The sequence below is a fragment of the Thalassophryne amazonica genome, chromosome 12, assembly GCF_902500255.1.
Source record: "Thalassophryne amazonica chromosome 12, fThaAma1.1, whole genome shotgun sequence".
NCBI lineage: Eukaryota > Metazoa > Chordata > Actinopteri > Batrachoidiformes > Batrachoididae > Thalassophryne > Thalassophryne amazonica.
The window spans coordinates 39143409-39215497 of NC_047114.1; the positions used below are offsets into that span (position 1 = coordinate 39143409).

Sequence of the window (72089 nt, forward strand, 5' to 3'; positions counted from 1 at the left end):
TGTTTTTCTTCATGTTGCAGGTGTGAGTTAAATGTCAGTATTTGCCATTAATAGAAACAAACATATAAGACGTCACATACCATATTTGAGATGTTTTAGAGTTTTCTTCTCAGCCTAAAAGTTGTGTCTCTGTTTTATCGGGCTTCTGGCTCAGGGTATAACAGATCCGCAGTGACACTGGATCTCAAAACACTGCACCAGTCTAATTTTATCGACAACAGATGACTCACTGCGTGTAAGTAAAGCTCATATCAACAAACCCAACACACAGCAAAGTGCACATAAGCAATGCTCTTCAGTGTGGTATATGGTTTGTCAGGCACAAAGAGCACAAAATCTAAACACTGGCTATTTTACAAAAGAAGATGAGGCAAACTCACCATGTTTGGAAAGCAAAAAAAAAAGAAAAAAAAAAGAATGAAGTGGTTGGGCAGAAGTTTCAAACACTTTGGAACCTCAGCATGTGTCCATATGAAGTCTGGGGCAATTAAAGGATTCTGTCTTTACAGTCACTACAGTTTATCATCAAATGAGAAATGTCACAGCCAGCCTGCCTACTATTGCTCAGTCTGTTTGATGTCACCAACTGGGAATTGACAAATGAGCAAACAGTCTGTGTCGGATAATTTTGGAAAGATGATGTTTGTGTTTGGCTCAGCTATCTGCTTTTTTTTTTAGCATATGTTTGGATATCCCTGGATAAATTCTAGATTTTATTTATGACATCAAATCAAAGTTAAAAAATGGATTCAAATTTCTTTGGAGAAACATTTTTTTAAAATATGGTCTTCAGATGTGGTAGGGTTTTATGATTTATATATATATGTTATGTGCAGACGCAGGTTGAGGAGCGGACCAACGTCTGACCGAACCCAGCGCTAAATAACCAGAAAGCGGTTCCACAAACAAAACGATTTTATTTCCCCTCCAGTGCAATAATTAGTGTACAACATAAATATGTGGTTTGTCTGGCGGAGTGAAGGACGGCGCTCTCTCCAGCGCCCAAAAGGATCGAAGCCTCGGCGTTTCTGGACTCAGATTCACCGCCAAACACCCCCCCAGGTGGACACGACAAACTGACTCTGTGAAGGATGGAAAAGGTGAGGTAAGTCAACAGAGCTACAGCAAATATCTTTCAGAGGCACACACTATCAGCAACACATTCAGGTCTGAATTTAAGCTTTATGTAAATGAGTAGCTTCTCACAACAGGTGGAGGATCATCAGTCCGTACGCCACGGCAGTGAGAAGAAAACTGCACAATTCTCATCAATGTTCAAATATACTAACGATATATTAACGATCATTCAAACAATAATCACCTCTGATGTGTGCTGACAGCATGTGTCCCTCACCCGTCCTCCTTCACAGGCACGATGTGTCAAACCCTGGCGCGGTCCTCAGCGTCTCACAAACAAACGTCACAAGGTCAAGTTCCCGGCAATTCTGCTTGAACCACTCATGGCTTAAAATGCAGAACGCCATCTCATTATCTGCTTCAGCTGAAAGTCTTTAAGTTTACACGTGAGCATCATCCACAGGTGCTGTGAGTCAGTAGGCCTGCACGTGAACATCCTCCACAGGTGCAGCTAATAATGCTGATGAGGGTGAAGGACTCTTCTGCCAGCACCGTCTCCACAGACAAAACCAGTTTGCATACCACCTGGAGAGCAAAGAAAAGAAACACAAAAACATCCAGCCAAACCCCCCAACACACAACAGTACCCCCCCATCAACGGGAAGCCTCCCGGCGACCGAACAGACCAGGCCCAAGAACAACACCTCCCTCCGGGGTCCATGACAGAAAGCAGATGGCAGGACAGGGCACCGCGGCTGGAAGGCCGGCTGGCATCAACAAAAACCCCAAACAAGTCCCATATACAACCCAACATAGAAGAAAAACACAAAACCCACCCAAACCCTCCCCAGGGGACTGTCCCACCCAACCCCGGGAAGAAAAGAAAAACACCCAAATGCAATAACCCAACACAGCCCCAACAACACAATACAAACATAAATTCACAAAGAAAAATAACAAACAACCCCCCCCCAGAACGATATGCAGAGCCCCCCCCCCCCAGAAGACCTTTACCGCCAGTTCCAGGAGAGAACAACCAAAACCGGAATCTTACAGAGGTCCCCAGGTTTACACGGAGGAACAGCGCCCCCCAGAGGACCATACCATCAACTCCAGGAGGTACCCTCCCCACAACCCAGGAACCCCAGACCCGGCCACACTTGGTTAATCGGCCCCACAATCAATTCCCCCCCCAGAGAACCGTCCCATCGACCCTGGAGGTGGAACCTGGAAGGAAACATAACAACACAAAAATCTAACCCCCGGCGGACTTCATTAAAACACCCAGGGGGCAAAATAAAACAACTGTCAACCCTGTTACCCCCCCCAGCACCCCGAAAGACCCAGATCACCTCCAGAGCCTATCGTTAGCCCAATTTGGCAAACGGCACAAAACTACTAAGCTGGGGAAGGAAACAGGAAAAACTAACCCGGTCCCATCCCCGAAGCGCAGCGGAAAACCGGAAAGATGTCCGGTGCCTCAACCCGACCATACCACCAGCCTATCGGGAGGGGTGGAACTACCGAAATGGCGAACGGCAACAGATCGGCCCACCACTCCGACTGAGGTATGTTCCCGCTGCACCACACCCCGGTAACACCAATGACGAACGGTCAAAGGCCCACCGGGGCTGAAGAGGAACTGGGCCCTAACCAAACCCAAAAAAAACGCCCCTGACAACCCCCCCCCCTAGGTGCAGAGGTCTTCTGAGAAACGCTCAGCGTGACCAACCTGCACCACCCCACAACCCAAAAGACAAAACGGTCTCAGAGCAATGTAAGGTTGGGGTTAGGGAAGCAGGGAAATAAAAAACAACAAAACAAAACGACCCAATCCTCAAACAGAAAATACCTAAGTCCAAATAATGAAAACAAACGATTACCTGAGTCCAGCCGAGCTCTGAACTGCCAGTCGTTCACTCCTCCGGAACCGCCTCTAAATCCCCAAACAATTTATAACCCCTTACAAAAAAACAAAAATAGCCCAAATAACTAAACAACCAAAGGGTTTTTTTTTTGTGTGTGTGTGTGTCCATTTGTATGCCTGTCCCAGAACACCTGGAGATACGTCATCACTATCTTTCTTGACGCTTATGTGATTGGGGCAATATTGCGGCTTCAGCTCGTCCGAGCTGCATGGGCTCATCCGCAAGAGGAGCCAGAGGTCCCGTCGGAGGAGTCTCAGTGGGGCGAAGAAGAGGCAGCCCAGATCTGTGTCGGGGAAAGCCCCGAGACGAAAAAACCCACTCTGATGTCCGTCCTCTCTCGTGTCCACGCTCCTTTATCCGATCATCTAGACAAATAACCAAAGATATTAGTTCATCTAAATCTTTTGGTTTGTCACGGACTGCTAGCTCGTCTTTTAATGGATCGTTCAAACCATCTACAAACACTCCTCTTAAAGCTGCGGCATTCCAACCGGACTGAGCAGAAAAAATTTGGAAATCCACGGAATAATCCCCCGCACTCCGCCTCCCCTGCCTGAGATTCAGCAACCGTTGGGCAATGGTATTTGTTTTCACCGGATGGTCAAAAACCAAGCGGAACTCCCGGGAGAAATCCTTAAAGGATCCTAACAATGGAGAGTTATTACTCCACAACGCAGTGACCCAAGCTAAAGCGTCACCTCAGAGCAAATTTGTCACATATGAGACACGACTACCATCAGAAGAGAAGGAAGCCGGTCGCTGAGCAAAACCAAGAGAACATTGCATCAAAAACGGAGCACAGGCTTCAACGTTTCCCGCATAAGGCTCTGGATGACAAATGATTGGTTCGGAAGCCGAATCTCTGGGTGACGGAGTTATCTGCACCGGTATCGATGGTGCCGCAGCTGGAGCAGCAGGAAGTGGAACGGCTTGCGCTGCAAGCTCCGTAACGCGGGCATCTGTTTGTTTAATTTGGTTTGCGAGATGCTGTAATTGCTCCCATATTTTCTCCAAGTGTTCTTGAACTCTTTCGGCAAACGGAACCGCTTCTGCCGCTGGGTCTATTTTGGAATGGCCGGGAACTACTGTTATGTGCAGACGCAGGTTGAGGAGTGGACCAACGTCTGACCGAACCCAGCGCTAAATAACCAGAAAGCGGTTCCACAAACAAAACTATTTTATTTCCCCTCCAGTGCAATAATTAGTGTACAACATAAATATGTGGTTTGTCTGGCGGAGTGAAGGACGGCGCGCTCTCCAGCGCCCAAAAGGATCGAAGCCTCGGCACTTCTGGACCCAGACTCACCGCCAAACACCCCCCAGGTGGACACGACAAACTGACTCTGTGAAGGATGGAAAAGGTGAGGTAAGTCAACAGAGCTACAGCAAATATCTTTCAGAGGCACACACTATCAGCAACACATTCAGGTCTAAATTTAAGCTTTATGTAAATGAGTAGCTTCTCACAACAGGTGGAGGATCATCAGTCCGTACGCCACGGCAGTGAGAAGCAAACTGCACAATTCTCATCAATGTTCAAATATACTGCGTAACAAAATGCCAAATTACTATTAACGCTCATTCAGACAATAATCACCTCTGATGTGTGCTGACAGCATGTGTCCCTCACCCGTCCTCCTTCACAGGCACGATGTGTCAAACCCTGGCGCGGTCCTCAGCGTCTCACAAACGAACGTCACAAGGTCGAGTTCCCGGCAATTCTGCTTGAACCACTCATGGCTTAAATGCAGAACGCCATCTCATTATCTGCTTCAGCTGAAAGTCTTTAAGTTTACACGTGAACATCCTCCACAGGTGCAGCTAATAATGCTGATGAGGGTGAAGGACTCTTCTGCCAGCACCGTCTCCACAGACAAAAACCAGTTTGCATACCACCTGGAGAGCAAAGAAAAGAAAACACAAAAACATCCAGCCAAACCCCCCAACACACAACAATATATATATATATATATATATATATATATATATATATATATATATATATATATATATATATAATAAAAAATTAAGGATAATTTTAGAAAGATGATGTTTGTGTTTGGCTCAGCTATCTGCTTTTTTTTTAGCATATGTTTGGATATCCCTGGATAAATTCTAGATTTTATTTATGACATCAAATCAAAGTTAAAAAAAATGGATTCAAATTTCTTTTGAGAAACATTTTTTAAAAATATGGTCTTCAGATGTGGTAGGGTTTTATGATTTTTTTTATATATATATATAAATAATATTAAGGATACTAGAAATGAAATACCCCAGCGCTCCCTAGCCATCTAATGAAAACCTTTCATATTACCAAATGGGGTTTCTGAGCCAGAAACGTTTCTGTCTGACTTTCCCATTGCTTTCTTAAAGAATCTAAGACTATGACAGACACAAAAAGTACTCTGCTTTCTTGATGTTATAAACCAGGTTCAGTAAAGACCTCTGGTTCTCACTGGGAAGAATATTGTGAACATCACTCAGCACCTATTATTTATGTGATGTATCACAATCTTTTTTCGTCTTTGCATTAGGCATTTAGGGAGCATCATTAGACAGAGACTGCACTCACTGAAGTTGTCAAGATTCTGTCTGAGAGCAGACGCAGCATTCTATACACATCTGTTAGCAATTAGCACTGTCTATTTAAACAGTAACTCACACCACATAAGGTTGTTGGGTTATTTCCAATGCTTCCCAAAGCCTTCAAGGTGATCTACAGAGAAGATCACAACTAAGTCTCCATGTTCCGCTAAAGGATGTCAAGTTTTTCAAGCCACAGCAAAAATCATCATCCTCAGGAACTCCAGATGTCATTCTTCATAGATCAAGCCCAGGATGGCCAGGTAAGAAAAATGCTGCACAAATTGCTTTTTCATTTAAATTACTTGACAGCTAAACAAAGTCCAGATGATTCCATGGTCCACTCTCTGTTGTTTAATGTGGTTGCTGCTGGACCTTATTTTCTCTGTTATTCATCGTCTCCTCTTTTATCTTTTCCTTTTCAGTCTGATTCAGGATTATCCAAGCAGTACAGCATTCTCCATCAGATGGCACCGTAGACTTCCACACTTGTTAGGCACTGATTGTGTTTCTTTTTGTATTATTTGTACTTTAAACATCATCTTGTTTTTGCCCACATCCGATCTGTCTCAGTTTGGTTAGATGTCTGGAGTTCCAAACAGAAGTGCTGATCTCTGTATTCTGGTCTTCAGTGGTGGCCAAGTGGTCAGGGTGCTTGGTTTCAATGTGGAAGGTTCCTGGTTCAAACCCCACCCCTACCGGTTTCTACATGTAATGTGGAGTAGCATCAGGAAGGGCATGTGGCATAAAATTTTTGCCAATTCAACATGCAAATCCACATTGGATCTCCCGTGGCAACCCCCAGTGAAAACAAGGAAGTAGCCAAAGGAACTTACTAAATTTCTTGTCTTCTATCTTCATGGTTGAGAGCTTGCTTATCGGGTTATTTGCAGTGTGTTCATTATAATAACACATCTGATGTTTCCACAGTAAAGTGTGGGGTACCTCAAGCTTCTGTACTAGGTCCACTGTTATTTTTTATGCTGCAGTTCTTTCTCAGATTATTCATATCTACAGGATTGTCTTTCAATATTGTGCTGATGATTTACAGTTATACAGGCATGTTTATGTATGTAATGTCTTTTGTGGTTGCACAACTGGAGGCTTTTAATTTTCTCTTGACCTCAAAGAAGGCTAAGCTGAATATTAATAGCCCTAGAACACACAAAAAAATGGCTCATTGGATGAGCTCAATTCATTTATATGCAGAATTTCCATCTAATAAATATATGTAGCCTCAATTCAAATAAAGCGCATTCATTCAAGACAATGTAATTTAATTTAGTTGGGACTACGTATATTTATTAGATGGAAATCCTGCTCGTAATTGAATTGACTTCATCCAATGCATCATTTTTTTTTTTTTTTTTAGTGAAGACATTTTATGAACAATTAATAGTGTGATTCATCAAATCGTCGTGCGAGTTTTGATCCAACATTGTCTTTATTTTAACTTAATTTTGCTGGTTTGTATAATGTGTTTTATTTAGTTTAATTTTCCAGATTGTTTTGTTTAAATATCTTTTTAACTTTTATGTGCATACAAACATTTTTGTCTTCATATGTAAGCTTTTCAATACTTAAACATTTTGCCAGTGGATGCTTAATTTAATGGACAATGTACACAGACCATTCAATATACTGTATTTTCCTGAGTATAAGTCACTTGTTTTTACCGAGGTTGGGAGGGACTGCAACCTATACGCTAACCTATACCTATATTAAAATCACCAATTTTTATTGACAATAATTATGATTATTTATACAAGACTTTCCCAGGAATCAAAGTGCTAAACAAAATATACTCAATATTTTGGCTTGTGGCTGCTCCCTTTCTGTTCAGGGTCATCACAGTGGATCCAGCACACAGCCGCACTGGGATTTTGGCAAAAGGTTTACACCAGATGCCTTTCCTGATGTAACTCCAGTTCCACCTGGAAAGACCCAGACCAGTCACAACAATCCGTGAGAGAGAGAGAGACACACACACACAGCCCCTGGTCTTCTGAAGAGGTCCCCCATCCGAGTGCTAATCAGGACCTGCTCTACTTAACTTCTGAGACAGGATCGGTCTTACACAGAGCAGACCAGCTGCAAAACTTACTTAAAAGAATAAAAGCAATAATAAAAGGAATGCTACACACAATGCACAAAAATCCAAAATTAAAGAGCTGATAATGCAAAAAAAAAAGGTGTCACTTATACTCCCGAAAATATGGTTATTTAACCATAATTTTTGCACAATGTCTCAGTTTAGTTTAGCCCAGACTGAGAAACAGTCGTTTCTATTTTTATTTTTTCATTTTTGTGTCAAGAAGGCTGATTTTATTTATCTATTTATTTATTTCCTGATTGATTCTGTGTCAAACATAAAATATATTTGCTCACAGTTGTTTCTGTGAAAGGGGAGAGTACCCTGTTCAGCCACCAGGAGGTGCTCACACAGAGCTGACCACTGGTTCATCTGGTGTAACAGATCTGTGAAACCTGATGTGTCAGGTCTGGAAAAAGGCAGTATTCACTACTGAATAATTAATCCTTAAACACAAATAACTAAACTCCTCAGCACAGCGGGTCTGTTTTATAAACTAAATTACAGGCAACCTTGTTCACAGCCTCAGGAGAAAAAAAAGACATCCAGAGGTCACTATTTGCTATAATGGCGCCCAGCCTGACTTGGAAAATGACGTGACACATGCTGGGCAAACCACAGGCGCTGTTCACAAATTAACAGTAGTGGGGTTAAGTCCCAAGTCTGTTTGACTGTCTGTCACATATTGAGGTGGGAGGTGACCAGACCAGGCACTGGAAGTGTCGATGATTTGAGTTACAGTTGCCGACATACATTCACTCATCTTCAGCCGCTTACAACTTGACAGGCTTGTTTTGTGGTTGCTTTGGAAGTAAAAAAGATGCTGACATGGCCCAAAATAAGAAGTTCATTGTAGTGCTGTATGATCTTTGGGCTACATGTAACTGCTTGGCAGAGCTGATGGAGTATATTTATTTACTTCATTGATGATTTCACTCTTAAGGTAGCCAGCTACATTTTTGCATTTTATTATTTTATTCCTGATCATAGATTGTGTATATATATTGGACAAAGCCTACATAACATCGCCCATAGGTTTTCTATAGAGATCTGGATCAGCTGGTGTCTCCGACCAAACGCCCCCCCCCCCCCCAAAAAAAAAATCAGTCCGTGCTGCCTTCACTGCGCATGTGTCATTTATGAGCATCTGCAGCGATTCCCTGATTATCACCTCGTTTCTGCTTAAAACTGCACTCCAGTCATCATCTATCTCAGCTTTTGTACAACATTCATTTACACATAAATACAGCATTATTTTATAATAAAAGATGGAGTGATCAGAACACCACAGCAGCACATCTGAGTCTGAGGAGCTGCTGCATCTGTCATTTCAGAGCGTCAGCAGCGATTCACCATTATCTGTTGTGTGGGCCGCCAGAAGAGGAGGTACTGCTGGCCCACCACCAGAGGGCGCCCTGCCTGGAGTGCGGGCTCCAGGCACCAGAGGGCGCAGCCGCCTCACAGGAGCAGCTAGGGTGACAGCTGTCGCGCATCACCTGCAACAGCTGTTACCAATCAGCAGGGGTACATCAGCAGGACGACGTCTCCACCTCTTTGCCGAGATATCGTTCTACCTGGAAGGTAATATTCTCAGCTGACTGCTTGACAGTAACCTTTTGTGATTTTTGTGAGTGATAACAGACCTTTTTTCCAATGAGAGGTGGAGGTAGCTTTCCTGCCGTGCGGATTACTGGGTGCAAACACGCCCACCTTTAATTGTGTTTTTGTTCCTCGCCAGCAGTACCAGGTCCGACACGCGGAGGCAGTGGCCACCTGGGAGTTCGGGACTTGGCGGCTCCAGTATTCCCGGGGTCTGGTGGCGGAGGAAATTGTGTGGTTCCGGTTCTGCTTTGGACAGGTGTCTCCTATCTTCGAGCCTGCCCACACGACACCTTTGTGAATTGATTCTGATCTATTGTTGTAATCTGTTGTATTTGTTGTGCACATTCACAACAGTAAAGTGTTGTTATTTGACCTACTCCATTGTCCGTTCCTTTGCGCCCCCTGTTGTGGGTCCGTGTACCGACACTTTCCCAACAGGATATCTCGGCCAGCGTCATGGATCCCGAGGGGCGTCAACCGGCTGTTGAACGGCCAATGGAAGAACAGGGCGCACAGGCGTCCGCAGGAGGAATGATCGGTGAGTTGCAGCGGATCCTCACCGCTTTCACGGCTCGGTTGGATTTAATGACCGAGCAGAACGTCCTCCTTAACCGCAGGGTGGAGGCTCTCGCCGCGCAGGTGGAAGCGCGCCCCCAGGGCGCTGCTGCGGCTCTCCCTCCTGTCGACCCTGTGCGTAACAGTGACGTTCCACAGGTCGTTCAACGACCCCTCCCACCTTCCCCGGAAGCAGACATAAGCCCTCCAGAGCCGTACGGAGGTTGTGTGGAGACGTGCGCGGACTTTCTTATGCAGTGTTCACTCGTCTTCGCACAACGTCCCGTCATGTACGCGACTGATGCTAGTAAGATAGCTTATGTCATTAATCTGCTTCGCGGCAAGGCACGCGCTTGGGCTACAGCGCTTTGGGAGCAAAATTCACGGCTCCTTCTGATATATGATGGGTTTGTGAGGGAGTTCAGAACAGTGTTCGATCACCCAAATAGAGGAGAGACCGCTTCAGCCGTGCTGCTGTCAATGAGACAGGGGCGCCGGAGCGCAGCTGTTTATGCAGTCGACTTCCGCATTGCGGCTGCGAGGTCCGGCTGGAATAACACTGCCCTCCGTGCCGCCTTCGTAAACGGACTGTCGTTGGTCCTGAAGGAGCTCCTGGTGACCAAGGACGAACCGCGGGATTTAGACGGGCTTATTGGTCTCGTTATACGATTAGACAATCGGTTAGAGGAACGCCGTCGGGAGCGAGGCGAAGGACGTGACCGGATACGCGCCGCCCCTCTCCCTTCCGGGTTCGAAAAGGGGCCGCCCTCCCCACGCTCCACAGCCGCAGCGCTTTTTGGGGCAACAGGATCCTCGGTTCCTCCCGGTTCCCAGGCTAAGGAGGAGGTCAAAGTCCCTCCCAATCTGACGGCAGTGCCGGTTGAGTACCACGATCTTGCTGATGTCTTCAGCAAGGATCTGGCACTCACCCTTCCCCCGCACCGTCCGTACGATTGTGCCATTGATTTGGTTCCAGGCGCTGAGTTCCCGTCCAGCAGGCTGTACAACCTCTCACGACCTGAGCGCGAATCAATGGAGACCTACATCCAGGACTCATTAGCTGGCGGGCTGATCCGGAACTCCACCTCCCCGATGGGGGCAGGTTTCTTTTTTGTGGGCAAGAAAGATGGCGGACTTCGTCCATGTATTGATTACAGGGGGCTGAATGAGATTACGGTTCGCAACCGATACCCGTTGCCATTATTAGATTCCGTGTTCACCCCCCTGCATGGAGCCAAAATCTTTACTAAGCCGGATCATAGAAATGCGTATCACCTGGTTCGGATCCGGAAAGGAGACGAATGGAAGACGGCATTCAACACCCCATTAGGTCACTTTGAGTACCTGGTCATGCCGTTCGGCCTCACAAACGCCCCCCGCGACGTTCCAAGCATTGGTTAATGATGTCTTGCGGGATTTCCTGCACCGATTCGTCTTCGTATATCTAGACGATATACTCATCTTTTCTCCGGATCCTGAGACTCATGTCCGGCATGTACGTCAGGTCCTGCAGCGGTTGTTGGAGAACCGGCTGTTTGTGAAGGGTGAGAAGTGTGAGTTTCACCGCACATCTTTGTCCTTCCTGGGGTTTATCATCTCCCCCAACTCCGTCGGTCCTGATCCGGCCAAGGTTGCGGCGGTGAGAGACTGGCCCCAACCCACTAGCCGTAGGAAGCTGCAACAGTTCCTCGGCTTTGCAAATTTCTACAGGAGGGTCATTAAGGGCTACAGTCAGGTAGTTAGCCCCCTGACAGCCCTGACCTCACCAAAAGTCCCCTTCACCTGGTCGGATCGTTGCGATGCCGCGTTCAAGGAGTTGAAACGGCGCTTCTCGTCTGCACCCGTTCTGGTGCAGCCCGATCCTAGTCGCCAGTTAGTGGTTGAAGTGGACGCCTCGGACTCAGGGATAGGAGCCGTGCTTTCCCAGAGCGGGAAGACCGATAAGGTCCTTCACCCGTGTGCCTATTTTTCCCGCAGGTTGACCCCGGCCGAACGGAACTATGACGTTGGCAATCGAGAACTCCTTGCGGTGAAAGAGGCTCTTGAAGAGTGGAGACATCTGTTGGAGGGAATGTCCATGCCATTCACGGTTTTCACTGACCACCGGAACCTGGAGTATATCAGGACCGCCAAGCGGCCTGAACCCCAGGCAAGCCCGCTGGTCACTGTTCTTCGGCCGTTTTGACTTCCGGATCACCTACCGTCCCGGGACCAAGAACCAGAGATCGGATGCCTTGTCCCGGGTACATGAAGATGAAGTCAAAGCGGAGTTGTCGGATCCACCGGAACCCATCATCCCGGAGTCCACTATCGTGGCCACCCTCACCTGGGACATAGAGAGAACCGTCCGGGAGGCCCCGGCACGAAGCCCGGACCCCGGAACTGGGCCGAAGAACAAACTATACGTCCCACCAGAAGCTAGGGCTGCAGTCCTGGAATTCTGTCACGTCCCAACTTCTTTGAAATGTGTTGCAGGCATCCATTTCAAAATGAGCAAATATTTGCAAAAAAAAACAATAAAGTTTATCAGTTTGAACATTAAATATCTTGTCTTTGTGGTGTATTCAGTTGAATATAGGTTGAAGAGGTTTTGCAATCATTGTATTCTGTTTTTATTTACATTTTACGCAACGTCCCAACTTTATGGAACTGGGGTTGTAATATAGATTAGATTCCCCTTTTGTTGCTCTAATCTGCATTTTCTACTTTGTCCTTTCTTTTCTTTTTCTCAGGTTTTCAACTTGCATATTACACAGGTAAAAACAATAAAAGTGTTAAATGCTGAGCTGGCCTCGCGTTCTGCTTCTCCCCCAGTTGTGTCAAGCGGGACCAAAAATCTAAATATACATAGTTGACAGTGCCTGACAACGTGATGTGACACAAACACCAAAAAGACCAAAGAAGTCACTGCAGACCTCTCACAGTCCATCAAAGTAGAGGCTATGGAGAGAATCACCAGCTTCAGGTTTCTGGAAGTCAAGATCACAGAGGACCCCTCCTGGGCAAACAATATCTCAGTGGTAGCTGGCAAAGCACAACAACACCATTACTTTCTGTCGTGGGCTGCCTCAGTTCCTGTCTTATCTGGTCCTGTTGAGTGTCTGTCTCCCTCCAGATGGTGCGCAAGCAGGGCTGGACTGGGGAAATTTTTCAGGCCGGGCATTTTTAACCAAGACCAGGCCACCACCAGGTATCGAAGGGGACAAAAATTAAGCCTGCTGTGACAGTGTGGTTTTTTTTTTTTTTTTTTTTGGTCCCTTAACTGATCAATGTGCACCAGGAGACACATACATTTTAACACTATAAGAAGCATTATGACAAGTTCTCCTGAAATACAGTTATCATAGGCTTATCAAAAGTACGATCTATTGACAGTAGGTCACATTACTTTTAGACATAATAAGCCGTCATTTCATTCAGTCTTGTTACTTAAATTTAGAAATAGAAATTATATAAAACATTTGTTATAGAAATACTGTAGGCTATACTATAAATAATATATCATTACTTGTGTGATATTATCTGCAGCCAGCCTCCAGAGCGTCCACGCCAGAGGCGATTTCTCTCAGACTGCAAGGGAAGCTGAGCTTCCCTAAAATGTATGGTCAAATATAAATGGTCAAATATTTACATTTTGTTATTGTAGCGGCTCCTTTGTGGGCTCTTGACAGTATTAAAAGAAAGAGGGAGACGGGACCACTGTGGACCGTTCGAGCGCCATAACGTGGCTCCTCTTTATTGCGCGTTCTCGTACACACACCAAAAGCTGGAGCCCTTCGCTCCTCGCCTTCCGCCTACGGCAACACAACAGTGCCAACATTAACCCTGTGCAGCTTCACAGTAAATAAAGGAAATAAATACAGTCGACTCCCTCAGTACATAAAAGTTATGCTGCCAGTAGGTCGGACCCAATCGGAATGTCACTTCAATAGGACCCCAGCGTATCCAACATTTGCCCATTAACTGCCCGAGAACTAACATAGTTCTTTTTCAAAGGCCGGTTCCTCAAAGCGGGGACCGACATTTGAAAATCTGCACTGATCAATGAGACATTAGCTCCCGAGTCGACTAAAATAGGGATCTCGCAGCTCTCCACCACACCCCTGACGTAGGACGTGGGATGATCACAACTTTCCACAGTAGTGGTGCTCTCAGTCACGTCTCAGTCATGTCATGCCGTACAGGGCCCTCGGTCTGAGCGGCTGGCGTCTGGGCCTCAACCCCAGCTACTGTCCGTTTCCCTGGTGACCGCCTTTCGCAGATGCTTGTTGTGGAAAGAAACGCACACCGCGTCTCCTCGGCTCCTCTTCTCTGCGAAACCTCCAACCAGGACTGGGACTCCTGCCCAGGATGGCCTGGCTGTTGGAGGAAAAAACTCTGTCGCGAGGATAATCGTGAGGCGGGCGGTTGGGAGAGCGTCCCACGCATCTGTCCTCAGACCCTCTGGATTGACATCCGGACTCCCCACAGGCACAGCTACAGCGCCCCCCAGATGAAGAGCGAGGACCACGATCTGTCCTGTTGGCATCTCTGGCTCTCAGTCTCTGATTCTCCCCGTACAACTCCCTCATTTCCATTCTCATTGCACACATGTCCTCATTTAACTTCTCCACGGCCCTCTGAAGGCCATCCGTCACAGACACAGACTGGACAGTTGCACTCTGACCCAGGTAAACACCTGTGCTTGAACTCCCACTGTCTCTCTGTAGTGCCGCCCTGCATTCTCACAGCGCTCGGCCACAGTCAGAGCCTCATCAACGTCTGTTGCGCCCTGCTCCAGGCACTTAGCTTTCAACGCTGGATCCAGGCCGGCTAAGAAACGCCAAAATTTCTCTTCTCGCCGTGCGTTGCTGCGTAGTCTGGGAATGCTTCCGCTACCCAGGCGGCTCACGTCCGCTGCGTATACCTCCAGGCTCTCCCCCGGAACACGCACTCGAGCAGAAGGCTGTCTCTGAAGCGGTCCAAGAGCTGTCTCTGCCCAAACGCTGACCCGAGCTTATCTTAACAGCAGAATAATCTCTCTTCACCGCGTCAGGAAAACTGTCCCACAGCAGAAAGGCCGACTTGCAGAGGCGAGTAGGCAGAATGCGCGCCAATTCATCATTACAGTCTCTGCTGACAGATGTCGCCCCGATGGCTACCTCCAGCTGCCGCACCCAGCTGTGGAAAGCTCGGGCTCCCATCACCCAGCGAAAGGGAGCAGGCAGGGTCCACTCTAACTTCACACCAAGTGAGCTCCTGGGGTCCACGCCGTATAAGGCTTCGACGGGTCCTCGTCCCAAACCACATGTCGTAAGAAGCACTGAGTCGTTCGCAGGCTAGCTAAACTGAGGCACTAGCTAACAGGGTCAAAACTCAAAAAACTGTTCAGCACGAACGCCAACACATGCAACAACCTGCACAAGCGGCCACCGCTGCCACCAATGTAGCGGCTCCTTTGTGGGCTCTTGACAGTATTAAAAGAAAGAGGGAGACGGGACCACTGTGGACCGTTCGAGCGCCATAACGTGGCTCCTCTTTATTGCGCGTTCTCGTACACACACCAAAAGCGGGAGCCCCTCGCTCGCCTTCCGCCTACGGCAACACAACAGTGCCAACATTAACCCTGTGCAGCTTCACAGTAAATAAAGGAAATAAATAAAGCAAAGACATCAGAAAGTCTGTTACATTATCATTTCATTGACTACAAATGTGTTAGAACACGTTCATCTTGAAGACGAGTTTGTGCAAAATCAGCTGCTTATCACAAATTGATTGACTCTATTTTGTTAACTTCTCATTTTTACTCCTTTGAGATTACAGCTCAGAGAGCTCGGACTGAGTGTGTCGTCAGCGGCACTTCATGCGTACCTGTGCTCAGGCATTTGTGACTCTGAACTTTAACATTCCTGAAATGAACTGTCAGCTCTTCCGAACTTGAACATTCCTGAAGTGAACTGAACTCCTGTGGGGGCAGGTTTCTTTTTTGTCGGGAAAAAGGACAGGACCCGTTGCCCCTGCATCGATTTCCGGGGTCTGAATGCAATCACTGTATGTAATCGGTACCCTCTGCCCCTACTGGATTCCGCAATCAGTCCTCTGCATGGGGCGACCACATTTACAAAATTAGACATGAGGGATGCTTATCACCTGGTTCGTGTCTGGGAGGGCGATGAGTGGAAGACGGCCTTTAATACATCACTCAGCCACTTTGAGCACCTAGTCATGCCCTTCGGCCTCACCACCCCCGCTACCTTCCAGGTGTTAGTGAATGATGTGCTGCACGACTGTGCAACGATTTTCTACCTAGACAACATTCTGCTTTCTCTTCAGATTCCACCACCCACATCCAACATGTCCATATGGTTCTCCAGTGTCTCATTAAGAACCACCTCTTTGTCAAAGCTGAGAAATGCAAGTTCAACCGTGATGCAGTTTCATTTCTCTGGTTCATTATCTCCCACAACCATATTGAACTAGATCCTGTTTCAATGGTCTCAGCAGGGAGATCAGACTTCAGACAACTTTATTGATCCCAAAAAAGGGCAATTATGTTTACACTCCAATTCCCTCAAGCAAGATACAGCAATTAATCCACAATTATATACTTGTTTCCCGTAATAATGGCACACATAAAAATTAAAGACAACACATATACATTTGACATTGTTTATGTGCACTGAACTTGAAGTGGTCCGTCTTCCGAATTGAGGCAAAGTGGGTGAAGGCCGCAGCAGGAGGGGCCCACGCCACCCAGCCTGGGGGTTGAAGGCTGCAGCAGTAAAAACCACGCTGCCTTCGAAGTGGCAAGGAGGAAGCCAGGGTGGGGGGGTGGAGAGACGGGGGGGGAGTGTGATAGGGATGGAGGGAGGGAGACATGTGTCGTGTGCAGATGAGTTAAATTTCTGTCAATTTCTGTCTGTGTGTGTGTAAAGTCTGACAGTTTCTGTCCGTGTGTGTGTGTAAAGTCTGATGTTGCTAGGCAACAGCAGGCTGGGGGGGTAGATGAGAAGGGGGGGGGCCAATTCCTTCACCAAGGATGTAGATCCTTCTGGGGGAAGAGCAGGGAATTTGGCCTTCAGGAGCCGATAAGGCTGCCATGTTGATGTTTGGCGGAGAGATACAGAATTCTATTTACTGCACCCCTGACCGTCGAGTCCAAATTTATGAAGAATATTCTCTGGTCCTCAGCAGTACAATCCTTTGCAATGCAGTGATTTGCTCCGAGATTGAATCCATTTTGCGTTTGAGTTCAAGAGTTCACGCAGTCTGAGATTACACAGCATTGCCCAACTCATTAATCAAGACGGACTGATGAGGGGACAAAATTCTGGAAGCAGACGTCTTGCTAATATTCCTGTGGGTCAGGGCACACAAACCAATCAGCACCAAACCTCCCACCATAAAAGCAAATACGAATGAATCCTCAACGTCTTCCACAGAGACTGGAGCCACATGTCTCAGGTGTCGAGAGCAAAGCCCGCTTAGATTCCATCAGGGCACGCAGGGTCCCCAAACCCTGATCTCCTTGTCAAAAACAAATGGTGTCAATGGCGTTGAGAGACCAGCTGATCAACTCCATAGTTAATCCAAATCATAATTTGAAGAATTCACAGTCTGGTGAAGCTGGACTTTGAAGGTCGGAGCAGAGATAGAGAGCAGAAAGGAGGAGAGGAGGGGAGGAATGCGACCAACCTTGCCAGAGTCCAAACTTGTATCCTGCCTACTCCCTTCTCAAACAGCGCTTCTCCTCAGCTCCCATCCTCACACAGCTGGACCCTAACCATCAGTTCATTGTGGAGGTGGATGTTTCAGACCTAGGGGTTGGGGCTGTATTGTCCCAGAAGGCTGAGGGGGACAACCGCGTGTGTCTTCTACTCTCTGTGGACAGACTATCAAACCCTTGAGTAAATCCACTACACAAAACGCAAATCTCTACTCCCGGTAAGCTGGGTGGTTGCTCTTTTTTGGCTGGTTTAACTTTACCCTTCAACCGTCTCAGCACTGTCCGTCTCAGCACTGTAAAGGAATGATGAGTAGTAAGATGTCCTAGCTTTACAGAGGGCATTTTTATAGAGCAACAGACTCTTTTTCCAGGCTAAGTGAAGATCTTCTAAATTAGTGAGACGCCATTTCCTCTCCAACTTACGGGTTATCTGCTTTAAGCTGCGAGTTTGTGAGTTATTCCCCACTGCTGGGTAGTCCATCAGAGTAAATGTAAATGTTATTAAGAAATGATCAGACAGAAGGGAGTTTTCAGGGAATACTGTTATGTCTTCAATTTCCATACCATAAGTCAGAACAAGATCTAAGATATGATTAAAGTGGTGGGTGGACTCATTTACATTTTGAGCAAAGCCAATTGAGTCTAATAGATTAAATGCAGTGCTGACCATTCTCAGCATCTGTGTGGATGTTAAAATCGCCCACTATAATTATCTTATCTGAGCTAATTCACAGAGAAACTCACAGTAACGACCAGGTGGACGATAGATAATAACAAATAAAACTGGTTTTTGGGACTTCCAATTTGGATGGACAAGACTAAGAGTCAAGCTTTCAAATGAATTAAAGCTCTGTCTGGGTTTTTGATTAATTAATAAGCTGGAATGGAAGATTGCTGCTAATCCTCCGCCTCGGCCCGTGCTACGCCTCGGCCACCTACTGGTTGTTGGTGGTCTGGGAGCAGGCACCGTCTCTACGGGGATGGGGTAATGAGGGGATGGCAGGGGGAGAGAAGCTGCAGAGAGGTGTGTAAGACTACAACTCTGCTTCCTGGTCCCAGCCCTGGATAGTCACAGTTTGGAGGATTTAATAAAATTGGCCAGATTTCTAGAAATGAGAGCTGCTCCATCCAAAGTGGGATGGATGCCGTCTCTCCTAACAAGACCAGGTTTTCCCCAGAAGCTTTGCCAATTATCTATGAAGCCCACCTCATTTTTTGGACACCACTCAGACAGCCAGCAATTCAAGGAGAACATGCGGCTAAACATGTCACTCCCGGTCCGATTGGGGAGGGGCCCAGAGAAAACTACAGAGTCCGACATTGTTTTTGCAAAGTTACACACCGATTCAATGTTATTTTTAGTGACCTCCGATTGGCGTAACCAGGTGTCATTACTGCCGACGTGAATTACAATCTTACCGAATTTACGCTTAGCCTTAGCCAGCAGTTTCAAATTTCCTTCAATGTCGCCTGCTCTGGCCCCCGGAAGACAATTGACTATGGTTGCTGGTGTCGCTAACTTCACATTTCTCAAAACAGAGTCGCCAATAACCAGAGTTTGATCCTCGGCGGGTGTGTCGCCGAGTGGGGAAAAACGGTTAGAAATGTGAACGGGTTGGTGGTGTACACGGGGCGTCTGTTTAGGGCTACGCTTCCTCCTCACTGTCACCCAGTCGGCCTGCTTTCCCGGCTGCTCGGGACCTGCCTGGGGGAACTAACAGCGGTAAACTACCTTGGTCCGCACCGACTACAGGGGCCTGGCTAGCTGTAGAATTTTCCACGGTGCGGAGCGAGTCTCCAATTCGCCCAGCCTGGCCTCCAAAGCTACGAATAAGCTACACTTATTACAAGTACCATTACTGCAAAAGGAGGCCGAGGAATAACTAAACATTTCACACCCAGAGCAGAAAAGTGGAGGAGAGACAGGAGAAGCCGCCATGCTAAACCGGCTAAGAGCTAGTAGCTGCACTAAGCTAGCCGATTCCTAAAAACACACGAAGTGAATAATGTGTAAATAATTTAGAGGTGATTCAGCAGAGGGAGTGCTTTAGTTAAGGCACGTGAAGATTACACTGTGAAACAAATCGTTATCTAGTTAACTAGATCAATCTAACTGCGCAGATTAAGCAGCTAACAGATACAGCAAACACCGCTGTGCTCTGGAAAGGAAGTGATACAATACTGCAGTAAGAGTCAACCACCAGTAGAGGCAAGCAAGAGTCATAAAAAAGTCCTTTTCATTCCGCCATTTCCAGACAATGAAAATCCGACGAGGGGGCGGGACCACTCCTTCCACAAGGCGTGCTCACAGGCGAATGACGTCACTGACAGGCGTGGAAAAACTCACGCATGCGCACGAGGGTTCAAGCATGTCTGACGTAAAAACATATGAATGAAATCCATATAGTTTTGAAAAAAATAAAAAGGTACGATACTTTACGGACAGACCTCGTATACACAACACTTCATCTATGTATATTGACGTGTAGTTTAAATTTAATATTAAATTTGTAAGCGCTTGTGTGACGGAGACCAGCAGGACTCACTGTATGTGGTAGTCAATAGGCCTCACCCCCAACAGCCAAAAGATGCTCAGGCCAGATCCCGGGTTTTAGCCGACTGGTCAGAGTATCTGTCTCCTGCGCCGAAGATCATGAGTTTGTGTCCCGAGGGGAGCGAGTTGCATCAACCCGATAGAAGCTGCTGTACTTGTCAGCAGTGCTTCTAAAAATGTTATTTAATTTCACCTCAGTTGTCTTTTCTCTTACCTGTAAGAGACCATTTCTGCCTCAAGTTGAGTCCATGTTTTTATGGAAGAATGCTACAGAGAGAGAAAAAGAGAAACTATGTTACAAGAGCAAACTGGTCCACTAAAAGCAGTATCTAGGAATATCAAAGTCTGTGCACATTGAATACATCATGTTTGGGTGTGTGTCTCTCACACAGCTGCTTCAGTATGGTAGTTTGAAGATTACTGTCCAGGCTCCAGGCCTCTGGTCTGGAAGTGAGTTGTGCCAGAATTCCCCCGGCAAAGTAACGGACCTCCAGTCCCACCTGGGAGCCCTGCAGCAGACTGAGGATATGCTCCAACAGATCCTCCTCCATCAGATCCTCCTGTAACTCCTCCACCTCTGCGATGTTGTTCTGCAGCACAACAAAACCAAACAGTGTGACAGTCTCCTGGATAGTGGTCTCAAGTCAAAATTATATTTAAGTGACACATATAAACAGTGAAATACAGTACAACACTTGACCCACCAGGAGACCCAGAACATTCTGCTGAATAGAAGCCTCAGTGTAGTATGACTGCAATAAAAAAAACAGTACAGCATTAGACATTACTGTGTGTAATGTACTGCTATGTGTATTCAGTATTACTGTGTGCATTATTTGTTTTGGGGCTGTTCAACCTCCAGAACCTCCTCGTACAGCTCCAAGCCCTGACACTTGATAAAGTTGTGGGCTGCAGTGGGATTTTCGTCTGTTAGGTTCCACAGAGCGCTCAGGGCAAACTTCAGAGTGTTGTCCACTACGCCGATCATGGCCTTTTGCTGCACAATCCCCAGCAGCTGCTGTCAGACAGAGGCAAGAAAAAAAAAATGAGGCCCAGCAAAATAAGAGGCCCAGCATGAGCACGCGGGTCAGATGGGTGAAGGCCACCCAAAGTTCTCAAGGGGTTCAGAGTTTAAAAGATACTCTGATCATATTGAAAACCCTATCATATCATTTGTCTGATCACAAGGATTCCAAAAAGGTATAGTTTGGACTATCTGCGACTGAATGTTATGGAGTTATGGGGTAAAAACAAAATAATGGTGACAAAGGTCAGTTTCAGTTTGTACAGGGGTCAAAAATTAAAGTTGCTCTAATTTTTGTAAAAAGTGATGCAAATTACTGGTTGAGTTAATAGGTTTTAAAAGGAATAGTGCTCACCATGTGTCATGCTTAATTATCACGTTATGGGGTAACATACGAGGTCTATTAGAAAAGTATCCGACCTTTTTATTTTTTCAAAAACCTGACAGATTTGAATCACATGTGCTTGCATGCGCAAACTTTGAACCTTTGTGCGCATGCGTGAATTTTTTTACACCTGTCGATTGCGTCATTTGCTTGTAAGCAGCCTTTGTGTGAGGTGTGTGTCGTGCACTCGGCGTTTTTTCATTCCAAGGAAAATGGCGGAACGACTGGAGCAGCGCCGCATCAAATTTTGCCAGAAACTGGGCGACAGCCAGGTGTAAACCATTCAGAAGATTCAGACGGCTTTCGGTGACAATCCTATGGGCATCACACAGATTAAGGAGCGGTACAACCAGTTTAAAGACAGCCGCACAACGGTGGAGAGCGAGCCGCGCTCCGGGTGGCCATCAACATGCTGAAATGACCAGATCATTTCCAAAGTGAATGCTGTGGTGATGCGGGACCGTCGTGTGACTATCCGAGAAATTGCGGAAGAGGTGGACATCAGCACTTTTTCGGCACATTCCACTGTGAAAGAAGATTTGGCCATGAAAAGAGTGGCAGTGAAATTCATGCCGATGGCTTCTGCACGAAGCTGACGGCGGAGCAAAAGCGCCACCGTGTTGAAGTCTCACAGGACATGTTGTGACATGCCCACCTCTTCCAAAATTTCTCTGATAGTCACACGACTGAAAAGCCACCGAAAGCCGTCTGAATCTTCCGAATGGTGGAAGAGGTGGGCATCATTTTTGGAGTCCAGCATGTCCTGTGAGGCTTCAACACAAAGGCGCTTTTGCTCCGTCAGCAGCGGCAAGAATTTCACCGCCACTCCTTTTCATGGCCAAATCTTCTGTCACAGTGGAATGTGCCGAAAAAGTGCTGATGTCCACTCTTCCGCAATTTCTCGTATTGTCACACGATGGTCCCACATCACCACAGCGTTCACTTTGGAAATGATCTGGTCATTTCAGCATGTTGATGGCCGACCGGAGCGCGGCACGCTCTCCACCGTTGTGCAGATGTCTTTAAACCGGTTGTACCGCTCCTTAATCTGTGTTATGCCCAGAGGAACGTCACCGAAAGCTGTCTGAATAATCCGAATGGTTTCCACCTGGCTGTCACCCAGTTTCTGGCAAAATTTGATGCAGTCGCGCTGCTCCAGTTGTTCCGTCATTTTCCTTGGAATGAAAAAACGCCGAGTGCACTACACACACCTCACACAACGGCTGCTTACAAGCAAATGACGCAATCGACACGCGTGAAAAAAATTCACGCATGTGCACGAAGGTTCAAGGTTGGCTCATGCAAGCACACGTGATTCAAATCCATCGGGTTTTGAAAAAATAAAAAGGTCGGATATTTTTCTAACAGACCCCGTATGTCACATATCATAGAATCCAATGGACACCAGTGGCTTATGGGGACAGCCGCTCCCGTTGTACAGTTTATACACACGGGACTTCACACGGGAAAATGGTGTTTTTTGTTTTCGGCTGCAATCACCAAAGCAGTTGTGAAAAGTGCAGGTTTTTCAGTTCCAGTGGAGACGGGAAGATGAGTCAAATGGGAGACGTTGTGTCGGTAAGTGTTTGCTTACACAGCTAACAAGAGTGGCTACATTTTCATGCCTGCGCTACCCCCCTCAACACATCTGAACTCTGCGTCATAAACAAACTGCAACACTTGTCCACTTTCCACCGCATTGTCACTTTTTCTTTGTATTTTCACTTTGTTTGCGTGTAATTTGCCCAAAATCTCAGAAAAAGTGCCGTGTTTCTGTCCCCCGAAAGTAGAGAATTACATCATATGCGTCATATTTTACCCCTTTAGCGCCCACCCTCAAATGAGACTGCACTGCCCAATTAAGACCTCATTTCATGTCCAATGCTATAGTAGACAGCTACTTTAAAAAATATTTTATTCATTCTATCAGTTATTTTCTGCCACGTATCTGGGTCGTGGTCATGGTGGCAGTACACCAGCGGCTCATCCCTCAGTTCCCTGTCCTCAGCAAAGTCCTCTTCCTCTTCTTGGTGGATCCCGAGGTATTCCCAAGACAGCTGGGAAATATAATCCTTCCAGCATGTACTGGGTCTTCCCTGGGGCCTCCTCTTGGTCGTGCCTGGAAGACCTCCCAAGGGAGATGACCAGGGGACCACCAGATGCTCAAACCACCTCAGCTGATGCCCAAACCACCTCAGCTGATTCCATTTGATATGAAGCAGAAGAAGCTCTACTCTGAGTCCGTCCCTGATATTCACACTTCTCACCCTGTCCCAAAGCGTAAGCCCAGATTCCCGATGGAAGAATTTCATTTCTGCTGCTTGTGTCTGTGACCTTCTTTTTTCGGCATTTACCCAAAGCTCATGACCATAGGTGAGGACAGGAGAGTAAATTGACTGGTAGATTAAGAGCCTCGCCTTCTGGCTCAACTCCTTCGTCACCATGACAGTCCGGTACAGTGTCCGTAAAACTCAGACACCGCCCCAATCCATCTATCGATCTCATGCCCCAACTTACCCCCACTTGCGAACAAGACCCTGACATAATTAAACTCCTCCACTTGGGGCAATAACTCTCCCCTGACCCAGAGGGGACAATCCACCCTTTTCTAACAGAGGACCATGGTCTTCAATTTGGAGGTGCCGATCCTAATTTCATCCCAGTTTTCACACTCGACCTCAAATCTCCTCAGTGTACATCAAACATCACTGCCTGAAGCCAACAGAACCACATCATGCAAATGCAGAGATGCAATACTGAGGTCACTGAGCTGGACACCCTCTGGTCCTTGACTGTGCCAAATCCTGTCCATCAACATCACAAACAGGACTGGTGACAAAGTGCAGCCCTGGCAGAGTCCAACATGCGGTGAGAACAGGTTTGATGTAATGCAGAGAATGCGGACACAGCTCCTACTTTGGTCATATAGATTAGATCATGTGTTACGGCGATTCTGATAACCCAAACTCCCACAGCACCCCTCTACAGGACCCCTCGAGGGACTTGGACATGGATATAACTGTATTTATAGTTATCATGACATTGTTACTTGGATATTAAGTGTAAATGTACCTTCATAATAAAGGTATCCTTGGCTAGCTGTGTCGTCTCCTCTGTTGACAACTATGAATAAAACACATATATAAGTGTTTACATATCTCGTCAATCTTGTTATTCAAATTTTAGCAGTCTTTAATAGTATTTTTAATATTTAAATAAAAGCTGTCAGGTGACACCAGTTTTAAGTTATTTCCTTCAGCTCGAGACTAAGTGCTACAGGAAGAAGGTATGAAGCTCTGAACAGATGATAGTCAAAGGTGTCATGTTATTTCCCTGTAGTAGATTAATGTACAGTAAGGGATCAGGGTCAGGACTTTGGCCAGTAGATTGGAGATGACAGCGACAGCCATCCTCTGAAGTGTTGGATCCTCGTGATTACTCAGCCAGTTAATCATCAGTGTGGCTGCTGAACACCTAAACCATGATAACAGCATGGACACAAAAGAAAAGATAATAAAAAATATACCACCATGATACAGACAAGGATAAGACAAATCTGATCTTCAGTTGAGGCTACAAATTTACCTACAGTGCTATGGAAAAAGTTAGTGCCCCCTTGAGCTTTTACATGTTATAATTTTTTAGGACATCAAAAAAAAAAAAAAAAAAAAAAAAAAAATCAGACTTGTTATATTAAAATTTCTAACACTCTGCCCTTTAAACCTAAAAATAAAAATAAAAACCTAAAAGCCAAAATGATGGCATGAATGCCCCCCAGCCCCTTGGTAATTCAAGCATTTGAATTTGTTTATGGGTTTCAAATACAAAAAGTAAAATTTCTAAAATGATCTTCCTTAGACTCAAACTGAAAGCAAATCTCTACAACTTGATATAAATTAATTTAAAATATAAAAGCCAAGATGATGGGGCTGAATACTTTTGCAAGCCACTGTAAACCATCACTTTTACATCCAATCTTCTTCAGACAAGTCAGGGGATGGATACATGAACATTTCCAAGACACTGAATATGTCTTGGTCTTTATTTACACAAATTATGTAAAAATACAAACAGTATGGCACTCTATGTTAAATCTGTGTGCAGACAGTCCTCAAAAACTAATGATGAAGTGGTACAGAGAAGCATTTTATAAAAACAAAAAGAAGACGTCTTGAAAGTTCAGCTACAATTCGCCAAAAGGCACATCAGAGACGCAAGCATAGATTTGATCTGTTTTGTTGAAAGAAAATTCTTTGTGACTATACTCCACTATGAAGCTATGAGTGCCTCCACATTTTTTAGATCGTTCTTTTACTGTGACCAGTCTGAGGCAATAATCATGCTGTTTAATCAGCACTGTGGCATGCCAGATAAACAAAGGTAAAGTGTTCACTAATACAGATTGTAACAAATTTTTAAATGAAATTTGAGAGAAATAGGTCTTTTATGCACTGAAGACTTCAAAACTTTACATCAGCTTGCGAAAATGGGAGCAAACACAAAACTAAAAAAAGATGTTTTTGTTTAGTGTATTTGTACTATGCAACTGAGAAGTAAAGTAACCTGTCAAAAGGGACATCCTGAAGGACGTAATCACTGCAGAGTGCCATAAGACAGTTCTTTTGTATCTGTGTAAACGCAGAAAGGGGGCTGTGTCAAAAAATATGATTACTATACGTTTGGGTGATTATGTAGAAATTTAGAGAAAGTTGGCAAGATGGGAACTCTGAACAACAAAATGCAATATGTGTCTGATCAATGACAATATTGACCTGTTGGTGGTTGGGAAAGGTTTTCATGGTGTATAAGAGCTGGTTGACAGTGGAGCTGAGCAGGCTGACAGACATGGCCTCTGCCACATCCTGACAGGTGAGGCTGAACACACAAGCTGAAGCCACCAGCTGAACATGTGGCGAGGGGGCGTGGCTCTGCATCACACTCAGCACCAGCTACAGGAAAGAGGGCGACCATCATAAACGCTGGTTTTGTGTCAAAATCAACTGGATAGCTGTCAAATCATGGAACCTGACTAATGTTTGATAAGAAATTTTAGTACTAATATCTTTATACTCTCAGGAAGAAAATTCAGTCAGTATCACTATCCAGGTTTAAAAACAAACAGATGGCTATTACTATCCAATGCCATTGCATTTGAATGACAAATTTCAATATGTACAACAAAAGAAATTGTAAGGCATCTTGGTGGCCAAGTCAACAACGGTGAACTGACAGACCTTTGTTTCATGGTCTCTTTATACCTAACTTGTTACTCAGCAGAGCAAATTGATCTGTTTTGGACAGCTGGTCATTGGTTTAGTTGTAGTTGCAACATTATTTGCATTATCTTTGTTAACCCAGCTGCAAATGGGTACTGACCTCAGTAGGCAGTAATCTGGTAGTCATGGACTAGTTGTTGTGAAAGAAACCAGAGGTAAGTTCCAGCCCCTATAGGCCACTTGACTTGGAAAGGACTGATTTTTTTCTTGCTATGGTTCATTAAAGGTACAGGGTGACCCCCTCACCCCCATCCTCCAAAAAACGGAACCCATAGAAATTGTAATAAATCCGACAAACGTTTTAAACTTCATTCTGTGTATGATCATTCCCCACAGTTTCAGTTATCTTGGTTGCTTTGCATAAAAGTCATATTTTTCCAAAACTATTCTCCAAATGTATGATTAGTTGGTGAAATACGCCTCCAGACAAAATGTCTTTTCCTTGGTTGACCAAGCCATGTTGGGGAAGACAGTCGTCTTCGCAAGTCATCCTCAACATGTTTTGGTCAACCAAATTTGCTGTATCTTTGCAGGATTTAATACAATTTTTATGGGTGTTTTTGGGGCACCCTGTAAAATAAAATGGACTGCATTTATACAGAGCTTTTCCATTTCCATCAAACACTCAAAGCGCTTTGCAATAATCCCTCACATTCACCCCTATGTCAGCCTGCTGCCATGCAAGGCGCTCACTACAGGGAGGAACTAGGGGATTAAGGACTTTGCCCAAGGGCCCTTAGTGATTTTCCGGTCGGGCTGGGATTTGAACCAAGGATCTTCTGGTCTCAAGGCCAACGCTTATCCACTAGACCATCACCTCCCCACTGCTCAAACGAATCATGCTAAATACGAGGGGCTGCCCTGTCTGATGAGAACAGAGCAAAGTACCTTCAGGAGATCTGGACGTGGTTTTTCGATGTCAGTTGTGAAATTATAGAGATGAACAAGGGCCTCCCGTGTGAAACACTCCCTGTCTCTGTACCGTGTGAGGGCCTCAACCACCTGGGTCTCATTAGCTTCTCCAGTTACCTGAACATACAGAAAATCAGCACGCTCACTACGAAACTGCAATAAGCAAAAAAAAAAACAAAAAAAAACAAAAGTACAAAACGCCTCAAGTAACATGTACAGTAAATGAGAATTTTATGCATGAGTCAAAGTCATATATCTACTCATTACATTATTTAATGTCTTCATATATCAGAAAAGCAATAACTGTTAAATTACTGAGCATAGTGGGCGTGGTTTACTCAAGGCTTGTGTATGTAAAAACACACAAACACAACTCCAGCCATAAATTATGCATGCTAATGGACTAACATTGCACACTGAGATTGTCTTTCAAAATAGGGTGTATTTTCCAATTAACACATTTACCTTCATGAATAGGGTGTGTCCACCCGAGTGAGCAAACTCTGGGTGTCGAACATGCAAAATAGGTGAGGTTTGCACACACACATGATTTATCAAGGATAAAATCAGTTTGTGACATCAGTGCAGAGCTGGATGAATCTGATTCAGTCATTCCCAGTGAGCTACTTGCGTGTGAATACGAGGTCTGTCCAAAAGTATCGTACCTTTTTATTTTTTTCAAAAACTATATGGATTTGAATGAGCACTGGTCCCCCCTCCCGTCGGATTTCTTTTGTCTGAGAACTTGCTGAGAGGCTGCCGCTTTGCTCCATGAAATTTTTTTCAGAAACTGTTAGAGACAGGCAGTTGGAAACCATTCGATAGATTCAGTTGGATATCGGTGAAGATTCTGTCGGCATCCCACGGATTATGGACTGTTAAAACCTTTTTAAAGATGGCCCACCGTGGCGGAGGGCGCGCGCCGAGCGGCCATTCGACAGGCTGGATCGACTAGATCATTTCTAAACTGAATGCTGTGTTGATACGGGACATCATGTGACTACCACAGAAATGGCAGGAGAGCTGGACATAGCACTTTTTGCAGCACATTCCACTGTTACAGGAGATTTTGTAATGAAAGACGTGCGGAGGATTTCCATATATGGGCAAAGAAGTGGAGGAACCACACACGTAATTACACATAACGTCATGGCTTAAAACATCTTAAACTAAGGAGTCACAAAAAATGTACACCTGCTGTACAGTTGTCATGGAAAGGGAATTAAGCTACACAGACCAAACCATTTTGAACAAGGCTTAAAACACATTTATTTCTGCTCTCAAGTTAGACATTTTAACATAGGCTTCTATGAGAACCTGATCCCTTCTGGAACCAGGCTCAAAGGTTTTAGGCTATAAATAAATTACAGCACTCACAGAGTGCATCCCCCTGCCAAGGAAAAACATATAACACTGGATCTACAGGGTGTACAAAAAATGTAAACATACCATTGAAATCACACATGAGTGCACATCAATTTAGGCCATGAATAACCTACAGCACTCAGAGAAAAAATGCTTAACACTTAAAACAGCGCTCAGCACCACAGTTTGTGGTCAGGAATGTGGACAGCAGCCACGGACAGCCACCAACATATAAAGACTACACAATGGTTCTTTTTCTATATCACATCCTTTACAATTATGTGACAGTGAAGAGAATATTAACACCGGAGTGAAGTGCACCCCACTGTAGGAATGCACACTTGAAGTTTGTGGTAGTGCTGAATTTGGACTGGTGGTAAACGCCGCGCACCTCCTGTGACAAACCATTTTCAAGGCACATTTCTCTCTGGTAAATATTCAATAAATAGGATTTTCATTTAAAATGTGTGTCTTGTACCCCACCTCACGCCTTATGACCGCTGAAAAATGCTCCAGCACCTCCCTCCACCCCATGACCCTTCATTGGTGTAAGTAGACATAGAAAATAAATGAATGAATGTGTGTGTGTGTGTGTGTGTGTGTTAGGGCCCTGTCCCACTGGGGAGAGGATTAATTGCGCATGATTGAGTATACAAATTGCGGGCGCTCGTTGTCGTCCGCAACAAAATGACAAATGTCCCAGTATGAATTACGGATATATTAATAATATATAGCGAATATATGAGGAACAATCACGGTTATATAACGCATGTAGTAAGGAAACTGATCCAACACATTGAGATTATCACGGCAGTATTACAGGTGTATTATGAAGCATAGCGCACGTGTTGCGTGTGCACGGCATCTGCATTGCGGTCATAAAATAAGCTCACTCTGGGCCTTTTGGCATCACTTATTCACACCAACAATACAGCCTCTGGAGCATTTGCTGGACTTGGACAAGTTGATCACAGAGTGTTGTCATGCGAGGGTTAACTGTTCATGAGTTGAGGAGCGGGAGGGGGGAAGCCGCTTGGGGTGTGAGACTGTGTTTTTTTTTTTTTTTTTTTTTTTTTTTTGAGTGAGTTGTGGCTAAACAGCAGCTCTTCCTTTTGTTGGTGTTAAATAAAAGTCCTGGATTGCAGCAGCTACGTCTTTGTGGATCTACACAGCCGGACCGGCACTGACTGGCAGGTATGTCGCTTTCTGCCACATATAGTACTTTGGGTTTACGTGACATGTTTGTTATGCATTTACAGATTGTCCGCAAATCAGCTGCAAAGCAGATGTAATAAAAACGCTTTATTCATGGCCAATTTGTATGCATTCACTACAACATATTTTAGTTTGTGATGTGGACATGATAGGCACGCAATATATCTGTTTTACACACTGTCCCAGTCCGCTGCCAAGCCGCAAATCCCCGTCAGTTGTGGATATCAGCGGTTAACAGCAGATATACAGTACGTAGAGTGAGTATGTATTGTGTATGAATTGAGTATATATGGAGTATGTAAGGCGGATGTTATCCGCATTCAGATTTTTGAACAGCTCAAAAATCCTGACTGTGGACATGCGTGCCTCTGCGGATGATCACGGGTGTGTTCGGATGACTGCCGACTATACAGGCATGTCACACGGATATTGCGGATGTTTGGCGAATATGGGCCAATTTGAGCGCAATCCATACGCAAATCCTCCTAAACGCCAGTGGGACAGGGCCCTTATGTTGCACATAGCTGTCACTGATTGAATCTTATTTTGTGCTTATGATCATTAATAAATGCAAAATCCTCATTTATATAAGCCGCATTACCACGTCATGTGTGCAGTTACTGTTCGTAAATTACCCGCGAAATGTTCACCAACCCAATATACAAAAATTTGGAATGTGCACACACTTTGGCATGTATATGGGATCTTAGTAAATTAGACTTTGTTTGTTAGCATAAATACCTTTAGGTTTTTCTGTGAAGAGAGAAAGTCACAGGAGCGGCCCCAGTGGATACCAGGCCTAAGAAGACCAGCCCACTCCTGGTCTCCAAAAATGGTCTGATTGTGTCTTCAATGATGTTTTTTCCACCCTGAGACATCTAGAGAAACAAGTGAAGGGAGGACCTGGGGACTCCCCTCCAGAAGCTCCTGCACTGCCTTTTCACTATTGCTCTTGTAACTATCATCCAGTGTAAAGGGGTCATCTGAAAAGTCCAGGTGCCTCAGCACATGAAGCTGGCTCAGAATAAACAGGATTTTGGCAGGGGACATATCCAGCTTCTGGAGCCTGTGGGCAGTGAAGGATCGCAGGGTGTTCTTACACTCAAGGAGCGGTGAGAGCTGTGAGACAGTGCTGCAGGAAATATCCAGACTCTCCAGGTGAGGGAGAGAGCACACATCTTCTAGGACAGGATCAGTCAGGTCTGTGTTGGCAAGGCTGAGTATTCTGAGGCCCTGTAAGGAGCTGAAACCAACACAGGCATCTCGATCTTCCCCAAGGGCATCCCAGTCTAGATTTAGACCATTCAGTAACAATTTCTGCAGGCTGGATCTACATTCTGGATTGGAGGCCAGGCCTGAGATGATTTGAGCTCCAGTGAGTCCCCCATAAACCCAGGAGGCGTCTAGTTCCTGGAGCCGGTGAGGACACAGGGCCAGACAGAAAGCTTTTGCAGATATTGAACAGCAGCGGATGGAGGCCCGCCGAAGACGGAGCTGGTTGGAGTTTTGGAAAATTCCAACAGTTGTGTCATTCAGTAGGCCTTGTAAAGAAAGAGAAGCAAACAGACCAAAGTACTGTGGTCAGAAACTGTACCATCAGTGTGAAGCAGACTTCTGCTTGCATTTCAGCCCAGCATACTGTATCTTCTAAGTACACTGTAAATGTGCCTGGCTTTGGAATAAAACAAGGCAGAACTAAACATAACAATGTTATTCGACACCTTTCTGTTCCATCTTGTGCAGTAGCTGGTCGGCCATCTCCTGAGGGAAGAGCGATGTCCATCTGAGGCACAAGGAGCCATCCTGTCGCTTGCTGCACAGCACGTCCAGGCTATGGCACATCTGATCCAAACAGATGTCACTCAGGGCTTGTGGGCTTTCTGTTTCCTGCAACATGTACACACACTGTCAAAAGTGAAATGACTGGGCAATATACATATATAATAATAGGGGCAGAGCAGGTGGATCAATGGAATCGGGATGGACTACTAATATTTAAACGTGTTCAATTCCGGGTCACACTACCTCTGCTTCTTTGGACAGGACACTTTATTCACATTGTCCCAGTCAAACCTAGCTGTCAATGGGTACCAGCTTTGGCTGGAGAAGTAACCAGCAGTGATGGTCTGGTGTCCATTCAAGGGGTGTTGAACACTCTCATCGGCTTCACTCATCATAATCCAGAGATAAGCACCAACACCAACAGTCATCAGATCCTATATGTGACTATAGGTGGCTCTACTTACACACCAGGCTTATGTAGAGTTGCCTTGTGCTGCGTATCAAGTATGCTGGAATGGCTGCGTTGCGCACAGGAAAAAAAAAACCTTGTGTGGAGAGGTGAGAAGCTTGGCTGCATGATGCTGTTTACAGACTGCCTGGACACGCAGATGCATTTCATACTTTGGAGAAAGTCAGAATACATTATTCCCATGAGTTAATGGACTTTATTTAACGTGGCACAATCATGAGAGAACGTAAGAAGGTGAAAGCACCGCGGAGCTGTAGCTGGATCCGAACATGATTAGTGAGCGATGGACATGTCCTCTCACTGGCGATCGGTCCGTGAGCAGGAGTTAATGGACTTTATTTCATGTGCCACAATCGTGACAGAACTTGAGGAGATGAAAGAAAGCTGCAGCCGACGATCGCGCGCGTGATCCGTCTGTGAGGAGTGGATGATGGACTTCTCACAGGTGAGCCATGGACGTGGACACATCCTCTTGCTGGCAATCTGTCCATGAAGCGTTAGTGGATGTGGCAGCTTTGCTGGCCGGTATATTCTTTTGTGGTTTTGAAACTTCACTGCCAGCAAAGTCCAGCGAGATGAATAAAATCTAGCAATGCAGGTATTTACTGATAAAAAACCAAAAAGGATTTTTCACCCTGGCATAGGGTTGTGTTCAATTGCAGAGTCTTGGTGTACAGTAGCAGAGTGTTGTGTAGATTTACATACAGTAGCAGAGTGTTGTGTAGACTTGTGTGGAGCACTGCGTCCGTGCTCTTCGCTGAAAGTCCACGAAATAAATTAAACATGTTTAATTTTTCGAGTCCATTTCGTGGACCCTTTGTGTCGCTCAGCATATTGCCACGTAGGGCTGCATAAGCTCGACGGAGTTGGTACACGGCATTATGCAACTCTAAGTCGGCCTGGTGTGAAAGGGGCTTTTGTTTTTCTTCATGTTGCAGGTGTGAGTTAAATGTCAGTATTTGCCATTAATAGAAACAAACATATAAGACGTCACATACCATATTTGAGATGTTTTAGAGTTTTCTTCTCAGCCTAAAAGTTGTGTCTCTGTTTTATCGGGCTTCTGGCTCAGGGTATAACAGATCCGCAGTGACACTGGATCTCAAAACACTGCACCAGTCTAATTTTATCGACAACAGATGACTCACTGCGTGTAAGTAAAGCTCATATCAACAAACCCAACACACAGCAAAGTGCACATAAGCAATGCTCTTCAGTGTGGTATATGGTTTGTCAGGCACAAAGAGCACAAAATCTAAACACTGGCTATTTTACAAAAGAAGATGAGGCAAACTCACCATGTTTGGAAAGCAAAAAAAAAAGAAAAAAAAAGAATGAAGTGGTTGGGCAGAAGTTTCAAACACTTTGGAACCTCAGCATGTGTCCATATGAAGTCTGGGGCAATTAAAGGATTCTGTCTTTACAGTCACTACAGTTTATCATCAAATGAGAAATGTCACAGCCAGCCTGCCTACTATTGCTCAGTCTGTTTGATGTCACCAACTGGGAATTGACAAATGAGCAAACAGTCTGTGTCGGATAATTTTGGAAAGATGATGTTTGTGTTTGGCTCAGCTATCTGCTTTTTTTTTAGCATATGTTTGGATATCCCTGGATAAATTCTAGATTTTATTTATGACATCAAATCAAAGTTAAAAAATGGATTCAAATTTCTTTGGAGAAACATTTTTTTAAAATATGGTCTTCAGATGTGGTAGGGTTTTATGATTTATATATATATGTTATGTGCAGACGCAGGTTGAGGAGCGGACCAACGTCTGACCGAACCCAGCGCTAAATAACCAGAAAGCGGTTCCACAAACAAAACGATTTTATTTCCCCTCCAGTGCAATAATTAGTGTACAACATAAATATGTGGTTTGTCTGGCGGAGTGAAGGACGGCGCTCTCTCCAGCGCCCAAAAGGATCGAAGCCTCGGCGTTTCTGGACTCAGATTCACCGCCAAACACCCCCCAGGTGGACACGACAAACTGACTCTGTGAAGGATGGAAAAGGTGAGGTAAGTCAACAGAGCTACAGCAAATATCTTTCAGAGGCACACACTATCAGCAACACATTCAGGTCTGAATTTAAGCTTTATGTAAATGAGTAGCTTCTCACAACAGGTGGAGGATCATCAGTCCGTACGCCACGGCAGTGAGAAGAAAACTGCACAATTCTCATCAATGTTCAAATATACTAACGATATATTAACGATCATTCAAACAATAATCACCTCTGATGTGTGCTGACAGCATGTGTCCCTCACCCGTCCTCCTTCACAGGCACGATGTGTCAAACCCTGGCGCGGTCCTCAGCGTCTCACAAACAAACGTCACAAGGTCAAGTTCCCGGCAATTCTGCTTGAACCACTCATGGCTTAAATGCAGAACGCCATCTCATTATCTGCTTCAGCTGAAAGTCTTTAAGTTTACACGTGAGCATCATCCACAGGTGCTGTGAGTCAGTAGGCCTGCACGTGAACATCCTCCACAGGTGCAGCTAATAATGCTGATGAGGGTGAAGGACTCTTCTGCCAGCACCGTCTCCACAGACAAAAACCAGTTTGCATACCACCTGGAGAGCAAAGAAAAGAAAACACAAAAACATCCAGCCAAACCCCCCAACACACAACAGTACCCCCCCATCAACGGGAAGCCTCCCGGCGACCGAACAGACCAGGCCCAAGAACAACACCTCCCTCCGGGGTCCATGCAGAAAGCAGATGGCAGGACAGGGCACCCGCGGCTGGAAGGCCGCTGGCATCAACAAAACCCCAAACAGTCCCATATACAACCCACATAGAAGAAAAACACAAAACCACCCAACCCTCCCCAGGGACTGTCCCACCAACCCCCGGGAAGAAAAGAAAACAACCAATGCAATAACCCAACACAGCCCCAACACACAATACAAACATAAATTCACAAAGAAAATAACAAACAACCCCCCCCAGAACGATATGCAGAGCCCCCCCCCCCAGAAGACCTTTACCCGCCAGTTCCAGGAGAGAACAACCAAAACCGGAATCTTACAGAGGTCCCCAGGTTTACACGGAGGAACAGCGCCCCCCAGAGGACCATACCATCAACTCCAGGAGGTACCCTCCCCACAACCCAGGAACCCCAGACCCGGCCACACTTGGTTAATCGGCCCCACAATCAATTCCCCCCCCAGAGAACCGTCCCATCGACCCTGGAGGTGGAACCTGGAAGGAAACATAACAACACAAAAATCTAACCCCCGGCGGACTTCATTAAAACACCCAGGGGGCAAAATAAAACAACTGTCAAACCCTGTTACCCCCCCCAGCACCCCGAAAGACCCCAGATCACTCCCAGAGCCTATCGTTAGCCCAATTTTGGCAAACGGCACAAAACTACTAAGCTGGGGAAGGAAACAGGAAAAACTAACCCGGTCCCATCCCCGAAGCGCAGCGGAAAACCGGAAAGATGTCCGGTGCCTCAACCCGACCATACCACCAGCCTATCGGGAGGGGTGGAACTACCGAAATGGCGAACGGCAACAGATCGGCCCACCACTCCGACTGAGGTATGTTCCCGCTGCACCACACCCCGGTAACACCAATGACGAACGGTCAAAGGCCCACCGGGGCTGAAGAGGAACTGGGCCCTAACCAAACCCAAAAAAACGCCCCTGACAACCCCCCCCCTAGGTGCAGAGGTCTTCTGAGAAACGCTCAGCGTGACCAACCTGCACCACCCACAACCCAAAAGACAAAACGGTCTCAGAGCAAGGTAAGGTTGGGTTAGGGAAGCAGGGAAATAAAAAACAACAAAACAAAACGACCCAATCCTCAAACAGAAAATACCTAAGTCCAAATAATGAAAACAACGATTACCTGAGTCCAGCCGAGCTCTGAACTGCCAGTCGTTCACTCCTCCGGAACCGCCTCTAAATCCCCAAACATTTATAACCCCTTACAAAAAAACAAAATAGCCCAAATAACTAAACAACCAAAGGGTTTTTTTTTGTGTGTGTGTGTGTCCATTTGTATGCCTGTCCCAGAACACCTGGAGATACGTCATCACTATCTTTCTTGACGCTTATGTGATTGGGGCAATATTGCGGCTTCAGCTCGTCCGAGCTGCATGGGCTCATCCGCAAGAGGAGCCAGAGGTCCCGTCGGAGGAGTCTCAGTGGGGCGAAGAAGAGGCAGCCCAGATCTGTGTCGGGGAAAGGCCCCGAGACGAAAAAACCCACTCTGATGTCCGTCCTCTCTCGTGTCCACGCTCCTTTATCCGATCATCTAGACAAATAACCAAAGATATTAGTTCATCTAAATCTTTTGGTTTGTCACGGACTGCTAGCTCGTCTTTTAATGGATCGTTCAAACCATCTACAAACACTCCTCTTAAAGCTGCGGCATTCCAACCGGACTGAGCAGAAAAAATTTGGAAATCCACGGAATAATCCCCCGCACTCCGCCTCCCCTGCCTGAGATTCAGCAACCGTTGGGCAATGGTATTTGTTTTCACCGGATGGTCAAAAAACCAAGCGGAACTCCCGGGAGAAATCCTTAAAGGATCCTAACAATGGAGAGTTATTACTCCACAACGCAGTGACCCAAGCTAAAGCGTCACCTCAGAGCAAATTTGTCACATATGAGACACGACTACCATCAGAAGAGAAGGAAGCCGGTCGCTGAGCAAAACCAAGAGAACATTGCATCAAAAACGGAGCACAGGCTTCAACGTTTCCCGCATAAGGCTCTGGATGACAAATGATTGGTTCGGAAGCCGAATCTCTGGGTGACGGAGTTATCTGCACCGGTATCGATGGTGCCGCAGCTGGAGCAGCAGGAAGTGGAACGGCTTGCGCTGCAAGCTCCGTAACGCGGGCATCTGTTTGTTTAATTTGGTTTGCGAGATGCTGTAATTGCTCCCATATTTTCTCCAAGTGTTCTTGAACTCTTTCGGCAAACGGAACCGCTTCTGCCGCTGGGTCTATTTTGGAATGGCCGGGAACTACTGTTATGTGCAGACGCAGGTTGAGGAGTGGACCAACGTCTGACCGAACCCAGCGCTAAATAACCAGAAAGCGGTTCCACAAACAAAACTATTTTATTTCCCCTCCAGTGCAATAATTAGTGTACAACATAAATATGTGGTTTGTCTGGCGGAGTGAAGGACGGCGCGCTCTCCAGCGCCCAAAAGGATCGAAGCCTCGGCACTTCTGGACCCAGACTCACCGCCAAACACCCCCCAGGTGGACACGACAAACTGACTCTGTGAAGGATGGAAAAGGTGAGGTAAGTCACAGAGCTACAGCAAATATCTTTCAGAGGCACACACTATCAGCAACACATTCAGGTCTAAATTTAAGCTTTATGTAAATGAGTAGCTTCTCACAACAGGTGGAGGATCATCAGTCCGTACGCCACGGCAGTGAGAAGCAAACTGCACAATTCTCATCAATGTTCAAATATACTGCGTAACAAAATGCCAAATTACTATTAACGCTCATTCAGACAATAATCACCTCTGATGTGTGCTGACAGCATGTGTCCCTCACCCGTCCTCCTTCACAGGCACGAGTGTCAAACCCTGGCGCGGTCCTCAGCGTCTCACAAACGAACGTCACAAGGTCGAGTTCCGGCAATTCGCTTGAACCACTCATGGCTTAAATGCAGAACGCCATCTCATTATCTGCTTCAGCTGAAAGTCTTTAAGTTTACACGTGAACATCCTCCACAGGTGCAGCTAATAATGCTGATGAGGGTGAAGGACTCTTCTGCCAGCACCGTCTCCACAGACAAAAACCAGTTTGCATACCACCTGGAGAGCAAAGAAAAGAAAACACAAAAACATCCAGCCAAACCCCCCAACACACAACAATATATATATATATATATATTATATATATATATATATATATATATATATATATATATATATATATATATATATATATATATAAAAAATTAAGGATAATTTTAGAAAGATGATGTTTGTGTTTGGCTCAGCTATCTGCTTTTTTTTAGCATATGTTTGGATATCCCTGGATAAATTCTAGATTTTATTTATGACATCAAATCAAAGTTAAAAAAAAATGGATTCAAATTTCTTTGAGAAACATTTTTTAAAAATATGGTCTTCAGATGTGGTAGGGTTTTATGATTTTTTTTATATATATATATAAATAATATTAAGGATACTAGAAATGAAATACCCCAGCGCTCCCTAGCCATCTAATGAAAACCTTTCATATTACCAAATGGGGTTTCTGAGCCAGAAACGTTTCTGTCTGACTTTCCCATTGCTTCTTAAAGAATCTAAGACTATGACAGACACAAAAAGTACTCTGCTTTCTTGATGTTATAAACCAGGTTCAGTAAAGACCTCTGGTTCTCACTGGGAAGAATATTGTGAACATCACTCAGCACCTATTATTTATGTGATGTATCACAATCTTTTTTCGTCTTTGCATTAGGCATTTAGGGAGCATCATTAGACAGAGACTGCACTCACTGAAGTTGTCAAGATTCTGTCTGAGAGCAGACGCAGCATTCTATACACATCTGTTAGCAATTAGCACTGTCTATTTAAACAGTAACTCACACCACATAAGGTTGTTGGGTTATTTCCAATGCTTCCCAAAGCCTTCAAGGTGATCTACAGAGAAGATCACAACTAAGTCTCCATGTTCCGCTAAAGGATGTCAAGTTTTTCAAGCCACAGCAAAAATCATCATCCTCAGGAACTCCAGATGTCATTCTCATAGATCAAGCCCAGGATGGCCAGGTAAGAAAAATGCTGCACAAATTGCTTTTTCATTTAAATTACTTGACAGCTAAACAAAGTCCAGATGATTCCATGGTCCACTCTCTGTTGTTTAATGTGGTTGCTGCTGGACCTTATTTTCTCTGTTATTCATCGTCTCCTCTTTTATCTTTTCCTTTTCAGTCTGATTCAGGATTATCCAAGCAGTACAGCATTCTCCATCAGATGGCACCGTAGACTTCCACACTTGTTAGGCACTGATTGTGTTTCTTTTTGTATTATTTGTACTTTAAACATCATCTTGTTTTTGCCCACATCCGATCTGTCTCAGTTTGGTTAGATGTCTGGAGTTCCAAACAGAAGTGCTGATCTCTGTATTCTGGTCTTCAGTGGTGGCCAAGTGGTCAGGGTGCTTGGTTTCAATGTGGAAGGTTCCTGGTTCAAACCCCACCCCTACCGGTTTCTACATGTAATGTGGAGTAGCATCAGGAAGGGCATGTGGCATAAAATTTTTGCCAATTCAACATGCAAATCCACATTGGATCTCCCGTGGCAACCCCCAGTGAAAAACAAGGAAGTAGCCAAAGGAACTTACTAAATTTCTTGTCTTCTATCTTCATGGTTGAGAGCTTGCTTATCGGGTTATTTGCAGTGTGTTCATTATAATAACACATCTGATGTTTCCACAGTAAAGTGTGGGGTACCTCAAGCTTCTGTACTAGGTCCACTGTTATTTTTTATGCTGCAGTTCTTTCTCAGATTATTCATATCTACAGGATTGTCTTTCATATTGTGCTGATGATTTACAGTTATACAGGCATGTTTATGTATGTAATGTCTTTTGTGGTTGCACAACTGGAGGCTTTTAATTTTCTCTTGACCTCAAAGAAGGCTAAGCTGAATATTAATAGCCCTAGAACACACAAAAAAATGGCTCATTGGATGAGCTCAATTCATTTATATGCAGAATTTCCATCTAATAAATATATGTAGCCTCAATTCAAATAAAGCGCATTCATTCAAGACAATGTAATTTAATTTAGTTGGGACTACGTATATTTATTAGATGGAAATCCTGCTCGTAATTGAATTGACTTCATCCAATGCATCATTTTTTTTTTTTTTTTTAGTGAAGACATTTTATGAACAATTAATAGTGTGATTCATCAAATCGTCGTGCGAGTTTTGATCCAACATTGTCTTTATTTTAACTTAATTTTGCTGGTTTGTATAATGTGTTTTATTTAGTTTAATTTTCCAGATTGTTTTGTTTAAATATCTTTTTAACTTTTATGTGCATACAAACATTTTTGTCTTCATATGTAAGCTTTTCAATACTTAAACATTTTGCCAGTGGATGCTTAATTTAATGGACAATGTACACAGACCATTCAATATACTGTATTTTCCTGAGTATAAGTCACTTGTTTTTACCGAGGTTGGGAGGGACTGCAACCTATACGCTAACCTATACCTATATTAAAATCACCAATTTTTATTGACAATAATTATGATTATTTATACAAGACTTTCCCAGGAATCAAAGTGCTAAACAAAATATACTCAATATTTTGGCTTGTGGCTGCTCCCTTTCTGTTCAGGGTCATCACAGTGGATCCAGCACACAGCCGCACTGGGATTTTGGCAAAAGGTTTACACCAGATGCCTTTCCTGATGTAACTCCAGTTCCACCTGGAAAGACCCAGACCAGTCACAACAATCCGTGAGAGAGAGAGAGACACACACACACAGCCCCTGGTCTTCTGAAGAGGTCCCCCATCCGAGTGCTAATCAGGACCTGCTCTACTTAACTTCTGAGACAGGATCGGTCTTACACAGAGCAGACCAGCTGCAAAACTTACTTAAAAGAATAAAAGCAATAATAAAAGGAATGCTACACACAATGCACAAAAATCCAAAATTAAAGAGCTGATAATGCAAAAAAAAAAGGTGTCACTTATACTCCCGAAAATATGGTTATTTAACCATAATTTTGCACAATGTCTCAGTTTAGTTTAGCCCAGACTGAGAAACAGTCGTTTCTATTTTATTTTTTCATTTTTGTGTCAAGAAGGCTGATTTTATTTATCTATTTATTTATTTCCTGATTGATTCTGTGTCAAACATAAAATATATTTGCTCACAGTTGTTTCTGTGAAAGGGGAGAGTACCCTGTTCAGCCACCAGGAGGTGCTCACACAGAGCTGACCACTGGTTCATCTGGTGTAACAGATCTGTGAAACCTGATGTGTCAGGTCTGGAAAAAGGCAGTATTCACTACTGAATAATTAATCCTTAAACACAAATAACTAAACTCCTCAGCACAGCGGGTCTGTTTTATAAACTAAATTACAGGCAACCTTGTTCACAGCCTCAGGAGAAAAAAAAGACATCCAGAGGTCACTATTTGCTATAATGGCGCCCAGCCTGACTTGGAAAATGACGTGACACATGCTGGGCAAACCACAGGTGCTGTTCACAAATTAACAGTAGTGGGGTTAAGTCCCAAGTCTGTTTGACTGTCTGTCACATATTGAGGTGGGAGGTGACCAGACCAGGCACTGGAAGTGTCGATGATTTGAGTTACAGTTGCCGACATACATTCACTCATCTTCAGCCGCTTACAACTTGACAGGCTTGTTTTGTGGTTGCTTTGGAAGTAAAAAGATGCTGACATGGCCCAAAATAAGAAGTTCATTGTAGTGCTGTATGATCTTTGGGCTACATGTAACTGCTTGGCAGAGCTGATGGAGTATATTTATTTACTTCATTGATGATTTCACTCTTAAGGTAGCCAGCTACATTTTTGCATTTTATTATTTTATTCCTGATCATAGATTGTGTATATATATTGGACAAAGCCTACATAACATCGCCCATAGGTTTTCTATAGAGATCTGGATCAGCTGGTGTCTCCGACCAAACGCCCCCCCCCCCCCAAAAAAAAAATCAGTCCGTGCTGCCTTCACTGCGCATGTGTCATTTATGAGCATCTGCAGCGATTCCCTGATTATCACCTCGTTTCTGCTTAAAACTGCACTCCAGTCATCATCTATCTCAGCTTTTGTACAACATTCATTTACACATAAATACAGCATTATTTTATAATAAAAGATGGAGTGATCAGAACACCACAGCAGCACATCTGAGTCTGAGGAGCTGCTGCATCTGTCATTTCAGAGCGTCAGCAGCGATTCACCATTATCTGTTGTGTGGGCCGCCAGAAGAGGAGGTACTGCTGGCCCACCACCAGAGGGCGCCCTGCCTGGAGTGCGGGCTCCAGGCACCAGAGGGCGCAGCCGCCTCACAGGAGCAGCTAGGGTGACAGCTGTCGCGCATCACCTGCAACAGCTGTTACCAATCAGCAGGGGTACATCAGCAGGACGACGTCTCCACCTCTTTGCCGAGATATCGTTCTACCTGGAAGGTAATATTCTCAGCTGACTGCTTGACAGTAACCTTTTGTGATTTTTGTGAGTGATAACAGACCTTTTTTCCAATGAGAGGTGGAGGTAGCTTTCCTGCCGTGCGGATTACTGGGTGCAAACACGCCCACCTTTAATTGTGTTTTTGTTCCTCGCCAGCAGTACCAGGTCCGACACGCGGAGGCAGTGGCCACCTGGGAGTTCGGGACTTGGCGGCTCCAGTATTCCCGGGGTCTGGTGGCGGAGGAAATTGTGTGGTTCCGGTTCTGCTTTGGACAGGTGTCTCCTATCTTCGAGCCTGCCCACACGACACCTTTGTGAATTGATTCTGATCTATTGTTGTAATCTGTTGTATTTGTTGTGCACATTCACAACAGTAAAGTGTTGTTATTTGACCTACTCCATTGTCCGTTCCTTTGCGCCCCCTGTTGTGGGTCCGTGTACCGACACTTTCCCAACAGGATATCTCGGCCAGCGTCATGGATCCCGAGGGGCGTCAACCGGCTGTTGAACGGCCAATGGAAGAACAGGGCGCACAGGCGTCCGCAGGAGGAATGATCGGTGAGTTGCAGCGGATCCTCACCGCTTTCACGGCTCGGTTGGATTTAATGACCGAGCAGAACGTCCTCCTTAACCGCAGGGTGGAGGCTCTCGCCGCGCAGGTGGAAGCGCGCCCCCAGGGCGCTGCTGCGGCTCTCCCTCCTGTCGACCCTGTGCGTAACAGTGACGTTCCACAGGTCGTTCAACGACCCCTCCCACCTTCCCCGGAAGCAGACATAAGCCCTCCAGAGCCGTACGGAGGTTGTGTGGAGACGTGCGCGGACTTTCTTATGCAGTGTTCACTCGTCTTCGCACAACGTCCCGTCATGTACGCGACTGATGCTAGTAAGATAGCTTATGTCATTAATCTGCTTCGCGGCAAGGCACGCGCTTGGGCTACAGCGCTTTGGGAGCAAAATTCACGGCTCCTTCTGATATATGATGGGTTTGTGAGGGAGTTCAGAACAGTGTTCGATCACCCAAATAGAGGAGAGACCGCTTCAGCCGTGCTGCTGTCAATGAGACAGGGGCGCCGGAGCGCAGCTGTTTATGCAGTCGACTTCCGCATTGCGGCTGCGAGGTCCGGCTGGAATAACACTGCCCTCCGTGCCGCCTTCGTAAACGGACTGTCGTTGGTCCTGAAGGAGCTCCTGGTGACCAAGGACGAACCGCGGGATTTAGACGGGCTTATTGGTCTCGTTATACGATTAGACAATCGGTTAGAGGAACGCCGTCGGGAGCGAGGCGAAGGACGTGACCGGATACGCGCCGCCCCTCTCCCTTCCGGGTTCGAAAAGGGGCCGCCCTCCCCACGCTCCACAGCCGCAGCGCTTTTTGGGGCAACAGGATCCTCGGTTCCTCCCGGTTCCCAGGCTAAGGAGGAGGTCAAAGTCCCTCCCAATCTGACGGCAGTGCCGGTTGAGTACCACGATCTTGCTGATGTCTTCAGCAAGGATCTGGCACTCACCCTTCCCCCGCACCGTCCGTACGATTGTGCCATTGATTTGGTTCCAGGCGCTGAGTTCCCGTCCAGCAGGCTGTACAACCTCTCACGACCTGAGCGCGAATCAATGGAGACCTACATCCAGGACTCATTAGCTGGCGGGCTGATCCGGAACTCCACCTCCCCGATGGGGGCAGGTTTCTTTTTTGTGGGCAAGAAAGATGGCGGACTTCGTCCATGTATTGATTACAGGGGGCTGAATGAGATTACGGTTCGCAACCGATACCCGTTGCCATTATTAGATTCCGTGTTCACCCCCCTGCATGGAGCCAAAATCTTTACTAAGCCGGATCATAGAAATGCGTATCACCTGGTTCGGATCCGGAAAGGAGACGAATGGAAGACGGCATTCAACACCCCATTAGGTCACTTTGAGTACCTGGTCATGCCGTTCGGCCTCACAAACGCCCCCGCGACGTTCCAAGCATTGGTTAATGATGTCTTGCGGGATTTCCTGCACCGATTCGTCTTCGTATATCTAGACGATATACTCATCTTTTCTCCGGATCCTGAGACTCATGTCCGGCATGTACGTCAGGTCCTGCAGCGGTTGTTGGAGAACCGGCTGTTTGTGAAGGGTGAGAAGTGTGAGTTTCACCGCACATCTTTGTCCTTCCTGGGGTTTATCATCTCCCCCAACTCCGTCGGTCCTGATCCGGCCAAGGTTGCGGCGGTGAGAGACTGGCCCCAACCCACTAGCCGTAGGAAGCTGCAACAGTTCCTCGGCTTTGCAAATTTCTACAGGAGGTTCATTAAGGGCTACAGTCAGGTAGTTAGCCCCCTGACAGCCCTGACCTCACCAAAAGTCCCCTTCACCTGGTCGGATCGTTGCGATGCCGCGTTCAAGGAGTTGAAACGGCGCTTCTCGTCTGCACCCGTTCTGGTGCAGCCCGATCCTAGTCGCCAGTTAGTGGTTGAAGTGGACGCCTCGGACTCAGGGATAGGAGCCGTGCTTTCCCAGAGCGGGAAGACCGATAAGGTCCTTCACCCGTGTGCCTATTTTTCCCGCAGGTTGACCCCGGCCGAACGGAACTATGACGTTGGCAATCGAGAACTCCTTGCGGTGAAAGAGGCTCTTGAAGAGTGGAGACATCTGTTGGAGGGAATGTCCATGCCATTCACGGTTTTCACTGACCACCGGAACCTGGAGTATATCAGGACCGCCAAGCGGCTGAACCCCAGGCAAGCCCGCTGGTCACTGTTCTTCGGCCGTTTTGACTTCCGGATCACCTACCGTCCCGGGACCAAGAACCAGAGATCGGATGCCTTGTCCCGGGTACATGAAGATGAAGTCAAAGCGGAGTTGTCGGATCCACCGGAACCCATCATCCCGGAGTCCACTATCGTGGCCACCCTCACCTGGGACATAGAGAGAACCGTCCGGGAGGCCCCGGCACGAAGCCCGGACCCCGGAACTGGGCCGAAGAACAAACTATACGTCCCACCAGAAGCTAGGGCTGCAGTCCTGGAATTCTGTCACGTCCCAACTTCTTTGAAATGTGTTGCAGGCATCCATTTCAAAATGAGCAAATATTTGCAAAAAAAACAATAAAGTTTATCAGTTTGAACATTAAATATCTTGTCTTTGTGGTGTATTCAGTTGAATATAGGTTGAAGAGGTTTTGCAAATCATTGTATTCTGTTTTTATTTACATTTTACGCAACGTCCCAACTTTATTGGAACTGGGGTTGTAAATATAGATTAGATTCCCCTTTTGTTGCTCTAATCTGCATTTTCTACTTTGTCCTTTCTTTTCTTTTTCTCAGGTTTTCAACTTGCATATTACACAGGTAAAAACAATAAAAGTGTTAAATGCTGAGCTGGCCTCGCGTTCTGCTTCTCCCCCAGTTGTGTCAAGCGGGACCAAAAATCTAAATATACATAGTTTGACAGTGCCTGACAACGTGATGTGACACAAACACCAAAAAGACCAAAGAAGTCACTGCAGACCTCTCACAGTCCATCAAAGTAGAGGCTATGGAGAGAATCACCAGCTTCAGGTTTCTGGAAGTCAAGATCACAGAGGACCCCTCCTGGGCAAACAATATCTCAGTGGTAGCTGGCAAAGCACAACAACACCATTACTTTCTGTCGTGGGCTGCCTCAGTTCCTGTCTTATCTGGTCCTGTTGAGTGTCTGTCTCCCTCCAGATGGTGCGCAAGCAGGGCTGGACTGGGGAAATTTTTCAGGCCGGGCATTTTTAACCAAGACCAGGCCACCACCAGGTATCGAAGGGGAAAAAAATTAAGCCTGCTGTGACAGTGTGGTTTTTTTTTTTTTTTTTTTTGGTCCCTTAACTGATCAATGTGCACCAGGAGACACATACATTTTAACACTATAAGAAGCATTATGACAAGTTCTCCTGAAATACAGTTATCATAGGCTTATCAAAAGTACGATCTATTGACAGTAGGTCACATTACTTTTTAGACATAATAAGCCGTCATTTCATTCAGTCTTGTTACTTAAATTTAGAAATAGAAATTATATAAAAACATTTGTTATAGAAATACTGTAGGCTATACTATAAATAATATATCATTACTTGTGTGATATTATCTGCAGCCAGCCTCCAGAGCGTCCACGCCAGAGGCGATTTCTCTCAGACTGCAAGGGAAGCTCAGCTTCCCCTAAAATGTATGGTCAAATATAAATGGTCAAATATTTACATTTTGTTATTGTAGCGGCTCCTTTGTGGGCTCTTGACAGTATTAAAAGAAAGAGGGAGACGGGACCACTGTGGACCGTTCGAGCGCCATAACGTGGCTCCTCTTTATTGCGCGTTCTCGTACACACACCAAAAGCTGGAGCCCTTCGCTCCTCGCCTTCCGCCTACGGCAACACAACAGTGCCAACATTAACCCTGTGCAGCTTCACAGTAAATAAAGGAAATAAATACAGTCGACTCCCTCAGTACATAAAAGTTATGCTGCCAGTAGGTCGGACCCAATCGGAATGTCACTTCAATAGACCCCAGCGTATCCAACATTTGCCCATTAACTGCCCGAGAACTAACATAGTTCTTTTTCAAAGGCCGGTTCCTCAAAGCGGGGACCGACATTTGAAAATCTGCACTGATCAATGAGACATTAGCTCCCGAGTCGACTAAAATAGGGATCTCGCAGCTCTCCACCACACCCCTGACGTAGGACGTGGGATGATCACAACTTTCCACAGTAGTGGTGCTCTCAGTCACGTCCTCAGTCATGTCATGCCGTACAGGGCCCTCGGTCTGAGCGGCTGGCGTCTGGGCCTCAACCCCAGCTACTGTCCGTTTCCCTGGTGACCGCCTTTCGCAGATGCTTGTTGTGGAAAGAAACGCACACCGCGTCTCCTCGGCTCCTCTTCTCTGCGAAACCTCCAACCAGGACTGGGACTCCTGCCCCAGGATGGCCTGGCTGTTGGAGGAAAAAACTCTGTCGCGAGGATAATCGTGAGGCGGGCGGTTGGGAGAGCGTCCCACGCATCTGTCCTCAGACCCTCTGGATTGACATCCGGACTCCCCACAGGCACAGCTACAGCGCCCCCCAGATGAAGAGCGAGGACCACGATCTGTCCTGTTGGCATCTCTGGCTCTCAGTCTCTGATTCTCCCCGTACAACTCCCTCATTTCCATTCTCATTGCACACATGTCCTCATTTAACTTCTCCACGGCCCTCTGAAGGCCATCCGTCACAGACACAGACTGGACAGTTGCACTCTGACCCAGGTAAACACCTGTGCTTGAACTCCCACTGTCTCTCTGTAGTGCCGCCCTGGCATTCTCACAGCGCTCGGCCACAGTCAGAGCCTCATCAACGTCTGTTGCGCCCTGCTCCAGGCACTTAGCTTTCAACGCTGGATCCAGGCCGGCTAAGAAACGCCAAAATTTCTCTTCTCGCCGTGCGTTGCTGCCGTAGTCTGGGAATGCTTCCGCTACCAGGCGGCTCACGTCCGCTGCGTATACCTCCAGGCTCTCCCCCGGAACACGCACTCGAGCAGAAAGGCTGTCTCTGAAGCGGTCCAAGAGCTGTCTCTGCCCAAACGCTGACCCGAGCTTATCTTTAACAGCAGAATAATCTCTCTTCACCGCGTCAGGAAAACTGTCCCACAGCAGAAAGGCCGACTTGCAGAGGCGAGTAGGCAGAATGCGCGCCAATTCATCATTACAGTCTCTGCTGACAGATGTCGCCCCGATGGCTACCTCCAGCTGCCGCACCCAGCTGTGAAAGCTCTGGCTCCCATCACCAGCGAAAGGAGCAGGCAGGTCCACTCTAACTTCACCACCAAGTGAGCTCCTGGTGGTCCACGCCGTATAAGGCTTCGACGGGTCCTCGTCCCCAAACCACATGTCGTAGAAGCACTGAGCTCGTTAGCAGGCTAGCTAAACTGAGGCACTAGCTAACAGGGTCAAAACTCAAAATAACTGTTCAGCACGAACGCCAACACATGCAACAACCTGCACAAGCGGCCACCGCTGCCACCAATGTAGCGGCTCCTTTGTGGGCTCTTGACAGTATTAAAAGAAAGAGGGAGACGGGACCACTGTGGACCGTTCGAGCGCCATAACGTGGCTCCTCTTTATTGCGCGTTCTCGTACACACACCAAAAGCGGGAGCCCCTCGCTCGCCTTCCGCCTACGGCAACACAACAGTGCCAACATTAACCCTGTGCAGCTTCACAGTAAATAAAGGAAATAAATAAAGCAAAGACATCAGAAAGTCTGTTACATTATCATTTCATTGACTACAAATGTGTTAGAACACGTTCATCTTGAAGACGAGTTTGTGCAAAATCAGCTGCTTATCACAAATTGATTGACTCTATTTTGTTAACTTCTCATTTTTACTCCTTTGAGATTACAGCTCAGAGAGCTCGGACTGAGTGTGTCGTCAGCGGCACTTCATGCGTACCTGTGCTCAGGCATTTGTGACTCTGAACTTTAACATTCCTGAAATGAACTGTCAGCTCTTCCGAACTTGAACATTCCTGAAGTGAACTGAACTCCTGTGGGGGCAGGTTTCTTTTTTTGTCGGGAAAAAGGACAGGACCCGTTGCCCCTGCATCGATTTCCGGGGTCTGAATGCAATCACTGTATGTAATCGGTACCCTCTGCCCCTACTGGATTCCGCAATCAGTCCTCTGCATGGGGCGACCACATTTACAAAATTAGACATGAGGGATGCTTATCACCTGGTTCGTGTCTGGGAGGGCGATGAGTGGAAGACGGCCTTTAATACATCACTCAGCCACTTTGAGCACCTAGTCATGCCCTTCGGCCTCACCAACACCCCCGCTACCTTCCAGGTGTTAGTGAATGATGTGCTGCACGACTGTGCAACGATTTGTCTACCTAGACAACATTCTGCTTTCTCTTCAGATTCCACCACCCACATCCAACATGTCCATATGGTTCTCCAGTGTCTCATTAAGAACCACCTCTTTGTCAAAGCTGAGAAATGCAAGTTCAACCGTGATGCAGTTTCATTTCTCTGGTTCATTATCTCCCACAACCATATTGAACTAGATCCTGTTTCAATGGTCTCAGCAGGGAGATCAGACTTCAGACAACTTTATTGATCCCAAAAAAGGGCAATTATGTTTACACTCCAATTCCCTCAAGCAAGATACAGCAATTAATCCACAATTATTACTTGTTTCCCGTAATAATGGCACACATAAAAATTAAAGACAACACATATACATTTGACATTGTTTATGTGCACTGAACTTGAAGTGGTCCGTCTTCCGAATTGAGGCAAAGTGGGTGAAGGCCGCAGCAGGAGGGGCCCACGCCACCCAGCCTGGGGGTTGAAGGCTGCAGCAGTAAAAACCACGCTGCCTTCGAAGTGGCAAGGAGGAAGCCAGGGTGGGGGGAGTGGAGAGACGGGGGGGGAGTGTGATAGGGATGGAGGGAGGGAGACATGTGTCGTGTGCAGATGAGTTAAATTTCTGTCAATTTCTGTCTGTGTGTGTGTAAAGTCTGACAGTTTCTGTCCGTGTGTGTGTGTAAAGTCTGATGTTGCTAGGCAACAGCAGGCTGGGGGGGTAGATGAGAAGGGGGGGGGGCCAATTCCTTCACCAAGGATGTAGATCCTTCTGGGGGAAGAGCAGGGAATTTGGCCTTCAGGAGCCGATAAGGCTGCCATGTTGATGTTTGGCGGAGAGATACAGAATTCTATTTACTGCACCCCTGACCGTCGAGTCCAAATTTATGAAGAATATTCTCTGGTCCTCAGCAGTACAATCCTTTGCAATGCAGTGATTTGCTCCGAGATTGAATCCATTTTGCGTTTGAGTTCAAGAGTTCACGCAGTCTGAGATTACACAGCATTGCCCAACTCATTAATCAAGACGGACTGATGAGGGGACAAAATTCTGGAAGCAGACGTCTTGCTAATATTCCTGTGGGTCAGGGCAGCACACAAACCAATCAGCACCAAACCTCCCACCATAAAAGCAAATACGAATGAATCCTCAACGTCTTCCACAGAGACTGGAGCCACATGTCTCAGGTGTCGAGAGCAAAGCCCGCTGGGTAGATTCCATCAGGGCACGCAGGGTCCCCAAACCCTGATCTCCTTGTCAAAAACAAATGGTGTCAATGGCGTTGAGAGACCAGCTGATCAACTCCATAGTTAATCCAAATCATAATTTGAAGAATTCACAGTCTGGTGAAGCTGGGACTTTGAAGGTCGGAGCAGAGATAGAGAGCAGAAAGGAGGAGAGGAGAGGGGAGGAATGCGACCAACCTTGCCAGAGTCCAAACTTGTATCCTGCCTACTCCCTTCTCAAACAGCGCTTCTCCTCAGCTCCCATCCTCACACAGCTGGACCCTAACCATCAGTTCATTGTGGAGGTGGATGTTTCAGACCTAGGGGTTGGGGCTGTATTGTCCCAGAAGGCTGAGGGGGACAACCGCGTGTGTCTTCTACTCTCTGTGGACAGACTATCAAACCCTTGAGTAAATCCACTACACAAAACGCAAATCTCTACTCCCGGTAAGCTGGGTGGTTGCTCTTTTTTGGCTGGTTTAACTTTACCCTTCAACCGTCTCAGCACTGTCCGTCTCAGCACTGTAAAGGAATGATGAGTAGTAAGATGTCCTAGCTTTACAGAGGGCATTTTTATAGAGCAACAGACTCTTTTTCCAGGCTAAGTGAAGATCTTCTAAATTAGTGAGACGCCATTTCCTCTCCAACTTACGGGTTATCTGCTTTAAGCTGCGAGTTTGTGAGTTATTCCCCACTGCTGGGTAGTCCATCAGAGTAAATGTAAATGTTATTAAGAAATGATCAGACAGAAGGGAGTTTTCAGGGAATACTGTTATGTCTTCAATTTCCATACCATAAGTCAGAACAAGATCTAAGATATGATTAAAGTGGTGGGTGGACTCATTTACATTTTGAGCAAAGCCAATTGAGTCTAATAATAGATTAAATGCAGTGCTGACCATTCTCAGCATCTGTGTGGATGTTAAAATCGCCCACTATAATTATCTTATCTGAGCTAATTCACAGAGAAACTCACAGTAACGACCAGGTGGACGATAGATAATAACAAATAAAACTGGTTTTTGGGACTTCCAATTTGGATGGACAAGACTAAGAGTCAAGCTTTCAAATGAATTAAAGCTCTGTCTGGGTTTTTGATTAATTAATAAGCTGGAATGGAAGATTGCTGCTAATCCTCCGCCTCGGCCCGTGCTACGCCTCGGCCACCTACTGGTTGTTGGTGGTCTGGGAGCAGGCACCGTCTCTACGGGGATGGGGTAATGAGGGGATGGCAGGGGGAGAGAAGCTGCAGAGAGGTGTGTAAGACTACAACTCTGCTTCCTGGTCCCAGCCCTGGATAGTCACAGTTTGGAGGATTTAATAAAATTGGCCAGATTTCTAGAAATGAGAGCTGCTCCATCCAAAGTGGGATGGATGCCGTCTCTCCTAACAAGACCAGGTTTTCCCCAGAAGCTTTGCCAATTATCTATGAAGCCCACCTCATTTTTTGGACACCAGTCAGACAGCCAGCAATTCAAGGAGAACATGCGGCTAAACATGTCACTCCCGGTCCGATTGGGGAGGGGCCCAGAGAAAACTACAGAGTCCGACATTGTTTTTGCAAAGTTACACACCGATTCAATGTTATTTTTAGTGACCTCCGATTGGCGTAACCAGGTGTCATTACTGCCGACGTGAATTACAATCTTACCGAATTTACGCTTAGCCTTAGCCAGCAGTTTCAAATTTCCTTCAATGTCGCCTGCTCTGGCCCCCGGAAGACAATTGACTATGGTTGCTGGTGTCGCTAACTTCACATTTCTCAAAACAGAGTCGCCAATAACCAGAGTTTGATCCTCGGCGGGTGTGTCGCCGAGTGGGGAAAAACGGTTAGAAATGTGAACGGGTTGGTGGTGTACACGGGGCGTCTGTTTAGGGCTACGCTTCCTCCTCACTGTCACCCAGTCGGCCTGCTTTCCCGGCTGCTCGGGACCTGCCTGGGGGGAACTAACAGCGGTAAACTACCTTGGTCCGCACCGACTACAGGGGCCTGGCTAGCTGTAGAATTTTCCACGGTGCGGAGCGAGTCTCCAATTCGCCCAGCCTGGCCTCCAAAGCTACGAATAAGCTACACTTATTACAAGTACCATTACTGCAAAAGGAGGCCGAGGAATAACTAAACATTTCACACCCAGAGCAGAAAAGTGGAGGAGAGACAGGAGAAGCCGCCATGCTAAACCGGCTAAGAGCTAGTAGCTGCACTAAGCTAGCCGATTCCTAAAAACACACGAAGTGAATAATGTGTAAATAATTTAGAGGTGATTCAGCAGAGGGAGTGCTTTAGTTAAGGCACGTGAAGATTACACTGTGAAACAAATCGTTATCTAGTTAACTAGATCAATCTAACTGCGCAGATTAAGCAGCTAACAGATACAGCAAAACACCGCTGTGCTCTGGAACAGGAAGTGATACAATACTGCAGTAAGAGTCAACCACCAGTAGAGGCAAGCAAGAGTCATGAATATGGCATGCATAACAAACATCTTCATAGATGTTTGTTATGCATGCCATATTCATACTTTGAAACCGGTCACGGAAGTGCACAAAGTAATTCCGGTAGATCATCAGATGGCCAGACTAACAGACTAAATCTAAATTATGATGATTTTGGTGCGACGTCCTTTAAATGCAAGAGAGCAAGAAACAGGACAGAATATGAACGAAAGGAGGTTTATTAACACTAAACAATGAAATAAAGGTGGCCTGCTGAGATGACAGTCAGGCTGTGCGTAACGGTGGAAATCCGGGTGCTGCAGGATTCCAAGCCAGTCTTGAAGGAGAATGTCATCCAAGGGTTCAAGGACCAGGACCAGGTGGAACGCTCGCCTCCGAAACCAGGACCTATGGGGAATAAAAACACACAAGGTGACTGAATGCACTCGTAACGCTGGAGCCTCAAAACAGTCACGGTTCATAAAAGGGTTAACACATGTTGTTTCAGAGTTCATGAAATAAAGTTCTCTTCTTAAGAAACACAGTTCACTGTTCAGAAATTGCTCATAGTTCGTGAGTTGTATCCAAACGTCGGAGGTCAAATGCTGCGCGTTGAAGCGCACTGCCAATTAAGCAGGACCTGATACAGCTGGGCTGGGTTCTTCAATTGTTTGATATCAGAGTTCATGCAGTTCTTAAACAGTGTTCTTGGAATAGTTCTTTATCATAGTACCGTCACAAAACAGGAACAAGTGAGAATGGGCTCCCACTGAGACGAAGGGGAACTTAACTGGTGTTTAGTTGAGACGCACTCCACAACAGGAGCTGAGGAGTTCCCAAAGTGACGTTGCTGTGCAGGTAGTTAGTGCCCATCAGGAAAAGACAGTTTGCTCTAATGCGGGAATTAGAGGGGGAGGCCAGCGTTACCTGAGCTTAAGCTGCGGAAAGCTTTGGCGTTTTGAGCTGGAAGATGCGGTCAAGGTTACAAGGCAGCAATCAGGTTTGGTCCTCTGGCATCTGTCCGGATCATAGACGAGGCTTCGGAAGCTGGTGAGGCAACACGAGGAAAGCAAGGCAACAGACAGCAAAGGACATGCAACATGCAAATATCTGGCTTGGCTCTTGGAAGAATCTGGCATTTAAAGAACAGAAAGTCCGGGCCTAAACAGTCCATCAGAAACACACCTCATCCATCCTCCATCCAGGATGTTGTATCACTTCCTTTCAAGGCATGGAAGCCTGGCAACATCTCAAAAACCTCAGGGTTCATTTGAAGGTGTGCCATAATGACATGGTACCACTCTTGATGGAAGTCTGGAAGTACCTGTCAAACATGGCATTGATCCTCTTGAACTGCGCACCACTTTGGAAAACAGTTACAACAAAAGTGTCCGCAAGATCTCCAATTGTCCTTTGCCTTTGCCAGTGCTTGTCCATCAATGATAAGAACTGGGTCTTCTTCTAGATCTGTTGCATTCAGGTGGTCAGGACAAGAGACATCATCAGTCAAAACCTCAGCAAGTACTGCCTTTGATCCTGTTCAGAGCTGTCCATTCACCTCTGCCAAGGCTAAAGGTACAACGAACAGCTCATGAATCAGAATGCTGTTGAGGTTGACTGGTCTTCCAGCTTCATATGCAGCAAGGAGGTTGACTGGTCTTCCAGCTTCATATGCAGCAAGGAGGCTCTGCAAGACGTTTCAGTCTACCTTGACTGTGATTGTCTTCCTGCTTTGTGCATCTGACTGTTGAACCTCGAACAATGAAGAGATCATCAAATACTTGCTCTTTGGCAGGGTGCCCTTAAAAATAAGTTTCCTCTCCTCAGGTGGCAGTCACTTCTCAACAAATTCATCCAGCTGATCTTGTCCAAAAATTCGATCCAAGACCGTTAGTACACAGTTGAATTTATGTCTATTTAGAACATTTAAGATGGCCTAGAACAAGTATATTGTATGCCTGTGAACTGATCTTAACCAGAAATCATTGAGCAGTGTGTATCTGACCTATAAACCTTGTCTTTACCAAGTAATTGTAAGAATAATCTGATGTGAGCATTTCTAATGTACGCTGTGTTTATTTGCTTTCTCAATACAACAAACTTTGGACCTATATAAGGTGGCGTATGGGCCAGTTATGTTCAGGAGGCACTTTCAAAATAAAGGGGAGGACATGCAAACTCCACACACAAAGGCCACAGGCGGGAACTGAACCCATGACCTTGTCGCTGTGAGGCAACAGTGCTAAGCACTAAGCCACAGTGCTGCCCCTTAAATGCAGCAGCTCAGCAAAAAAATGATTTAAGAAAAACAACAAAAGGTTTCACTTTGACCAAAAAAAAAAAAAAAAAAAAACCTCCCACCACAATGAGGTGGCAGCTTTAATCATATACACCCGCACGTTTATATGTGTGTGTGTGTTTAATGTATGCATTCAGACCAGCTAGAACTAAACCATGAGTTACAGGACAGTCACCTCCGCAGGTCTCCTCTGTGTTTCTTCTCCCTGGTTTTAGTTCTTACAGTCATTTTGACACCGATGAGTCCAACTTTTCACTTTGTGTTCGTCCGTTTGTCTGCAAAATTGCTTTTGCTTGTGTTAAACTGTGTTTGATTTCAAAGAATGAACTGAAAATGAGATCGTTATTAGTTTGCAGCCCTCATAATAACTTCAGCTTATCGCCTAAATGTGAAGCTGCACAGAGAAAGAAAAAAAAAATACATAAGTGGAGGTTTGTTTTTGTGTTGTGTGGGAATGCAGGGTGTGTCGTGTCAAAGTATTTATCGCCGGCACAGCGTGTTTATACATATAAAAAAATATATATATAACTGTCGACGGACAGTGCTGAGACGGACAGTGCTGAGACAGACAGTGATGAGATGTACAGTGCTGAGACGGACAGTGCTGAGACAGACAGTGCTGAGACGTACAGTGCTGAGATGTACAGTGCTGAGACGGACAGTGCTGAGACGGACAGTGCTGAGACGGACAGTGCTGAGATGGACAGTGATGAGATGTACAGTGCTGAGATGGACAGTGCTGAGACTTACAGTGCTGAGACGGACAGTGCTGAGACGGACAGTGCTGAGACGTACAGTGATGAGATGTACAGTGATGAGATGTACAGTGCTGAGACGGACAGTGCTGAGACGGACAGTGCTGAGACGGACCGTGATGAGATGTACAGTGGTGAGATGTACAGTGCTGAGACTTACAGTGCTGAGACGGACAGTGCTGAGACGGACAGTGCTGAGACAGACAGTGCTGAGACGTACAGTGCTGAGACTTACAGTGCTGAGATGTACAGTGCTGAGACGGACAGTGCTGAGACGGACAGTGCTGAGACGGACAGTGCTGAGACGTACAGTGCTGAGACGGACAGTGCTGAGACGGACAGTGCTGAGACGTACAGTGATGAGATGTACAGTGCTGAGACGGACAGTGCTGAGACAGACAGTGCTGAGATGTACAGTGCTGAGACGGACAGTGCTGAGACGGACAGTGCTGAGATGGACAGTGATGAGATGTACAGTGCTGAGATGGACAGTGCTGAGACTTACAGTGCTGAGACGGACAGTGCTGAGACGGACAGTGCTGAGATGTACAGTGATGAGATGGACAGTGCTGAGACGTACAGTGCTGAGATGTACAGTGCTGAGACGGACAGTGCTGAGACGGACAGTGCTGAGATGGACAGTGATGAGATGTACAGTGCTGAGATGGACAGTGCTGAGACTTACAGTGCTGAGACGGACAGTGCTGAGACGGACAGTGCTGAGATGTACAGTGATGAGATGGACAGTGCTGAGACGGACAGTGCTGAGACGGACCGTGATGAGATGTACAGTGATGAGATGTACAGTGCTGAGATGTACAGTGATGAGATGGACAGTGCTGAGACGGACAGTGCTGAGACGGACCGTGATGAGATGTACAGTGATGAGATGTACAGTGCTGAGACTTACAGTGATGAGACGGACAGTGCTGAGACGGACAGTGCTGAGACAGACAGTGCTGAGACTTACAGTGCTGAGACGGACAGTGATGAGACTTACAGTGCTGAGACGGACAGTGCTGAGACAGACAGTGCTGAGATGTACAGTGCTGAGACGGACAGTGCTGAGACTTACAGTGCTGAGATGTACAGTGCTGAGACGGACAGTGCTGAGACGGACAGTGCTGAGACGGACAGTGATGAGATGTACAGTGCTGAGATGTACAGTGCTGAGATGTACAGTGATGAGACGTACAGTGCTGAGACGGACAGTGCTGAGACGGACAGTGCTGAGACAGACAGTGCTGAGATGTACAGTGCTGAGACGGACAGTGCTGAGACTTACAGTGCTGAGACGGACAGTGCTGAGACTTACAGTGCTGAGATGTACAGTGCTGAGACTTACAGTGATGAGATGTACAGTGCTGAGACGGACAGTGCTGAGACTTACAGTGATGAGATGTACAGTGCTGAGACTTACAGTGCTGAGATGTACAGTGCTGAGACGGACAGTGCTGAGACTTACAGTGATGAGATGTACAGTGCTGAGACGGACAGTGCTGAGACTTACAGTGCTGAGACGGACAGTGCTGAGACGGACAGTGCTGAGACAGACAGTGATGAGATGTACAGTGCTGAGACGGACAGTGCTGAGACAGACAGTGCTGAGATGTACAGTGCTGAGACGGACAGTGCTGAGACGGACAATGCTGAGACGGACAATGCTGAGATGGACAGTGATGAGATGTACAGTGCTGAGATGGACAGTGCTGAGACTTACAGTGCTGAGACGGACAGTGCTGAGATGTACAGTGATGAGATGTACAGTGCTGAGACGGACAGTGCTGAGATGTACAGTGCTGAGATGTACAGTGCTGAGACGGACAGTGCTGAGACTTACAGTGCTGAGACGGACAGTGCTGAGATGTACAGTGCTGAGACGGACAGTGCTGAGACAGACAGTGATGAGATGTACAGTGCTGAGACGGACAGTGCTGAGACAGACAGTGATGAGACGTACAGTGCTGAGACGGACAGTGCTGAGACAGACAGTGATGAGATGTACAGTGCTGAAACGGACAGTGCTGAGACAGACAGTGCTGAGACGGACAGTGCTGAGACGGACAGTGATGAGACGTACAGTGCTGAGATGGACAGTGCTGAGACTTACAGTGCTGAGACGGACAGTGCTGAGACGGACAGTGCTGAGACGTACAGTGCTGAGATGTACAATGCTGAGACTTACAGTGCTGAGACGGACAGTGCTGAGACGGACAGTGCTGAGATGTACAGTGATGAGATGGACAGTGCTGAGACGGACAGTGCTGAGACGGACCGTGATGAGATGTACAGTGATGAGATGTACAGTGCTGAGACTTACAGTGCTGAGACGGACAGTGCTGAGACGGACAGTGCTGAGACAGACAGTGCTGAGACGTACAGTGCTGAGACGGACAGTGATGAGACTTACAGTGCTGAGACGGACAGTGATGAGACTTACAGTGCTGAGACGGACAGTGCTGAGACAGACAGTGCTGAGATGTACAGTGCTGAGACGGACAGTGCTGAGACTTACAGTGCTGAGATGTACAGTGCTGAGACGGACAGTGCTGAGACGGACAGTGCTGAGACGGACAGTGCTGAGACGGACAGTGCTGAGATGTACAGTGCTGAGATGTACAGTGATGAGACGTACAGTGCTGAGACGGACAGTGCTGAGACGGACAGTGCTGAGACAGACAGTGCTGAGATGTACAGTGCTGAGACGGACAGTGCTGAGACTTACAGTGCTGAGACGGACAGTGCTGAGACTTACAGTGCTGAGATGTACAGTGCTGAGACTTACAGTGATGAGATGTACAGTGCTGAGACGGACAGTGCTGAGACTTACAGTGATGAGATGTACAGTGCTGAGACTTACAGTGCTGAGATGTACAGTGCTGAGACGGACAGTGCTGAGACAGACAGTGATGAGATGTACAGTGCTGAGACGGACAGTGCTGAGACTTACAGTGCTGAGACGGACAGTGCTGAGACGGACAGTGCTGAGACAGACAGTGATGAGATGTACAGTGCTGAGACGGACAGTGCTGAGACAGACAGTGCTGAGATGTACAGTGCTGAGACGGACAGTGCTGAGACGGACAATGCTGAGACGGACAATGCTGAGATGGACAGTGATGAGATGTACAGTGCTGAGATGGACAGTGCTGAGACTTACAGTGCTGAGACGGACAGTGCTGAGATGTACAGTGATGAGATGTACAGTGCTGAGACGGACAGTGCTGAGATGTACAGTGCTGAGATGTACAGTGCTGAGACGGACAGTGCTGAGACTTACAGTGCTGAGACGGACAGTGCTGAGATGTACAGTGCTGAGACGGACAGTGCTGAGACAGACAGTGATGAGATGTACAGTGCTGAGACGGACAGTGCTGAGACTTACAGTGCTGAGACGGACCGTGCTGAGACGGACAGTGCTGAGACAGACAGTGATGAGATGTACAGTGCTGAAACGGACAGTGCTGAGACAGACAGTGCTGAGACGGACAGTGCTGAGACGGACAGTGATGAGACGTACAGTGCTGAGATGGACAGTGCTGAGACTTACAGTGCTGAGACGGACAGTGCTGAGACGGACAGTGCTGAGACGTACAGTGCTGAGATGTACAATGCTGAGACGGACAGTGCTGAGACAGACAGTGATGAGATGTACAGTGCTGAGACGGACAGTGCTGAGACTTACAGTGCTGAGACGGACAGTCCTGAGACGGACAGTGCTGAGACGGACAGTGATGAGATGTACAGTGCTGAGACGGACAGTGCTGAGACTTACAGTGCTGAGACGGACAGTGCTGAGACGGACAGTGCTGAGACGGACAGTGCTGAGACGGACAGTGATGAGATGTCTTTTACCAGCTCTTCCTGGTGCTTCTCGTGCTCTTTTAGCAGCTTTTCCTCATCATCACTTTGTTTGAGGAATTCAGATTTCTGCCTTAACTCGTGACTCTGTTGTCGCTGTTTGTGGCTCTGCTCCTGATGTTTTTTGTGAAAAAACTGCTGTAACCTCGACAACCAGGACTGCCTGTTCCTCTCGACAGTGTTCGTCTCGACAGTGTTCGTCTCGACAGTGTTCGTCTCGTCTCCAATAACACTTCTGTTTTGTGCTGTATTTTCTGAGAGATCCGTACACTGAGGTTGAGGAATATTCTCATCCATCGTGCTTCTTGATGTGTGTTTCTCTGTTTCTCTCTTTTCCACTGCTGTCAAATGTCTTCCAGACACTAATATTTGTTGTTGTTCCGACTAGTCAATAACACATTAAAGGCAGGAGAAAAACATAAAAGTAAAGATCATAAATTAAAGTAAAGATCATAAGATCTGTACTTTTATTGTTATTCTAAGATCAATACCAGGCCAAAACATAAAAAAGGTCCAAAATTCTAAAACTTGAATACAAAACAGGAAGTGATGTCATAAAGGGGTAGTTTTTATTTATTTATTTATTTGGTCATATATACTGCTTGTAGCAAATTGTGCTCCTGGTAAATGTTAACACAGACACATTTACATATTTAAAAAAAATAAACAAATGACTGATTCAATCAGTTACTTGTTTTTGTTTCAGTTATCAGTTATTTGTTCATTGAATCAGTTATTTGTGTGTACATTATGTGATCAGTAAATTCCATTTCAGTTCAGTTTATTTTATTTATACAGCACCAAATCAACATTGCTGGCTCAAGGTGCTACACATGCAAGTAAGGCCCAACCTTCCCGATCTCTCAACCCTGAGCAAGCACATAGGTGGAACCTTTAAGGAAAAACTCCCTCTGGTGATAGAGAGGAAGAAACCTCAAGCAGACCAGACTCAGAGCAGTGACCCACTGCTTAGGCCATTCTAACACTTACAAGGTTTTTACAAATTATACAAATTTTACAAATTATCCCCCGGGGAACAAATGAATAGCTGCTCCCCCCCTCCCCCCCACCAAACACACAATTTCAACATCATGCATTTCTTTTTATTCTTTTACATGTTAAGCACATTGTAAATACAGTATATTTCTGATTTAAGGAACTGTCTCTGCATTTACACATTTTACAGCCTTTGTAAATATTTTAAACAGGTTTTTAACCCTTTATCTACGGCGATGGTGCCCACGCCATATTTTCCATATGCGTATTTTTTTTTACCGTAACTCCGCCATAGTTTGTCTAATCCGAATGATTCAAAGTGCATTGTTAAGCTAACACCAAGGGCTTTCCAGTGATATATGGTGTATTACAGTAAACATAAGCCTGTGACGTCATAAGGCAGAGGAAAAACACAGAAGTTTCACACTAGTGCGCCGCTGATTCTCATTACCGTAAGTTCTCATGTAAGCCCTCAATGTGAAAAATTTCAACACTGACAGCAAGCCAAGAACCCCTGCTTTCCAACAGTATGCTATTTGTTGCATATATTATGGTAAAGTGCGTTCAGTGACTTTTGAAACGAGGGAAAAGTATGAAAAAGAGCGCAAAAGTGACAGAAAAGTACAGAGACAGACAGCAAACATAAATGTAGTAATTTTTGAGGAAAAGGCAGGGTGTTAGTGTCATTTGTGAAGGTGTGTGTGTGTGTGTGTGTGTGTGTGTGTGTGTGTGTGTGTGTGTGTGTGTGTGTGTGTGTGTGTGTGTGTGTGTGTGTGTGTTTGTGTGGGCGTGATGGCTCCATCAGCCACAAGCCACTGCCCGGTGCCAACAAGCAGTGGAAACCCAACTTGCCAGCGTTCTTGCAAGGTTTGCAAGAGGTCAACCTGCTGGATGTGCAAACTTTGTAAAATTGGCCTCTGTCTTCAGCCAGACTGAAACTGTTACAAACAGTACCACACTGACAATGGACTGATGTAGTTTAGATCTAATTTTGATTCTTGGTTATATATTTCTATATAGTTTGACACTTTATTGTTTTATTCATATTGTATAATTTTGCACAAAATGAGTGATCAAATGAGTGATTTATTACACATTTTAATAATACAGATAATAATTGATATATTTATATATAGTTTTGCACTTTGTTTGTTGTTATTCATATTGTTTGGTTCTGCACTTTAAGACTGGTTACTTTTTGCATATTTTCGCCTTGTAAAATGTTTACTTTTGCACTGTTTCTGCACTGTTTCTGAGTTCTAGACACACAAAATTAATTATTTTGATTGTAAACACTTACAGCTTCCTGTTAAAAATGTGAAATCCAAACTTCCTTTACATAATCATTTTTCACTAAAAAACTGAAAAAAAAATCAAGTTCGTTTTTGTGTTTTTTCTCATTTTAAATGCTAAAACTTACAAATAATGTGTATAAATAGTTAATCAGGTGTAATATAATTGAAATTCAGGTACTCTTGGAAAAGGGTACCAAAGCACACAAACATAGAACATTATTTCTTAATTTTATTGCTATAATAAAAAATTATAACCAATCGTCCATTTATAGCCTCAGTAGGTAAAGGGTTAAAGATCTTTCTATTCTTTCACACATTTTACACCCTTTTCAAACATTTTAAATGTGTTTTTTAAAAAACTCTCTGTTCCTCTATTTTTACCTTTTGTCATATTTCAAACACATTTCATTGTTTTAACTTTTAAACATCTCTGTGTGTTTTTAAACGCCTTTGACACAACTACCACATGTTAACACTAGAAGCACTCAGAGTGCAAACCTCCGCCAAGGCCATGGGGTCACTGACGCCATAACATCTACACGCCGTGGAATCATTGAACCTTAAAAAGTCTAACAATGATGTTTGCTCAGTAGTAAAAAAAGTTTCATCTGCTGTGACTGGATAGCATGTATCCTTAGCGCTTGGCATCACAGTTTATTGCAACTTGCACCTTTCCCAGAAGCTACTGTCATCTGAGCACTGATATTGATATTGCATGTGCTTATAGACAAAAACAAATAAGAGACAACATTCAATTTATTATTCAACTAAACTGCAAATATATGAATTTTTTAACATTTATGAAACACTTCTCTAAACAAGGCCATAGGGTCACTGACCCTAAAGAGATTCCCTCCTTGGCACAGTGATCTATTTCTTTTTGTCTATTTCTCTAAAATTGCACATAATAATCATTAGATTATTAATATATAAACAAAAATACATTTAAGAAATATTACAATTTGAAAACAAATGCACCCGAACGTGATGACAGCTGCAACTGCTTAATGCTAACTTTTAACATTGAAAATGCCATAGACATGCTAATGCGTTAGCATCGGGATCCTGATTGTGATCCAGATCACCACTAAAATTTAATCACTTGTTCCTCTTGTCATTTCCAACCACTCCACAAAATCGAAAACATAACCTCCTTCGCAGAGGTAATAAATAATCAATCAATCAATCAATTTTTTTATATAGTGCCAAATCACAACAAACAGTTGCCCCAAGGCGCTTTATATTGTAAGACAAGGCCATACAATAATTATGTAAAACCCCAACGGTCAAAACGACCCCCTGTGAGCAAGCACTTGGCTACAGTGGGAAGGAAAAACTCCCTTTTAACAGGAAGAAACCTCCAGCAGAACCAGGCTCAGGGAGGGGCAGTCTTCTGCTGGGACTGGTTGGGGCTGAGGGAGAGAACCAGGAAAAAGACATGCTGTGGAGGGGAGCAGAGATCGATCACTAATGATTAAATGCAGAGTGGTGCATACAGAGCAAAAAGAGAAAGAAACAGTGCATCATGGGAACCCCCCAGCAGTCTAAGTCTATAGCAGCATAACTAAGGGATGGTTCAGGGTCACCTGATCCAGCCCCAACTATAAGCTTTAGCAAAAAGGAAAGTTTTAAGCCTAATCTTAAAAGTAGAGAGGGTGTCTGTCTCCCTGATCTGAATTGGGAGCTGGTTCCACAGGAGAGATGTGAACGGGTTGGCGGTGTACACGGGGCTTCTGTTTAGGGCTACGCTTCCTCCTCACAGTCACCCAGTCGGCCTGCTTTCCCGGCTGCTCGGGATCTGCCAGGGGGGAACTAACGGCGGCTAAGCTACCTTGGTCCGCACCGACTACAGGGGCCTGGCTAGCTGTAGAATTATACCAATTAATTAATTATTCAATTAATATGAATTAAACTTGTATACATAGTCTCACCTCTATTTTAGTGCGAGCAGTGAGTCTGGGTCTTTGACACGCACAGCCGGCTGATGCGGGGATGCACTGTGGAGAGGAGCAAACCAAGACCCTCCTCTTCTTTTTTGGTTGCCCCAAACTCTGTCTTCTCACTGGTAGATTTACACACACAAAAAAAAATCTATCCATTTTGCTCCTGGCATGTCAGCTAACAGGCTCAGCGTGACCTTGCTGAACTGCCAGGCAGAGGTCGAAGGTCGGAGGACCTACCCATGTACTGACGAAATGGAAATTTGAGTTCTAAAGTTAGAGCGGGCATTGTTACGTCGATGTGGTCCACGGGTCCGAACGTCTGTATATTATTTGATGGCATATATTACAACCCCAAACTGAGTTTTAAAGTTCACAAATAAACGTAGTACTTTTAAGTAGTGAACAAACCAGATCCCGTTTTGTTCAATTTACAAAAATAAAACCTCATTCTGTTGACACACACCATTAATCACCGTTAATTGTACTGTTGTCTTTAAATCTGCTGAAATAAAAATCAACAAGTAACGGTAATTGACCATAATTAAATGGGTTTTTTGAATTGTCTCACTTGTTTAACATTACTTCACCTACTTTAGTGCAACATATAGCCGACCATGAATATAAAAACATCTTCAACATGCTCTCCTTAGTACTAGGACTAGTGGGAAGTGCCGTAGTATTAGTGGATATGCTAAATGTGGTTAATACTTTAAAACAGCTAGTTGTTAGTCTCGCACACGCTGCGTTGATGTAACAGTGTCCCGTATAATTTGTGGTAAACTCCAAATCTGCTAAATTTTGGTAAACTGAAACAGCTGTTCGCTGCCATCATTAGTTATTTGACTTTTTCCGGACTATTAAAGAGTGCACAACAGATATGGACTCCGACACGTGGAACGCGTACCACATCGTTAGCAACAGGGCGCGCTCTGTGTGCTACGCTGCCCGCCAGCAGCTCTTCCGGCGTCGCGCCGAGCACACGGTCAACACTCTGATCTCCACAGCAGCCAGCCAGCTGGATGCAATGAAGGAGCTGAAGGTAGGGTTTGATCTTCATCTGCACTTTCACGTGTATCCTCAGGACCCAAAGTCCTGACTTGGCTGTGGTCGTGGTGGTTTGTGACAGGAAGGAACTAACTGCAGACTCCGTGGACAAGCTGCTTGCGGGGCACAGTGCCCTGCAGACCCAGCAGGGAAAACTGTTTGAGGGAGCTCATGGATAGTTCACTGAAGGCCAATTTGGAGCACCTAGGCCAGGAGAAGGCCCTCATCACCTCTGGACAGCAGCTGGTAGGAGAGCTCATTCAGGACATCACAAAGAAAATGGGTGAGAACTTTCTTATCATCATTGTGGGGTGTCTGGTTCCTTGTTAGAAACTATTTGGTCCTTCTGTGATGATGATGATGAGGAGTAAAATGTTCTCAGGACTCCACCAGGTTTGAGCCATGTCTGATATTTTTTTGGGGTGGGGGGTATGGACAGGATCCGGCGAGTGATGGCGTGTCTGTTGTTGTGATCTTCAGGGCATTCCTCAAACTTTATATATATATGATCTGGTTCTGTTGGTTCTCACAACAAACCTGCCAGTTCACAGTTCAGTGAAGCACTTTGGATGAGGATCACTTTGTGGTAGTCTTCTGGAAACTGGTGGTGCCCCTCTTTAAATCTGAAGTAGGTTGGCTCCTCAAGTGAAGTCATTTAAGGAGCTTGTGGTCTTAATCACAAATGAGGGGAAATGTGTAACGAGAGGTTGATGGCGAGCTCAAGCTTTTGTCAGCAGACCCAAGATGGTTATGTGGAGCTCAGCCAATATATTGGTTGGCTGATGAGCCTTTTGTAAAAATATCAATATTGATGTTATTTTTGCCAATATAAAATATTTTACAGAATAAACAATGTACAGAAACACTGGCTGTTGGAAATGGTGTCACTGTGTCGTTTGTCCAGTAGAGGGTAAGCTAGTGGCATTGCAATTCTGTCAAGCATGGCTGGGACCCCTTCACCCCTTGGTCACGTTAGCTACAAGAGACGGGCAAAACAACCAGCTGCCATTCATTGTCAGTAAGAGTGGGTGTTTTACAGCAACAAGAGACAATTGGTTGCCAAGCTGCCAGCTGGGTAGGGCCAAAATAGCTGAGAAGTCAGTTTTATGCAAATGGTGAGCGATGCAGCATGGCAACTACTAATCCAAATGAGGGCAGCATGATGTATTTTGCTCCATATCAGTAACACAGGATGGTATAATACATTCCCAGATGGCTGTATGTCTGTATAAATTTAATATTTTTGGCATTTTTCACTTATATTTTGTAAGAGTTACTGAGAAATAAACCATTTTTATATATCTGTATCACAATTATTATAATTTTCTTAACTCAAGTCTGTATCTTACCAGCCCCCAAAAATGCAAATTGTTGAGGCTCTAGTTCCATAGTGTGGAACTAGCCACTGACACGCGGTACCAGCACATCCTCCCATATCTGACTTGACCCAAATCGTGGAAGTTGTTTCAGTCACAGACAAGACTGTGAAGCTCCCAGTCGTCCAGGAGCCTATCAACTCTCATTAACCAAAATAAGGTGTCTTTGTCTGGTGGTTGGATCCAATCTTCAAGGCCGATTGAGTTCCAACATCCCAGAAAGAACTCAAAGTAGAAGTTCTGGTTTGTGTCAGAAGCCAATTGAGTATCTTAGGAAACCTCCCTCTGTCAGTTTGTGGAGCTGTCTAGTTCTCTGTAGATACAGAACACACTGTGGAGGCATTGTGTATCCGGTCTTGTCTGGGAACGTTCCTGAGGAGTGTATGCTGCGTTTACACATAACGACGACAAGTCACGAATGCCACAAAGTACACATTCTTGGCCGCTGATCACGAATGTGATTATTCGGGGAAGAGGCGTCAGGTATCATCAGGGACTGCTGCAACCTGTTACCACACGTTACGATTAATGGCACATGTTGCTGGAGAATTATCAGGAACCATTACGCACGGTCAATCAATCAATCAATCAATTGAAGGTCAAGAATAGTGTTCCATGTTGTTCCGCGCTATTGCGCGTAACAGCGCATCGTTAAGTTCTGTCACATTGTGAATTGTCTCCACACACACCCATATTCATCCATCCGAATTCAGATCATGGAACTCGCTCCGTGTTCCTACACTTTCACAACACTAAGTCTATAGCAGCATAACTAAGGGATGGTTCAGGGTGACCTGATCCAGCCCTAACTATAAGCTTTAGCAAAAAGGAAAGTTTTAAGCCTAATCTTAAAAGTAGAGAGGGTGTCTGTCTCCCTGATCTGAACTGGGAGATGGTTCCACAGGAGAGGAGCCTGAAAGCTGAAGGCTCTGCCTCCCATTCTACTCTTTCAAACCCTAGGAACTACAAGTAAGCCTGCAGTCTGAGAGCGAAGCGCTCTATTGGGGTGATATGGTACTATCGTGTAGCAGTAAAGATAATAAAGCTCTGGGATGCACTCGGGATTTCTCCACCACTGCTTTATATACTAGTTCACATCTTCTTTGTGACGGTAGTTGACTAGTTTATTTAACCGACATGTAAGAAAGACACATAGTGGAGTTCAGTGCCGCTGCACACAACTTACACATAACTGTTGCGTGGTCGTTTTCTATAGTGTTTCAATATGTACGAATGTTTTGACCATTTAGCCTTTAGCTAAATGTTGGTGCCCACTGCTACAGTAGCTGCACTTTTGTCCACAACTAGTTGATTGCTGCCTAGACTGCAGTCTTATGACAGTCAACTAGTTGTGCCTCTTTTTGTGTTGCATGTACTTCTGTTGTGCTGTGGTTATTGCAGCTCATCTGTTTTTGTATGTTGTGTGAATTTGCCACAGACAGTGGCTTTCAGTGTAGAAACGCCACTGTCTGCAGATATGTAATTGTGTGCTGTAGGCTATTTGTTTGCATGACTTCTTTTTTTTTTTTTGGTGCAACTCCCTGTTTAATCAATGCAGCGTTGTATGCATTTGTGAGTGTTGTGGCATCTCTTGGCCACCGTACTTGTGTCCCATCTTCAGTTTGTTTACACTTGCACACTTGTGTGTTTGCTCACAGGTGACGTGGAGCCTCTGCTGCTTCAATCTGGCGTCACGAACAGGATGTGGGTCACAGAGTATGCTAACATGCACCTGTGACTTCTGGACGAAGTCAAAAATGGTGGGGAGATGTGTAGCGGGATGAAAGTCCCGGGTCCCAATTGAAAAGACGTTACCGCTAGCTTGGCTAACGGGGAGTTCCCCTTTGGCTGACCTGGTAGAGGAACGGTCTTTTGGTGCGAGCCGCATGGGTTCGATCCTCCACCGTCGTCCCGGCCACGAAGGTCCTGCTGCTTCACCAACAATCAGCAAACCCGATCACTCCACTCCCTGGACAGTAACGTCCCGGCGGCATGCACGGCGCCACAATGTTAAGAGAACAGTGTCCACACCGGAACGCCACAAACTCACTGAATGTGGTCTTATTTTCTTCAGGCTCTGCTTGATGAAACCCCACCCAGGAACCCCAGAGGAGCGACAGACTGGCGTGATGTTTGGAATGATTCCCGAAGTGCAAGTCCGTCCCTGTCGGTACTCACTCAGTAACCGGTCAGTATTTGATCCAATGTGGCCTTTAAGGACATGTGCTCCAAACCCCACATACTCATCGTCTTGCATAATATAGAAGTGCACCTGCATGCACAATCAATGCTGCAGGACCAGTCAGTCCACCTGAGGTAGTAATCCAGGCTGCTTGTTGGAGCGTCAGAAAATAATTTTTAGTTAACGCCCATAAAGACGGCGGCCTGTCGTCTGTCGTCTTCAGCAGTTACTCAGAGACTCACTGAACCTGGAGCTGCTCCCGCAGAACCCCACCAGCCGTTCAGCCAACCGGGACTTGAGAAACTCCAGATCTTTAATCTGATCCTGGTGAAAGGAGTCCACCTGGTAATTATCGCCTGTAAGACCAGCAGGGGGCGAAGCAGGAATGGATTCAATCAATACTGTGAACAAAATCCATCTGATGTTCACCAAATTTGAACCGTATAACCTACATAAGGATCGCATTTGAATTTGAGCATAATCTGGTTTCACCACGGCCTTCTAAGGACCGCCCACTTTACAGACCAGATTATTTTACTATTCCCTGATAGCTGTAGAGTTTGCCAATTGGCTCTCTTCCGTATTCTAACCTTGGTCTGTAGGTGTCAAACTGATTCCACAAAGGGCCAAGAAGGTGCAGGTTTTATGTGCAACCACCAAGTCCATCAATGATCAACATCACTTTGAGCAGATGATGAGTTCATCAGTGAAATCACCTGGTGGAGTTGGTGCATGGATGCCTAGGATGAAAAAAAAAAAAAAGACAGCAATCCAAAGCCTTGGTAAATTAAAAAACAGCAACTATTTGCGGAAAGGGGGGGGGTTCTGGAAACTTTAAGAATGTAAGTGCCCTGTGGTGCATTTTGGTGCATTATTTGGATTAAATTTGGACTTGAAACAGCTGTTAAATTTCTCTTGTGATCTCATGCAGTATGGCATGTTGTACCATCCTGTAGGAGTATATACAGAATATAACAATACAATACTTTACAAATACAGATAACTCATGCAAAAAACTTTATTGATTTACGAGGTTTATTAGACAATAAACCGACCCTTTTATTTTTTTTTTAACTATATGGATTTGAATGACGTGCGATTCTACCAATCATGCTTGAGCCCGCGTGAGTTTTTTCAAGCATGTCGGTGACGTCATTTCCCTGTGGGCAGGCCTTGAGTGAGATGTGGTCCCGCCCTCTCGGCTGAATTCCTTTGTTTCACACGCTGCTCCAGACGGCGCGCGTTGCTTTATCAAAAATTTTTCTGGACTTGTGAGGAATATCCGAGTGGACACTATTCGAGAAATTACGCTGGTTTTCGGTGAAAAGTTTAACGGCTGATGAGAGGTTGTGGAGTTTCTTTCGCTTTAAGGACAGCTCACAAAGCGGATCGGCGCAGCGCGGTCGGAGGTGGCGTCCATCTGGCTGTTTCGAGCTGAAAACATCCTAATTTAAGGCTTAATTCACCCAGGACGTCGTGAGAGAACAGAGAAGATTCAGAAGAGGCCGGCATGAGGACTTTATGTGGACATTCCACTGTTTAAGGACATTTTGTAATGAAAGACGTGCGCGCAAATTCGCCGAGTCGTTTCCGTGACGACTCGGCGAATCTGTGTGCGCCGCGACAGGAAAAACACCTCCGTGTTGAAAACCGTTTGTAAAATTCAGGTGGCTTTTGATGGCTTTCAACAAGTGAGTAACTGAGAAATTGTTTAACAGCTTGGGCATGTTCCAACTTGCCCGTTAAGGTTTCCAACGGAGGTGTTTTTCCTGTCGCGACCCCCCGCGGTCGGGTCCGGCCCGACATGCGACTCTGCCCGCATGTTCTTTCATTACAAAATGTCCATTAACAATTGAATGTCCGAATAAACTCCTCATGCCGACTTCTTCTGAAAGTTCTCTGGTCTCTGACGACTTCCTGGATCAACAGAGCCTGAAATGTGAAAGTTTTCAACTTGAAACGGCGAGACGCTGCCGCCTCGAAGCGCAGATCGCCGTCAGGCACCGTGGGCCGTCCTTACGGCAACACTACCAGACCAAAATCTCTCATCAGCCGTTAAAATTTTTACCGAAAACCAGCTGAATTTATCGAATGGTGTCCACTCAGTTGCGCCTTACAGTTTTGAAAAAATTTTGATCAAACAAAGCAGCAGTCTCTGAGCCATTCCTAAACAATGAAAAAATCGACGAGAGGGTGGGCGACTCCTCACTCAAAGACTGCCCACAGGCGAATGATGTAACCGACAGGCGTGAAAAAACTCTTGCATGCCCACGAGGGTTCAAGCATGTCTGATGTAATCACACGTGATTCAAATCCATATGGTTTTTAAAAAAAATAATAAGGTCGGATACTTTTCTAATAGACCTCGTATTCTGTTTTTGATTGGGCTCAAAGTTGTTGTAATGTGGCGCTTTATAAGCTGATTAAATTGAAATTGAACAACATTTTATTGAGTCTTAAAGTAAATAAATATGAAATTGGTTACTGGATCCTTAAACTCTGGACATAATAAACTCTACATGGTGGATCCTTGATCTCTGGACAGAAACAGAAATAAAATCTTAGTTTTTGTCAAAAGCATTTCGTTTCAGACATTATTATTGGCATGAATGTCTTTCCATCAGTGTTGCCACAGGTACTTTGATAAAGTAATCCAATTACTGATTACTCCTTGAAAAAGTAACTTAGTTACTTTACTGATTACTCAATTGTAAAAGTAACTAAGTTAGATTACTAGTTACTTTTTTAGTTACTTCCCCAGCTGCCGACAACAACCCTCTGCCACCTCAACATGACAATGATACCTGTTTTGCCAAAACTCACTTTGTAGTCACCCTTTCTTGACTTCAATGAAAATAAATACTTGTTTTATAAAAAAATAATCTTTCTTGACCTCATATTTAACTGTTGACAGCACTCTAACAGTAAAACTTGCAATTTCTAACCTACATTGTTTATAAATGTAACTATTAAATTCTAACATTTTTCTAACATTAAAATTCTCTATAAACATTTTACTTGTCAAAATTATTATTATTTTAAGTAGTATTAGTAGTTGTAGTAAAAAAAAACGGCTTCAAAACTGGACCTTTAATCTAGGGGTGTTGGGGGGGGCACATCCTTGCCCCACGCC

General features: G+C 45.6%; 2 protein-coding genes across 2 annotated transcripts; one reads left to right on the forward strand and one right to left on the reverse strand.

Moving 5' to 3' along the window:
* Positions 1-16148: 16148 nt before the first annotated feature.
* LOC117521212 (protein zyg-11 homolog) lies at positions 16149-32153 on the reverse strand. Its single transcript, XM_034182554.1, is given in 14 exon segments — positions 16149-16224; positions 20314-20366; positions 20462-20689; positions 20804-20851; positions 20956-21117; positions 24581-24631; positions 24883-24982; positions 26072-26136; positions 26281-26457; positions 27673-27813; positions 31018-31052; positions 31055-31145; positions 31147-31817; positions 31998-32153. Coding segments are annotated over 14 exon segments (2019 nt in total). The 5' UTR covers positions 32119-32153.
* A 23930-nt stretch (positions 32154-56083) lies between these two features.
* LOC117521213 (dentin sialophosphoprotein-like) lies at positions 56084-60205 on the forward strand. The gene has a single exon (XM_034182555.1). The coding sequence runs from the start codon at positions 56084-56086 to the stop codon at positions 60203-60205; it is 4122 nt and encodes a 1373-aa protein (XP_034038446.1).
* The last annotated feature ends 11884 nt before the right edge of the window (positions 60206-72089 follow it).

Coding starts and splice junctions, on each gene's coding strand:
- LOC117521213 (XM_034182555.1), top strand. CDS start 56,084: ATGTACAGTGCTGAGACGGACAGTGCTGAGACAGACAGTGCTGAGACG.